The 72089-nt window shown below is 39.9% G+C and overlaps 1 protein-coding gene across 1 annotated transcript; it reads right to left on the reverse strand.

The window, feature by feature from the left end:
* Nucleotides 1-16542: 16542 nt before the first annotated feature.
* Nucleotides 16543-49890, reverse strand: LOC108699774 (REST corepressor 1-like). Its single transcript, XM_018232323.2, has 12 exons — nt 49295-49890; nt 48333-48392; nt 30503-30583; nt 26008-26060; nt 25608-25769; nt 24499-24617; nt 22987-23065; nt 22111-22308; nt 21863-21940; nt 21178-21235; nt 20256-20485; nt 16543-17896 (listed from the first exon to the last, which is right to left on the reverse strand). The coding sequence occupies exons 1-12, from the start codon at nt 49443-49445 to the stop codon at nt 17858-17860; spliced, it is 1308 nt and encodes a 435-aa protein (XP_018087812.1). The 5' UTR covers nt 49446-49890; the 3' UTR covers nt 16543-17857.
* Nucleotides 49891-72089: the final 22199 nt, after the last annotated feature.

Here is a 72089-nt window from a genome sequence, read left to right on the forward strand (position 1 = left end):
AAACCTCACAATGTCATGAAATGAACCTTAAGGGTAGGATTTCATGGAGTGCGTGGACCCGATACGTCCCAATGCGACTAAACGCATGCGACGTGTCCGATGTTTTACAGAAAATGGAAGTGAAGGTGAAGTCGCAGGAAACAACTACATTCATCCGACTGTCGGATGAAAACGCGATGAATGTAGTTGTTTCTTACGATTTCTCCTTCACTTCCGTTTTCTGTAAAACATCCGTCACGTCGCATGCGTTTAGTCGCATTGCGACGCATCGGGTCCACGCGCACCATGAAGTCCTACCCTAATACTCTCTGGGAATAATACACAGCACTTTTTCACCCTATACTTTTAGCACAGTGGGGCACAAAGGGGCATGGCAATGCTGAATTTCTTTTTCAGAGCGTTCCAGGCCCCCCCACCAAAAAAAATATGTTTGGAGTGGTCCGATGGGCATAGCTGCTCCTGCCCGCAACCCCCTCCCTTGCCACAGGATTTTAATGCTATAGAGCAATTATCCCCAACCAGTAGCTCGTCAGTAACATGTTGCTCTCCAACCCCTTGGATGTTGCTCCCAGGGGCCTCAAAGCAGGAGCTTAGTTTATCATTTTTAGCTTGGAGGCAAGTTTTTGTTGCATAAAAACCATGTGTACTGCCAAACAGACTCTCCTGTAGGCTGTCAGTTCACATAAGAGCTACCAAATAGCCAATCACATCCCTTATTTGGCACAAACAGGAACTATATTTATGCTTGTGTTGCTCCCCAACTCTTGAATGTGACTCATGGGTAAAAAATGGCTACGGAAACCTGCTATAGGAAGCTGACCCAGAGGTACGAGCCCTCCCTCAACCATGGGGTCTGATTCTTCTGTAGTTACACCATTGATTATCACCACCTGGTCTTTTACAGGTCACAAGAATTGTTTGGTTCCATTGTAGATACAGTAAATTCTACAAATTATATCCATGTAGCCCCCAAGGCTTCTTTCCTGGATCTTTCAGCAAGGTTAAGAATTTGAAAGTGAGAGAGCACATAATCCATTCCATTATTTATGATGTAAGGTTGATAACCAGAAGTAGAAGTTTCATGATTGCGTGGTTTAGGACCAAAATGGAAATGTTACTGACCTGGCCAAAACATACAGTAAATATAGTGCTTTTAGACAGGTCAGAGACAGGTGACTTCTAATATCCTCTTGCTTTTTACTTTAAAAAAAATTATTTTATAATATACATCAGTAACCATAAAAGCAATATGGGCAAGTGCTTAGATTTCAGAGGTTTAAGTTTTGGTGAGTCATGTGACAAAAAATGAAATCACTAGGTACCAATTGTAACTGATGACATCACTAAGCACCATTTTTAAGGATATAATTTACAGAATAATCATGACTTTTGTGAATATGCCCCTATTGTAAAATACATAGTGAATAATGTACCTATTTGAAAATATAAGGATATCAGAAGTCACCAAGGAGTTCCATGACTACGCTTTTATATTGGTCATGGAACTCTTAAGTGACTTTTAATATCCTAGTAATTAACAAAAGGGGGTACATGGTTTATTATAATATCCATGGTTCAGTGAGTCATGTGACATATCACTGAGGGCTGATATGTGACTTGGCTCTGTACATACCACATTATTGGATTTCCAGATACCCAGTGGCATAGGCAGCAGGTACTGGAACCCACAAAAAATGAGGCATAAAGCACCCGGGAGTATGCGCAGAGCGTCGTGAAGGTGGACGCTCTGACGTCACGTTTCAGCGGCAATTTGAAAATAAGGGTAGGACTACACAAAGTTTTCAGCGCGATCCGTCGTGCTGCGACAAAACGCAGGCGACAAACTGCATGCAACGGAAATAAGGTAAGAGATAGAAATGTCGGATGAAGTCACATTGTTGATCCGACGCGACTGTCAGATGCAGACGCAACGTGCAGCATCTGCATTCGATAGTCGTGTTGCGTCGGATCAGCGCTGTGACTTCATCCGACAATGCATTCACTTACCTTATTTCCATCGCATGCATTTTGTTGCCAGCGTTTTGTCGCAGCGCGTCGGATCATAACAAAAACGTCCGTGTAGTCCTACCCTAAAAGGCGCATTCTGATTCAAACTCATTGCTCAAGCTTGTTTTGAGTTTCGTGGACTTGCTAAGCACAAACCTCTGATTATCTTTACTGGTTTTGACCCTTGCCTGTTGTTTTGACTCTGATCCTTGCCACCAGCCTTTAACCCTTTGCCTGCCTTACACTCCCATAATTGTAATACACACACCCATATATATTAGTTGTAACACATCAGTTAAGATGGATAAGATACCAGTTATTAACACATAAACAGGAATGTCTAACAATAATGGGAACAAAAGTCAATACGGGGAAGGTACAGAATATGACTAATGTCATTCGGTGTTTACTCTGCTGGCATTTTCCCTTAAAGCCTGTATGCGCATTGGCAAGTTTTCTGTGAAATTAAATTATAGTAAATTATTTTCCCTCAATCACCAAAAAACTAAAGAGAGTTATGTAGTGATAATACAGACTAGGATGCTTAAAGGGCATGTAAAGGCAAAAAAATAAAATCCCATTTTTACTTTCTTTAATGAAAAAGAAACCTTTTGAGACAGCTATTGTTTCTCCCCTTCTTATTGTATTTTAACATGACCCAAGTCGCAATGTCCGCTTGGACCCCCTACCCGACACGACCCACAAGTACCTTATCCACAACCCGGACCCGCTGAACATCAAGAATCAGGAAGTGCTGTAATTGTAAACCGGAAGTGACATCATAGAAAGTAGACGTGATCAGAAAAAAAGGAGTAAAACAGGAAATGCTGGCATTGTAAACCGGAAGTGACGTCATCAGAAGTAGACATGACCAGAAAAAAGGAGTAAATATCGACATTGGCCCGACCCACGACCCGCAAACCCGCAGAACCGCCGAAACGCGTCTATACCCACACCTGGGACTTCTACACGCAACCCACAGGGTACCGCAGGTTTTTGCAGGCAACCCGGGCATGAACAAAAGGGGGCAGGACGTGATGTAAAAGTAGGAAGAGTCACGTCCCGGCGATGGCCAAAAGGAGGAGAACAGTTACATTTCCAGCAGATTGGAGGCGGGCCAAGGGGTTTTGTTAAGGGTATTACAAATTTACCGGCAACTACATTCAGGCTTGGATTTGTGGTGAGGCCACAAAGGCCCGGGCCTAGGTTGGTATAATTTTAGGGGCGGAATGCCGCTAGGGTTGCCACCTTTTCTGGAAAAAAAATACCGGCCTTCCTATATATTTATCTTTTTTTCCTATTAATAACATTGGTCAACCATAATTTTTACCAGCCAGGTAGCCTACATGCCTACATGCCACCCTGCCGCATAGGCACATGCGCGCGCTCGCGGCAGTTAGGGTTGCCACTTTTTACGTGATGTAAAAGGGGTGGGGCATGACATAAAAGGGGGCGGGATGTGATGTAAAAAGGTGTGGAGCCACATCGCGGGATGGCCAGAAGGAGGCAAAAATTTAAGTTTTGAGCGGATTGTGGGCGGCCGAGGACTTTTGTTAGGGGTATTACAAATTTACCAGCAGCTACATTGCCAGTAAATTTGCAATACTGGCCCCGACAGGTGTTTCACCGGCTAGGCCAGTAAAACACCGGGCGGGTGGCGACTAACTCAGTGAAGGGGACCGCACAGAACCGTAGTGCAGTAGAGCAGCCACTCAGAGATCAGACTTCCAGACAGAAGTGTAAAAAGACTGTAGTTTATTTGGTATGCTAAGGCACAGCCTTACATGTTTCGCATCTCACAGACACTTAATCATAAGCTGAAATTGTTTGTTACAACACACCAAATTTAAAGGAAAAAGCACCAATGAGCACTCAGATTGCAAGTACCAATCCCAATAGAGTTTCCAGTCTCCCAATGGCAGGAGCCATAGGTGTCACATCATAAATATGAGCCGAACTCCAAAAGGAGGCTCGGATGCCATCTTAGTGCTCTCGATGGTGAGAACAAATCAAAACAACCAAAACTTTATAACAAAAGCAATATTAAACAAAACTTCATATTTTATATAAATATCTATCTATATATATATATATATATATATATATATATATCTCTCTCTCTATCTATCTATCTATCTATATATATATATCTCTATCTATATATATATATATATATATATAAATCTCTCTCTCTCTATATATATATAAATATCTATATATCTATATATTTATATATATATAAATAAATATCTATCTATATAAATATCTATCTATATATATATATATATATACACACACACAAAACAGCAAAACAAATACCCTAGCCACTAGATTTCCCATAGGCATGAAAAATGAACTTGATGTAACACATTATTTCTGATTGTAGGCTTAATGTATCATATCTTGTCATGTCTTGATGATTTGTATCTTTCTTTTCAACTGATTTTTTTTTGTGTATTTAATTCAATTATATGGTTACAGCCACACTGGGCTGGGGGTAATTAGGTCTTTCCTTGTTGATAGGCTGATGTGCTTTCTTATGTGCTAAATGTATGAAACATTGTGTACCAATTAAGATTATGGGGAGGTGGGCTACGAACAAGTCCTTCGCTGTGAAATAAATACAGGCAAAGGGCATTTAGTTCATATTCCTATTGCTTTGCTCAGATGTTCTGAACGGTAGAACGCACTTGGATCACGGGTTAAGTGGATCCTCATGGCAACCTGCTGCTTGATACATTAACCAATGCAGTTCATACATTGCAACACTAGAGGGCTCTTTAATAGGGGGAAAAACTCACCCAGTCATTACAAATGCTAAAGTATCATTTATTTGTTACTCAAAACAACTCCTCAGTGTATATTAAGAAAATAATTTACACTTGAACAGTCATAGAAGATGAAATTAGATGCAAAGGTTTCCTTCCAAATGAGCTTAAAGGGATACTGTTTCAAAACATCATTTAATAGTGCTGCTTCAGCAGAATTCTGCACTGGAATCCTTTTCTCAAAAGAGCAAACAGATTTTTCTATATTCAATTTTGAAATCTGACATGGGGCTAGACATATTGTCAATTTCCCAGCTGCCCCAAGTCATGTGACTTGTGCTCTGATAAACTTCAATCACTCTTTACTGCTGTACTGTGGCTGGGGCAGTAGGGTCTATTAGGGATTTTACTTTGACTACAAAAAACTTAGAAAAATGCATTAGAAGGTCCCCATGGGCTAACATAGCACTTCGGCAAACTATTGAAGTCTAAGTTTTTTTAAAGAGACAGTACTTCGATTATCGAATGGTCGCTTATTCGAATGATTTTACTTTGAATCAAAGTCAAAGTAAATTTGAAGTCGTAGTATCCTATTCGATGGTCTAAGTATCCAAAAAATTACTTTGAATTTCAAATTTTTTTAACTTCGAAAATTCCCTTGAATTCACTTCGACCCTTGATAAATCTGCCCCTAGAGGGTTTTTTTTTGGCGAAAAAACTAAATTTGAGTTTAGTCAAATTCAATTCAAGTTTTCGGCATTGAGTGTATGCAAGTCATATTTTGGGTATACAATGGGAATTAGGGCGTTTACACATGGGATTTTTGGGTGCTTTGATTTGTGTTAAGGTCCTTAAATGTGTTTCACATCATTTACAGCAGTAGAAATAATGTATAGGAGACCTGACAGTCCTGTTTTTGATTTGCTCAATAAACTTTTAATAATTAATCTTTATTCGTCCATAATGAAAAAGAAGACACATTGTACACGTTGCTGGATGCGTTTCGGGTGCAGGCACCCTTATATATAAGCATAGGCAAGTTGGACCCAGGCCTGCTCCCCCACAGGAACCATCACCTCTCCCCACCCCCACCACACTGACTCGATAGCAGTCGCAAATTAAGGAGTAGGAATGTTGGTTGCAGGGGGGGGGGTTGGGGGCTAGGGGGCGTTGGACACCGGAGGGGCCCTTGAAGGACAGTCCCAGTGGGCACAAGTCCGACTCCGAATATAGGTTTTGATTTTTATTTTTTTTTTTCAATTTAATTTTTCATCATTTAACATGACATTCACCCACACTATGGTCAGTTCGATCAACCAGAAATCATGGATGAAACCTTGCTTAGAATTATGTTTTATTCGACAAATTTGCATTTTGAGGTTGACTTGCCCTTTAATAGGTTGCTATGGATGAAGGCATACATCCACAACATCTTCGTTGGTTTCCAATCGACTGGCCTGCAAACTGGAAGGGAGTGACAGATGCCATCGGAGGAGCCATTCAGGGTATGACAGCTTTTCTATTGTTCTGATCATTTGTGCAGAACAATCAGAACACAAAGTGAAGCATAACTGCAGCTCTTCACTTTCTCATCTAACGTATAGGATTTTCTAGCATCCCTGAACATGTATATAAAACATGGATATCAGTCGGGCTGGACCCACATACAAAAGCTGTATATGGTACAAAACGTTTGTGGTCCATCCACAGCCAGTTAACTGCACCAATTTCAAGCATAGTGCCAAGAATTGCAGAGATAAAATCTTCGAAAGTTGACTGTTGGCACAAGAGATGTTTTTACAGCATAACTCAAACACCTTGCGAGCCATAGCCCTTGTAGAAACATCAGAACTGAAACTGGATCAGAACTGAAGCTGAATCAGAACAGAAACTGGAATGGAATGCTTTGGCACACTTCATAGCAAAAGTTTCTGCCCTGTGGGAGGAGCAAGGGGCAAATTGTAAGCTCGGTCATTCCTCCAAGAAAGCTTTTGAGACCCTACCGGTTTTGTCCATGAGTGCAGAACTGTAACTAGCGGGCCCGGGCCTCTGTATGCGATTTTCTGGCCGGCTTCAGCTGTGCGTGAGCTGCCGGGGGGCCTGAGCCCTGGTCCCCCAGTAGTTCCGCATAACTGAATAATAAAAATGTTTTTTTTTTTAAAAAAAATAATAAATATATATATATATATAATGAAAATAAAAAATTAGGTTTATTAAATCCGACGTTTCGGCTCCTCACAGGAACCTTTCTCAAATTTTTCATGCAAATCCTGTGAGTGCCGGTACCAAGTGCAGTCCTTATTTATTCTATGACCAGAGCACCCAGGTCGTCCTCTTCGCGGGTGGGTTTGGGTTGAGCTCTTCTCCTGCTCTATCTCCCCGCCAATAATCACTCCATGGTGCTCACTGGTATAACCCTGGGCCGGTGCAGTTTTCTGCGGATAGGAGTACCGGCCCGGAGTTTTAGGAAAGTCAATACAATCCCTTGGGGATGCCTAACATTTGGCACCCCCAAGTGCACGACTTTACTTCTCCTTTAAACAAGTTTTTATAACATAGCTAAGCCCTTATTTTGCCTTTCCAAATGCAACCCTGTTCAATGGATTGTCAGGCGCGAAAAAATGCAGCATGCTGCGTCTACACAAATGCACTGAAACACAAATGGAGTAAAACGCAATGCGTTTATTTGCACTCAAAGCTGCATTTAAAGGCACGTTAAGCACATAAAACACCCCCATGTGTTGGAGCTTTTGTAGAATAAAATATTTTCCGTCTGTCCCGTTTAATAAAAGCAGGGTACCTGAATGAACTATGAGACTATATTGAACTTGTCGGATATCCAAGCTATCAGCGTGGGTGACAGTCGGTCAGACTTCCTGTTCTTTATTGGCAATTTATGTTGATTGGTCTGGAACTGCAGAGACTTGTTTCCGCCCACTCACTCATCCAATCAATTACCGTAGGTCATTCGTTTTTTCGTTTTAGATCAACTCTAGTTTGATGGTCTATTGACCAGATGAATCAAAAGGGTTTAAAGTCACGCTCACAAACAGGCAACCCTACAGTTCACTTTGACAATGAATTTGAAATATCAATACGTCTAGCTGATCAAGGGCAGGGCTGGAACTTGTTACGCTGATGATAAACAAAAGTGTTTTGTCTCGTTCTCCCTTGGTGACTTGTGCCAGGAGGATTTGTCTGCTATTTCCCCAAAACACTCCCCAATTAGGCAGAGTTCAGTAATAGTTTAAAGAGAGAAGGAACCACAAGAAAAGTTCTTGACTTGTAAATATGTTGATATTTCTAATAAAGGGGTTGTGTGGTTAGTCCTGTTTCTTTTAACAGAAATATTTTTAACACTAAAGCCCATTTATCAAAGTTCGAAATTTCGAATTCATGTGAATTTTTTTTCATTCGAATATACTCACAATTCGACTGGGGGGTTCTTTAAGAAAATATTAGAATGTCTAATATTCGATCGAATGGTTCCGACTCGAAAATACGAATCGCATTCGATTTGTACAAAACAAATTTTTCTCTAACATGTTTAAAGATTTCAAAAATCTAGACAGAGGCCCATTTATCAAAGGTCGAATTTTGAATACATGTGAATTATTTTTTTTCCCAATTCCAATATACTCACAATTTGACTGGGAGGTTATTTAAGAAAAAATTTGAGTCTAGTATTCGATCAAACGGTTCCGACCCAAAAATTTGATTCGTACAAATCAAATTTTTCTCCACAACATGTTTAAAGATCATGACAGAATCCCATTTATCAAAGGTCGAATTTCAAATTCATGTGAATTTCTTTTTTCTTCATTCAAATATATTCACAATTCGACTGGGAGGTTATTTAAGAAAATCTTTGCATGTCTTATATTCAATCAAATGGTTCTGACCCAAAATTTCGAATCATATTCGATTCGCACAAATCTAATTTTTCTCCATGTTTAAAGATCTTTACAGAGGCCCGTTTATCAAAGGTTGAATTTCGAATTCATGTAATTTTTTTAATTCGAATATATTCACAATTCGACCGGGAGGTTATTTAAAGGGATACTGTCATGGGAAATTTTTTTTCAAAATGAATCAGTTAATAGTGCTGCTCCAGCAGAATTCTGCACTGAAATCCATTTCTCAAAAGAGCAAACAGATTTTTTTTATATTCAAATTTGAAATCTGACATGGGGCTAGTCATTTTGTCAATTTCCCAGCTGCCCCAAGTCATGTGATTCATGTATTTTTTTTAATTCGAATATACTCACAATTCGACTAGGAGGTTATTTAAGAAAAAATGCGAATGTCTAATATTCGATGAAATGGTTCTGATCTTAAAACTCGAATCGTATTCAAATCCCGGAATAAAAACTCGAATGTCAGGAAGGCTATTAAAATCTCTAAATGGCTCAACTGACCTCTGCCATTGACTTGTACATGAACTCGGCAGGTTTTAGGTGGCGAATATTCGAATTAGGACTGTTTCCATGGTCGAGGTGTGATAAATCTCGCATTTGAATTTACACTGGAATAGGGGGATTAAAATTTGAATGTGAGAATTTTGACACTTATCAATTTGATTTACTATTCAACCCTTGATAAATATGCCCTTTAAAGTGGACCTGTCACCCAGAGACAAATATCTGTATAATAAAAGTCCTTTTTAAATTGAACATGAAATCCAATTTCTATTTTTTATTAAAGCATTAATAGATGTAAGCTCTTTTAAAAATCTCAGCTGTCAATCAAATAATGTCTGCCCCTCCTCTGTGCCTTAGACATAGAGGCGGGGCAAGCATTTACTTTCACTTTCCATTCAGCACTTCCTACATGGCACTGCTCTCCCCACATTCTCTTTACCATTTAATTGTGTAGCCAGTACACGGGGATGGACATCAGGTCCCCCATTCTGGTGCACAAACAAGATTCTGAGATGATACAAGGCTTGTCTTAATAACAGTGTCCACAAAATGGCTGCTGCCTGCTTGTTATAATTATGAATTCCCAGACTGAAGGAAACAAGATTCAAATAATTTATACAGTGTAATTAAAGTTCATTTTGCTTGACTAATGTGATAAAATAGGATTTTGAATAATTGTTTTGGGTGACGGGTCCCCTTTAAAGTCAGGATGGGGACCCCAGCAGCTTTCTGCTGTCCGATGAATGCAAGGAGTCGTAGGAGGGCTGAATGTTGCCCATAATCATTTACGTACAATGGGATATGCAGAGGCGTATTGCGCCATTGAATCCATGTTGCATGAATATATCTAGTTCAGCGGATGCATAAAAGATGACACAAACATACTTGAAAAAAGGAATACAATTTCAGTTATATTTTACAAAAAAATCTATTACTAAGCCAAGAAAAACTATTGGTAGCCTAAACTATAATCATATCTTGCACAATAACTTATTATAATGCTATGAGAAATACATTCCTGCTTTCACCAAAATATATAATTTTAAACATTCACATTGATAATTGTCACAATATAAAAATGATAAATACATTAGGCAAAGATTCTATGAACCCTCATTTCATTGAGCACAAACGTCTCCAACAAACCAATACAAATGTACATAAATTAAGGGAATGGATCGGGGATCTGCGTTCTGTGACTGTCAAGCCGATGTTCTACAACTACAAGCACCAACCAAAGATCAATGGATGCTGCTGGGAGTTGTAGTTTAGCAACAGCATGTTCTAGGACTAGAGGACTCTCTGACAGAAGATTAGGAAGAAATGATACAAAGAAACAACATGAAACAAATGGTAGCCATCAGCTAGAAGAACCCTGTATTCAGCTTTCAGAATATTATCTATTATCATGGGGTCTTATTAAGTCACATGATATTATTTACTAGAAATGTAGATTAAAATGGGAGTCACATAATTATAAAGGTGCAGCCTTAACCTGATTAGAAATCACACAATAACACAAGTCTACAGATTTCTCTTCTGCTTTTGCCCTGCTATATGGACTTTTGTCAGCTCAGTACACTCAGATACCAAACAATGGAGTGCTATAGGCAGGTTCGGACTGGGCTGGCAGGACACCGGGAAAAAACCTGGTGGGCCCCAAGAACTGCCGGCCCAGTCCCGCTATTGGTGTTGCCCCTCCCTCACGGCTTTCAGTTGCGGCCGCGAACAAGAAAAAGGTTCAAGTGGGGGGCTGCAGCTGCAAAGTGGGGGGAGGGCCTGGCCAATGAGTCTTTGCCTCTGGGGCAGGAGGGGGGTTTGGGGGCCCCGAAGCAGCAGCCCCGGTGGGTAGAGTCCTGCGCGGAACTAATTTCTAAGACCCGGACCCGCAACTGCCTTTACCACTTTGATACCCGGACCTGCAACTGCCTTATCCGCAACCCGACCCACAACCCGCTGACCACCATCGAAACAGGAAGTGATGTTGCTGCGAACCGGAAGTGACATCATCAAAAGTGACTTTTAAAAGGATTAAAATATAGACAATATAACATAAGAAATTTAGATGAGACCCGCATCTATACCCGCACCTGAAAAAATCCTACCCTCATTTTGCCCAAGCTCCCCAATACACGAGCCAATAAGCTGCCAAATGAGTCTGGAGAGGGGCAGAGTCAGCCGCTTGTATGGACTCATGTATGGCATATCCACACAAAGGGTTTTGCCTGCTACTGCTATTCACTTGAAAACCATGGCAGAAAAAATAACCCTCTCCATCTGTCATGGCTACTTAAGGTATACAACGAAACGCCATTGCGGAGGCCCAGGACCTTTGCGGCAAACAAGCAGATCTTAAATGTATGGTCAGCTTTTGAATGGTTTTAGTTTGCAAGGAAACTCACTTACCCTCAACCACCTTAAACAAACAAAAAAATATATATACACAGAGGTATGGGATCTGTTATCCAGAAACTGGTTATCCAGAAAGCTCAATTATGGAATGCCCGTCTCCAATAGTCTCCATAGTTATCCAAATTTTTTAAAAATGATTCCCTTTTTCTCGGTAATAATTAAACAGTCCCTTGTACTTGATCCAAACTAAGATATAATTAATCCTTATTGGAGGCAAAACCAGCCTATTGGGTTTATTTAATGTTTACATGATTTTCTAGTAGACTTAAGGTATGAAGATCCAAATTAACAAAAGGTCCATTATCAGGAAACCCCCAGGCCCCAAGCATTCTGGATAACAGGTCCCATGTTTACATACACATTATATTAGCAGTGTAAAAACAGCCATTATCTTGAAATCTATTTTAAAAATCTAAATTGCAAAAGCACTCACAAAACGACTGAGCAGTTTTGCAATGTTTATATAAGGGATGCATTATATTGGATTTTTCCAAAAGCCTACGCGAGAGATTCGGCCGAATACGAAACTGAATCCTAATTTGTTTTGTGACAAAGTCATGCAATTTCCCTCCCCGCCTCTAAATTGCATATGCAAATTAGGATTCGGATCGGCTGGGCAGAAGGATTCGTCAGAATCCAAATCCTGCTGAAAAAGGCCTGAATACCGAATCGAATCCTGGATTCAGTGCATCCCTAGTTTATTATGGGAGGGTAAATGTTCCTTTAAGATTGCTATAGCATATAAGTAAAAACTTCAACTATTTCTCATTTTATTCCCTCGCTGGAAATGTACGGATTTAAAGCACCGATACTGTTGGAAAGTGCTATGAAGTCTATCACCGTCCATTGCAAAATAGGGCTGAATACGTTCAGTTAGATGCACTAAGAATTGGCTTTTCTACATTCCACAGTTTACTTTCTTCTCCCCAAAATGATCTTTGGCTTTTTTAAATCATTTTGCAAATGATCAATTCCTTAAAAAATGGTGCAACACCCTATGAATTAAATTGTCATGCATCAAAATGTGAGTGTAAAATAAAACTGTAAATAAAATCATATCATTTCTATTTTAATTTACATTAAAAACATTCATTATGTTGGAACACAGCTCTCTAAATATAACATAGAAGATAAAGGAAGCTTAATAATAAATTAAAGTATCTAGCAGTTCTAGCAAGTAAAGGGGGGTGAAGGCACCTAGAAGACAAACCGGAAAGGAAACAGCAAAGTATTTGCAGGAAAATATTTGCACAAAGAGAAATTTTCGTGGTTAAAAAAAATGGCTCAGAATTTCCGCCCCCCAATTTTGATCCATCACAAAGGAATCTGCATGTAGAAATTAATACAAAGAGCTGTTTTAGGGCAGAGACACACGTGGAGATTAGTCGCCCAGCAGAAAAATGCCCCTTCTTCGAGCGACTTATCCGACGCCGGCGGAATGGCACTCTGATCGCTTCGTTTTACTAAGTCGCCTTAAGTTTCTTTGTGAGGCAACTTCGGACGACTTCAGAAAACAAAGCGCTCAAGAGTGCCATCCCGCCGGCAATTTAGATTCTAACTGGCGGGTAGGCATTGCGGGGAGAAGTCGCCCGAAGAAGGGGCAATTTATCGCCGGGCAACAATATCCATGTGTCTCTGCCCTTAAAGTGATACGGATATCTAATAAAAGGATTGGTTTGGCATGCAGTACAGCGCATGTAACAGCATCACATCACTTTCTGCCCTCTTAGGGGAAGGGCACATGCTAAGATTCGGGGAGATTTAGTCGCCTGGTGACAAATCGGCTCTTCTTTGGGCGACTAATCACCCCAAAAAGCCGGGACGGCTAGAATCTAAATCGCCGGCGGGATGGGCATCACGAGGAAACTTTGGAAAACAAAGTGCGGGGAGAGAAGTTGCCGAAGAAGAGTCGATTTGTCGCCGGGCGACTAAATCTCCCCGAATCTAAGCGTGTGCCCTTAGCCATACAACTGCAAGGCGACACTGTACAGTTCTGATTTAACTCTGTTGTCTGGCTGGGAAAAACTAAAATACAGGCAGAAGTATTATTTCATACCTAGCACAGCCTGGCAATGTTCAGAGAGGAAAACTAGAGTTCCACTCAGTGGATGGAAAAAAAAAACAGAATAGTTCAAGGTTGAAAAGAAAACAGGCAAGAGAAAAAATCATGTGCCGAGCTGCATTTTAGTGCACACAGACAAATCCCACATAAATATATACAGGTATGGGATCCGTTATCCGGAAACCCGTTATCCAGAAAGCTCTGAATTACAGAAAGGCAGTCTCCCATAGACGCCATTTTATCCAAATTTTTAAAAATGATTTCCTTTTTCTCTGTAATAATAAAACAGTACTTTGTACTTGATCCAAACTAAGATATAATTAAACCTTATTGAAAGCAAAACCTGCTGGGTTTATTTAATGTTTACATGATTTTCAATTAGATTTAAGGAATGAAGATCCAAATTACAGAAAGCTCCATTATCCAGAAAGCCCCAGGTCCCAAGCATTCGGAGTAATAGGTCCCATACCTGTACCAGTGATGCACCGAATCCACTATTTTGGATTCGGCCGAACCCCCGAATCCTTCGCGAAAAATTCGGCCGAATACTGATCCCTAATTCGCATATACAAATTAGGGGAAAACATTTTTTACTTCCTTGTTTTGTGACAAAAAGTCACAAAAAAATGCAAATTAGGATTAGGTTCCGCCGGGCAGAAAGTTTCGGTCGAATATAAATCCTGCTGTAAAAGTCTGAATCCCGAACCAAATCCTGGATTTGTACATCCCTAATCAGTACAAATTTCTTTGTATTTGTTCCCATGCTGGAAAAGGGCCTTCATTTAAAAACAAATCAGAACTGGATGCCCTGCACATTATAAACATACGCTATGTTAAAGGAACAATAACACCAAAAAATAAAAAATGTTTTAAAGTAATAAAAATATCATGTAGTGTTGCCCTGCACTGGTAAAACTGATGTGTTTGCTTCAGAAACACTACTATAGTTCATATAAACAAGCTGCTGAGTAACAATGGCGGAAATTGAAAAGTCTATATGGCACAGGTTAAATAGTGGATAACAGATAACACCATTATGTTCTACAGAGTTTATCTGCTGTGTAACCTGAGCCCTTTCTCCTTTGAATGGCTGCCCCCATTGCTACACAGCAGCTTATTTATATAAACTATAGTAGTGTTTCTGAAGCACACACACCAGTTTTACCAGTGCTGGGCAACACTGCATTATATTTGTATTACTTTAAAACACTTTCATTTTTTGAAGTTACTGTTCCTTTGGCTCTAGGCATTGATAATTCTGTGATGTAGACTTTTCCTTGCCTGGTCTATGGAGTACCAGAATGCAAGAAATCGATTCTGGGATACTCTGGGTTCCTTTTTCTTACTGAGGAATGCTCTGTTCATCTATGATCATTCATAGCTATGACAACCAAAACTAGATGCAATACCCCTGAGAAGAGCCTTTATTAGAGGCCACTATGGCTACCTTTACAAGGCACAAGTAAACCAGACTATATTGCCTCCTGACCTAATGACATTTGTACAAAAAAGGATTTCATAAAATATAATTTCTGTAGTTTAACACTATAGAATACACAAAAGCTATGAATATCTTGTAAATTATATCTTATAAACGGTGAGTTCTGATGTCATCAGTTATAAACGGTGAGTTCTGATGTCATTTCTGTCACATGACTCACTAAAACTTGTGTATTATAATAAATAAAGTACCACCAGTTGCAAAATATGAGGATATTAGAAGTTACCTCGGAGGTCCATGACCTGTATAAAAACACTCTGCCTTCGGCCTCGTGTTTTTATATAGTCATGAAACTCCTCGGTAACTTATAATATCCTTATTATTTACAAGAAGTTGTACTTTATTTACTATATAAATCCCAGATCTTAATTTGGTGGCTTAGCTGAAAGCACTGCCATCAACTTCAAATTATGTTTGAAAAGCTATTCATTTAAATTTCAATATGATCCCAGAACAGAGGGTATCCCACACTCTTAAAGGGGAACTATCGCAAAAATTAAAATTTAATACAAGTTTCCTCATACTGAAGTTATAAACTTTCTAAATACAATTGATTATAAATTCTGCATTGTTTCTGAAATAATCAAGTTTATGTTCACTATCCCCTCTCAGCATCTGTTTCTCCTCATACTGTCTTTATTCGGGAGTTGGGTGTCAGATGAATGATCCAATACTATATCTTATAGGGGGCTTCCATTCCTACAGATGAATTAGAGCTCCCTCAAATAACTGATTCCAGCACAAATAAACTAACAAAATAACTTCCTTTTGCACAAATTCTGCATGTAGAGACAGGATTTCTGGTGATTTTAATAGAGTGAGCTCTAATACATCTACTTGGCAAAAGGAGCCCCCCTTTAAGACACATTGAATCATTCATCTGACACCCAACTCCTCAATAAAGACAGTATGAGGAGAAACAGATGTTGAGAGAGGAAAAGTGATTATTTCAGAAACGTTTAGGGATGCACTGAATCCACTATTTTGGATTCGGCCCAACCCCCGAATCCTTTATGAAAGATTTGGCCCAATACCAAACCGAATCCGAATATGCAAATTAGGGGTGGGAAGGAGAAAACATTTTTACTTCCTTGTTTGGTGACAAAAATTCACCCGATTTCCCTCCCCACCCCTAATTTGCATATGCAAATTAGGATTTGGTTCGGCCGGGCAGAAGGATTCAGCCGAATCCTGCTGAAAAACCAAACCCTGAACCAAACCCTGAACCGAATCCTGGATTCGGTGCATCCCTAGAAACGGTACAGAATTTTTAATTGAAGGTATTTAGAAAGTTTCTTATTTCTGTATGCTGAAGTTAATATTACATTTTTATTTTCGCGATAGTTCCCCTTTAAGCTCTTGTTACACTACAACTCTATCTTCAGCGGAGGACGAGAGTGTTATAATTCAATAGCTGAAGGTTTGCAGGTTGGCCATGCATGGACCTAGAACATTGCTCCTGTATCTTGCACAGGATAAGATTTTGTATTATGTGTTTGTGGCAGTCGAGGACATTCCTGCTAATCAATTCTAGGAAGACGATTATGCTTGAATACATCAAAATACAAAAATTTCATAGGCAAATGGTTAAAGGACCAACAACAGCAAAAGAAATGTAAAAAAAAAAATTCGTTAGTATGCTACGAAAAAAAGACACCTACACATGATAAGTCTTTATTATGAAATAACTTACATAAACTACGCTTGCGCTCCTCTTCAGTAAAGACTATCGGTGATCCATCTTGCGGTGCTGGATTTCTCCTCCCTGCCTTCCTTATAGGAGATAGCCAGGGAGGAGAAATCAAGCGTCGCACGATGGATTGTCCGATCGCTTTATGAAGAGGAGCGTAAGCGGAGTTTCGGTAATTTATTTCTTAATAAAGACTTTGCAATTTTTACTTTACGAACACAGGCAAAAAGATGGGAAGATGAGGAGCCACAGAAACAAGAAACATGAAAAGCAGGTATAGTGAATTGATACAATTGAAAAGAAATCCCAGAATGCTAATTTTTGAGTGAGTCGATCCGCCAAAACTCAAGTTTTCAGTTGCACGTTCTACTGTGTACGGTCGGAGAGAGGAGAAAAGAGGGGTGCCCTCCATGTACAAGAATTAGAGCTCACTCAAATAACTGATTCCAGTACACACAAAATAACTGCCTTTTGCACAAATTCTGCATGTAGAGAGACACGATGTCTGGTGATTTTAATAGAGTGAGCTCTAATGCATCTTCTAGGCAAAAGGAGCCCCTTATAAGATGAGAGGGGAAAAGAGGGGTGCCCTCCATGTACAAGAAGTTCTTAATGCTAAACTAATTATGCAACATTCAAAGCAAAAAAAAAAAAAAAAAAAAAAGGGAAATTCACAAGTTCATGCATACAGCATCAATTACAGCTTTATCACTGGCAGCTGCAGAGGCATAAGAGTTATTTACAGGCTTCAGGTCATCGTGCTCCAGACCATGGAGATGCTCAGGGTTGAAATCCATCTCTGGCTTCATGGATGAGAATGAAGAGTGTGGATATTGGACAGGATTAAGGCAGATGTACAGTAGGGCTGGAAGTATTTGCCTTTTTTGGTAAATAGCTGCTTGTCCACAAGCATGATGCAGGCGGCTGTCTGAGGTTTGAGAATACCTGATAACCTGGGAAACCTAAGTAGTCAGCACTAAAAGTTCTTGGTTTTCCTCATGATGCGGAGGGGTATCTGATGTCAAGAGGTGAAGCCTACAGGATAAAATTGAACATCACAAATATGCTTAGAACAAGTAATTTCCCATTAACGAAAACATACAGGGCTGATAGAATAAATGATTAGGCATATTGCAAAATAATAAGTATATTGTAACCAAATGATTAGATGCGCTATATGTGGACACCTGCCATCCAGCATCTCAATCCAAAATGAAGAAGTTAGACCTGTGGTTGCTAGGAAGCTTCTACCATCTCTTTGCAACAGCTGCTTTAATGGGGTTATTCACATTTGAATTAACTTTTAGTATTATGTAGAGAGTGATATTGCAATTAGTTTTATTTTTTTTTTATGATTTGTGTTTTTTTAGTTATTTAGCTTTTAATTCAGCAGCTCTGCCGTTAGCAATTTCAGCAATCTGGTTGCTATGGTTCAACTTACCCTACCAACCATGCACTGATTTGAATAAGATACTGGAATGTGAATAGGAGAGGGTCTGAATAGAAATATGAGAAATAAAAAGTAGCAATAACAATACATTTGTAGCCTTACAGAGCATGTTGGAAAGAGTCAGATGAAAGCTAATAATTCAAAAACTATAAAAAATAAATAATGAAGACCAGTTGCTTACAGTTGGCCATTTTATAACATACTAAAAGTTAACTACTTTTTAAAATATGAATGTACATTAAAAGTTACCTATAGGTCATGCTGATTGGTTTTTGCTGAGAGGTTTGTTTTTGTAAGTAATTGCTGGTTGAAGCTCCTAAATCTGACTGTTTTGCCAACCTGACTGTCCCATCTCAGCCTGTCAGTTAGAGTTTCTAATGCTAATGGACTCCTGCTGCACAAATATGGCAGCACGAGGAGTCAGACAGGTAATGTAAAAGCTTTGAGCAAATACTTTATGGCAAAATTATAAGTAGCAAACAAAGCCAATACTATGAGGGATGTAAAAATGGTTTGATTTCTGATGTCAGTACCTCTAACATGCTGAGCAATAACTGCACAGAACAAGGCCGTAATGGAAAGCAGTGCTGCTAGATACACCACTGCGTCTAACGGCGGACGCTGTTTAATATCCACAGAAAACAGGGCACAGGTATAGATCCCAGTTATCCAAAAAGTTTCAAATTACAGGAAGGCTATCTCCCATACAGTCAATTTTAATTTTTAAATGATTTATTCCTCTGTAATAATAAAACATTACCTGTACTTGATCCTATAAGCTGCATGAATCAATATTGGTGGCAAAACAATTCTGTTGGGCTTATTTTGCCCAATAGTATTAGTATTATTTTTAGCAGACTTAAGGTATGGTGATAAAAATTATGGAAAGACCTCCTTATCCGAAAAACCCCTGATCCCAATCATCCTTGATAATAGATCCCATTTCTGCACCACTATCAAAGAAGCACAAAATGTGTGGTACAGATAACCATCCGTGTGTGTGATGTCTATCCCAACACCAGAACAGCATCTACCAACTTTAGGAACAACAAAAATGGGCAAAAATTATATTTCAGTTTTTAATTTACTTCTAACTGGGATGTTCACATTAACTTTGACAATGTAGGGCAAAAATATATACAGGTATGGATGGGACCTGTTCTCCAGAATGCTCAGGACCTGGGGGTTAACCGGATAAGAGGTGTTTCTGTCAGCTGGATCTCTATACTTATATACTTTATACTGTATCTATTAAAAAATAATTTAAGTATTAAATAAACCCAGTAGGATTGTTTATTCTCAGATACAGATTAATTATATCTTAGCATCAAGCACAAGGTACCTATTTTGCTATTACAGACAAAAAGGAAATAATTATAAAAAAATTGTTTAAAATAGTGTCTATGAGAGATGGCCTTCTCATAATTTGGAGTTAAATGGGTTTCTGGATAACAATCCCATACCTGAAGTTTTGTTAAAAAAATAAAATGCATTGTTACAGCTCTTTAGTTTGCTCAGAACGCTGGCATACAGAAGAAGAGGATTAAAATAATGCCTAAAGGTGGCCATACACGTAGAGATCCACTTGTTTGGCGAAACGAGCGGATCTCTCCCCGATATGCCCACATTGAAGTCGAATGATCGGTTCAGAACGGAGGCCAACCAGGCAGTCGCATCGCGGGAGCACATCAATGAAAAGATGTGCGCCCGCGATCCGACGGGATTTTCTAACCTCCTTGATCGCCATCTGGCTGACTTTTGGCCAGATATAGATCAGAAAGCCCGTCTGGGGGCTCTACACACACGCCGACAAGCTGCCAACTTCGTCGGTCGTCTATCGGCCTGTGTATGGGAGCCTTAAAAGACTTGTTATGGCTGCAACCTCCCATCATTGTTTGTGTCTGAAAATGGAGAAGTGCAAAAGCTTGCCTAGCAGTTACTCACCTCTTCTTCCTCATCTGACATTTTAATAGCAGTCTCTGGTATCTTTACATCTTTCAGGGTACAGTCTCCATTTTCCTCGGTTGTCCCGTGTTCCGCCTCCCACTCTTGTAAAACTTGATCTATGTTGAAGCGGCGCCGGTAATTCACAAAGAAGTTTTTTACTTGCACCACAGATTTATTTCCAATAACATCTGAGATAGCTTGAAAATCACGTCCATACATTCGGATCGCTGGGGTTAGAAAAAAGGAAATATATTTAAAACCAGCATGGCAATATTCTCAGCAGTTCCAGACATCATATCTTTTTTTATGCTTATTTTTCCTTAAGGGAATACTGGTACATCTCTGACATGTTTATTAATTGCCTTTTTCTTCTGACTCTTTCCAGCTTTTAAATGGAGGTTACGGACCTCTTCTAAAAACAAATGCTCTGTAAGGCTACACATGTATTAGTTATTGCTACTTTTTGCTATTCATCTTTATATGTATGTCCTCTTCTATTCCTATTCCAGTCTCTTAGTCAAAACAATGCATGGTTGCTAGAGTAATTTGGACCCTAGCAACCAGAATGTTGAAATTGCAAACTGGAGAGCTGCTGAATAAAACGCTCAAATAACTTAAAAACCACAAATAATAAAAAATTAAAAGCAATTATAAATTGTCTCAGAATATCACTCTCTACATCATACTAAAAGTTAACTTAAAGGTGAACAACCTCTTTAAGAACTCCTAAGAATTTCCATTGCACAAGTATCTATACCAAAATCTGCTCTCATCAGATCACACCATATGGAGCCTCAACCAGCTATTTAGTCTGAAATAATTCTTCACATCAGGACCACTTTGCTACCACTTAAAAGAGGTAAGTACTGTATATTCATTTCATATCAACAAGATATTGCTTCCCAATTCATCTTCATACCTTGCACAGCTAAAAGTTGCTCCTCTGTTGTCCAACGAGCATTAAACTTCTGACTGACCTAAAGAGCAGAAGACAAAAGCAAGAATAATTTGAAGCTATTCGTATTATCTCATCAATTCTTTTGGCCACTTTCAGCTTAAATGGCAGTGAGTCTACTATTATAGTTGCTGCTACAGTGAGGCCCATAAATATTTGGACAGACAACTTTTTTCTAATTTTGGTTCTGTACATTACCACAATGAATTTTAAATGAAACAACTCAGATGCAGTTGAACTGCAGACTTTCGGCTTTAATTCAGTGGGTTGAACAAAAAGATTGTTTAAAAATGTGAGGAACTAAAGCCTTTTTTTTTAACACAATCGCTTCATTTCAGGGGCTCAAAAGTAATTGGACAAATCAAAAAAACTGAAAATAAAATGTTCATTTCTAATACTTAGTTGAAAACCCTTTGCTGGCAATGACAGCCTGAAGTCATGGACATCACCACATTTTGGGTAAGGGGGCATTTGCCCTGGGTAGCAGCTAGGCTGGGGGAGGGGGGTCTATGTGGGGTGGAAGGTTAGGGTTTTTTTTTAATAAGGAGTTTGATTCTCCTTTAAGTGCAGCAGGACTATACATACTGGGTATATTGAGAAGCAATTTGCATTATACTAAAGCATTCATAATAAGGATTCTTAGTCCTACCTCTTGAATTCTGCATTCCTCTATTCCCCCCTGAAGTTTTTCCTTGAGGGCGCTATTGGTCTGCTTGATATTTTGAATCTGAAAGAGAACATGCTGGTTTAACAGTACCCATGCCCGTGCAAACTATCCTAGTACCTATCCTAGTAGGCTACTAAAACAACCCCAAATTGCAATTGTTATGGAATGAAGTTATGTCCGAGTGGTCCTGGTTCTTGGAAAACCAAGTCATAGGTTTGAAGAAAACGTACCTGTCTCTTTATTGAAACCAGTTCCATATCTAGCTGTCTGAGAACAGTAGTTGCAGCATTTGCATTAGCCGATACAGCTGCGACGTCTTCTTGGGAAAGGAACATGCCTTTTGGAGGATGTCTCTTTGCACGGTTCTTTGCTTGTGATGGATGATGCTTCTCTTTTTTTATATGAATAACCGTGTCGTTTTCTGGAACCTGCATTCAATAAATATAAGTACCATAAATTATGTATTGCACACACTACAATGAAGCTAGGTTCACTTAAAACCTATGGAAAAAACATCTGTGTATACACGGCTTGTATAACGCATACATTTATCTAGTGTCAATGTGATCAATCAAGAAAATTCTGAAAAAAAGAGCAGGCTCATTCCACTCCCACCAACACAAACAAGCAGGAAGAGTTGTCAGAGTTGTAACCTTTTTTCATAAGAATCAACCATGCTGGTTCAGACTGGGCAAACTTCACCTTTGGCCCTGGAGTCACCAACTGGATTTTATGCAGACCCTCCATCTGCAAACTACACCAACAGCCTTCCTAATCAGAGAGTGCATTTTTTTTTTTTTAACAAAAACCTGGGTAATTACACTACATATTGTTTCCCCCAATTTTACCGGCTATAACAATGGCGGCAAACACATAAAAGCACATGCTTTAAATCCACACCTTATTTGGATCAGCAAATATAATTGTTCTTTAGTGGGCACAGTAATTCTAAATACCAGGGTTCTGCTCATTCAACATATCTTCATTTAAAAAAAAAACAGGTTACCATGCTTATCATCATGTGTTTAATATTTAGTAGGAGAACCGAATCCTAATAAAACTTTACAGTATACTGGATACTTTTCCATATCTACATTTCCGTTTACCTCTTTCTTTGCTTCTTTTGGCTGTTCAATCACAATATCCACTGGATTAGCAACAGCGGCTTCCTCTATTTCATCACCACTGGAAATGTAAATTGAATAAAGTATGTCAACATCATCGAACAACAAGAAAGGAAAAACAGCAACCATTATAACTTATGTCTGATAAGGTGGCCATACATAGGCAAAAAAAAAACAAATTTGGACATTTTCAAGACATTTTTTTTGACTTTCGGCGCATGCAGTGTTGTTCGGGACAGAATATTACTCCAACTGCGCATGAGCCGAAAACAACGTCTGCTTCCAAAGTTTAATGAAGAAAAGAAGATGGCAACAATGAAGATGGCAACAATGAACCCCTGAGAACAGAATCTGCACCGAGGGGTAAGTAAAAAGTTAGGGGCATTTGCCCTGGGTACCAGGTGGGGGGGGGGGGTTTAGGTTACGGGTTGAAGTCTCCTTTAAAGGAGAAGTAAAGTCTAAAATAGAATCATGCTAGAAATGCTGTATTTTGTATACTAAGCATAAACATGAACTTACTGCACCACAAGCCTTTTATAACAAATGATTTCTGCTTTCAAAGTTGGCCACAGGGTGTCACCATCTTGTAACTTTGTTAAACATCTTTGCAAGACCAAGACTGTGCACATGCTCAGTGTGTTCTGGGCTGCTTAGGGATCATCATAAATTATCACACGAGTCAAATAATATCTGCCAGAAGCGGATCCAGCAAGACTGATTAATAATCAGAATATACAGACTGCACTGGGTCCTGTGTTGTCATGTAATCTAATGTGGATTTTATAGTTTTTGTATTGTTTAATAAAGACTTTCTCCAACTCTGCAGAACCAGTGGCTGCAGCGAAATAATCCTACAAATAGAATCCCAGTTTATCTGTTTAAATCTGGCCCCATGATCTTTGTCCCTGCAGTTGGAGTTGGAAACAGTAAAGGGGATGAAAAGGCAAAAATAAAATTCAATTTAAATCTCTACACAGTCGCCGACTGCTCTACAGGGAAACAAACAAAGCTGCTGGAGTTCTGCATGGCTGGGAAGGCAGGGGCTCCCCCTGCTGTTCATAAGTATGATTGTTTCCCTGCAGAGCAGTTAGGGACCGTCTGACAATTCCTATCCACAGCAGTAATGAATGGAGAATTTTAACGGCATACAGTCAGGTTTCTTAAAAAATTTGTATCGATTTTTACATTAAAGTATATTGGAGATAGGTTTCTTTTTCATTAAAGAAAGTAAAAAATATTTTTTTATGCCTTTACATGCCCTTTAAAGGCCCTATCACATGCACATATAACAGGGCCCATTTTATCAGGAATCAATTAACTTCCCTATACATTTTTGGAGTGTGGGGGAACAGGAAACCCAAAGCAAACCCACAGACACATAAAGAACTCCTTTCAGCACAAACCCAAGCTGGAAAAGAACTGAAGACTCAGTGCTGCAAGTGCTACCCACTGAGAGAATATAATGGTGTTTTTTGGCTAATATTGTTGAATTACCTTCCTTCCCGTTCTCTTTTTTGTTTGCGAGCATGTCGATCCATCACGCTAGTTTTAGACCTGGTCTTTTTCCATGAATAGTAGAACTTCACAAGACTTGCAATCGATTTATCGGGGAGCTGTAAACAGTAAATGTACAGATATCTGAGTGCAATTATATGGGATCCTCAATCTGACAAACATAAAAAACGAATGTCATATGTTTGTTTAGAAAGCAGAAAAGACGATGGTTCCGCACGCCAGCGTATTTAAAACGCCAAAGTTTTATTCATCCATTAGTAAAACAGCCATGTTACAGAGCGTTGCTTGACGCGTTTCTGGCGCGAGCACCCTTAATCATAAGCATAAGTTTGTTTACTGTGTTTCAGAGCCGGGCCAACCCAGCCAGGCGCCCTAGGCAGCCCGACGGGCCACGGCGCCGGCTCAGAACTGCGCACGCGCGAAACTTGCCTTCAGCGCGCATGCGCGAAACTTGCCTCCAGCGCACATGCGTGAAAGTTGGCTTCATCGCGCAAGCGCGAAAGTTGGATTCATCGCGCATGCGCAGAAGCTCTCCCCGACCGACCATCGGGGAGAGACGGGACCGGACACGGGGTAGGCGACAGAGCAGGTACGTGCCTGGCGCCCCCCAGCTTTTGCGCCCTAGTTTTTGGGTCCTGTAAGTTTGACAGTAAGGTCAGAGACAGAAGAGAAGATTCTGGGAGATTAGGCGCCTAGTGACAAATTTCCGCCCGAAGTTTCCTCGTGAGGCAACTTCGGAAAACAAAGCACTCCAAGTGCCATCCTGCCGGTGATTTAGATTCTAGCCTGCGGGGAGGCAGTTTGAGGAGATTAGAAGAAAAGGCGTTTTGTCGCTGGGCGACTAAATCTTCCAAAATCTGCACATCTGTCTCTGCCCTAAAGGAGGATCTATGAATAAACACAGTGAAACGGTGTGGCTATAAATTTCATTTGTATCCATTCTAAAGTGAAGTGATTTAACAATGCAAGTCTGGAGCCGATGTATCCATGTGTATTACTGCCTATAAACCCTGTCTTCACTAATTAGCTTAAAGGATCATCTCCTACGCTCATTGGTAGGTGGCAAGTTCTCAAGAACCCAGACGTACCATTTGCTGGATCCGGTGAAACGTTTTCCCATGGAAGCTGAAAGCCTGCTCAAATAAAACCTTGTCTTCCACAGTCCATTCATCTGGGAATGGGGTAAAGTTGGGTAAATCTGCCAAGGATTTTTCAATATTGTGCTTATGCCAAAACAGCATGCCAAGAGCCTGGAATAAAAAGTAAAAAATAAAATGAGCAGTTGAAAGCTGTAGATAAGAGCTTAATACTAATGAATATGTGGGACTGGCTCATACAAGGAAACAATTTCCTACTGTATCCATTAGCCGTCTGCCTTTTACTGAAATATGCCATACACAACTATAGATAAAACAAATAAGACCGAAAAAAACCTGCTACCATTTGAAAATAAAAACTATTTTATAAGCATATGTGATGGCGTCTTACCTGCTCCATGTTGTAGCCATGCTTCTCTTTAGCAACTGAAATATACTCATCCACTGAAAGAGAAATTTGAATGGATTAATACTGAACTTTTACTTCTTGGTTATAATAAATATGTTTCGCCAACTTTACAAATCATTTGTTAAAGGAAAACTATACCCCCAAAATGAATACTTAAGCAACCGATAGTTTATATCAAATTAAGTGGCATCATAAACAATCTTACCAAACTGTAATATATATATTTACCGTATATACTCGAGTATAAGCCGATCCGAGTATAAGCCGAGGTACCTAATTTTACCTACGAAAACTGGTAAAACTTATTGACTCTAGTATAAGCCTAGACACAACTACAGCCCTGTCTCCCAGCAGCGCACCTTCCGCCAAAGAGACTCCCCCAGCGATCGACCGGACTTCTTTGCAAAGTTGATGGTGACAGAGAATTGTGCAGAGAGTGCTGTGTGTCATAAAACCATCACTGATCTTTTGTATAACCAACAGATGGCGCTGTGTGATATTGCCATCACTGTTAATCCTTTATTCAACCAACAGATGGCGCTGTGTGATATTGCAGTTTATTCTTTGATATAACCAACAGATGGCGCTGTGTGATATTGCAGTCACTGTTATTCTTTCATATAACCAACAGATGGTGCTGTGTGATATTGCAGTTACTGTTATTCTTTGATATAACCAACAGATGGCGCTGTGTGATATTGCAGTCACTGTTATTCTTTGATACAACCAACAGATGGCGCTGTGTGATATTGCAGTCACTGTTATTCTTTGATACAACCAACAGATGGCGCTGTGTGATATTGCAGTCACTTATTCTTTGATACAACCAACAGATGGCGCTGTGCGATACTGCAGTCACTGTTATTCTTTGATATAACCAACAGAGAGCGCACTGTTATTCTTTCATAAAACCAACAGAGGGCATTGTGGGATATTGCAGTCTCTCCCCAAGTGAACTGTTGGTATAGGAATGATTAAAAGTGACTGCAATCTCGGCTACTGCCCGCTGACCCGAGTATAAGCCGAGGTAGACTTTTTCAGCACATTTTGGATGCTGAAAAACTCGGCTTATACTCGAGTATATACGGTAAGTAAATATTGCCCTTTTACATCTCTTGCCTTGAACCACCATTTTGTGATGGTCTGTGCGCTGCCTCAGAGATCACCTGACCAGAAATACTGCAGCTCTAACTGCAACAGGAAGAGGTGTAGAAGCAAAAGACACAACTCTGTCTGTTAATTGGCTCATGTGACCTAACATGTACGTTTTGTTTGTGTGCACCGTGAATCATACGATCCCTTATTTTTTAAAATGGCAATTTTCTATTTATGATTACCCAATGTCACATACTACTAGCAAAGTACAGGTTTGGGATCCGTTATCCAGAAACCCGTTATCCAGAAAACTCCAAATTATAGAATGGCTGTCTCCCATAGACTCCATTAAAATGAAATAATCCAAATTTTTAAAAATGATTTCCCTTTTCTCTGTAATAATAAAAGAGTGCCTTGTACATGAGTTACCCGCAAAAGCCTACAGTACCCTGTGGATTGCAGGTAGAAGTTTCGGGAGCGGGTATAGACGCGGGTCATTTTTTTTATTCGGGTTTGCGGGTCTTCCCAATATCAAGTTTTACTCCTTGTCTTCAGATCGCCCCCCCCCGATTTCAATGATGTCACTTCCGGTTTACAATGACAGTACTTCCTGTTTTACTCCTTTTTTCTGATCACGCCAACTTCCAACGATGTCACTTCTGGTTTACAACGACAGCACTTCCTGTTTCTTGATGGTCAGCGGGTTGCGGATAAGGCACTTGCAGGTCAAGTAGTGGTTCCAAGCGGGTAAGTATGTGGGTTGCGGGTCGGGTTTAACAAATTGGTCCCGCTCAGGAATCTACCTTGGGTTATCATGTAAACATAAAATACACCCAATAGGATGGTTTTGCTTCCAATAAGGATTAATTATATCTTAGTTGGGATCAAGTTACTGTTACTAAGCTACTGTTTTATTATTAGAGAAAAAAATGAAATCATTTTTTAAAATTTGGTTTATTTGGGTAAAATGGAGTCTATGGGAGACGGCTGTCTGAATACATTTTATCTTATGTAAAGTGTTGCATTATATGGATCTCTTCCAGTACAAATTGTTAAGTCAACTGCTGCCACCTAGTGGCCAATTATTTAACAGACATGCTTTAAAGGGGTTGTTCACCTTTGAGATAACTTTTAGTATGATGTAGAGAGTGATATTCCGAGACAATTTGCAATTTGTTTTTATGTTCCATAATTAGGAGCTTTCTGGATAACTGGTTTCCAGATAACTAATCCCATACCTGTACTACAAAAAAATTACAACTGGAATAAAATCAGTATATATTCTTGATCGTTTGGTTTCAACTAAGAACTAAGTATTATCCAAGTACTTTGGCAGCAAATGTGACTGACGCTTTCTGGATTATGGGTTTCCAGAAAACAGATCCTGTAGAGAATGATCTATGCCGATCAAACTAGAAGTGCCATACAACAGGAATTTGTGAATAGAGGCTAAAGGGAATTTTAGCTTTGGTGGCTAACAAGTAACTGCTCCAAAACAAGAGACCTTAGAGATTGCAGGGGAAATAGAATCAGGAGGCAATTAGCAGAACAGAGTAAATGCAACAAACCAGTGATTTCTCATTTCAATTACACATGGTTAATCACTACTCTGGGAGCTGCAGTGCAATACAGTTCTCAGTCCCCCAGGCAGTGGCAATGCAGACGTGCAAATCAGCCATGGAACACTGACAAGTATCTTCTTCTTACTATCAGGGATACATATTCTGCAGTATTACTTTACTCATATGAGAGAAGAAAGCCTATTGCAACCCTATACATTGTCTGAATACATTTTATCTTATGTAAAGTGTTGCATTATATGGATCTCTTCCAGTACAAATTGTTAAGTCAACTGCTGCCACCTGGTGGCCAATTATTTAACAGACATGCTTTAAAGGGGTTGTTCACCTTTGAGATAACTTTTAGTATGATGTAGAGAGTGATATTCCGAGACAATTTGCAATTTGTTTTTATGTTTTATTAGTTTTGGAGTTATTTAGCTTTTTATTCAGCAGCTCTTCAATTTGTATTTTGAGCAATCTGGTAACTGGGCTCCAAATTCCCCTAGCAACCATGCATTGATTTGAATAAGAGACTGGAACATGAATAGGAGAGGCCTGAATAGAAGGATCAGTTATAGAAAGTAACAACAACAATACATTTGTAGCCTTACAGAGCATTTGTTTTTTTTTAGAAGGGGGTCAGCGAAACCCATTTGAAAGCTGCAAAGAGTCAGAAGAAAAAGGCAAATAATTATAAAACTATAAAAAATAAATAATGAAAATTAATTGAAAAGCTTAGAATTGGTCATTCTATAACATTAAAAAGATGCCTTCAAGGTGAACAACCCCTTTAACTGATTGTGTCACACAAATAATACTGTACTGACAGTTATGAGCCCTTAAAGGAACAGTTGAGTGTAAAAATAAAACTGGGTTAAAGGATGGGCTGTGCAATGGTTTTTTTTATTATTTTTTTTACCAACTGTTTCAGAATATCACTGCCTGCGCCATACTAAACAGTGAACTATCCCTTTACAATATGAATCTCATCATGAAAGGGACTGTCTGGGCCAAGCAGCCAAATTGGATTATTTTAGGGATGCACCAAATCCAGGATTCGGTTCGGGATTCAGCCTTTTTCAGCAGGATTTGGGCGAAATCTCCTGCCCGGCCAAATTTGCATATGCAAATTAGGGGCGGTGGAGGGAAATTGCGTGACTTTTTGTCACAAAACAAGGAAGCAAAAAATGTTTTCCCCTTCCCACCCCTAATTTGCATAAACAAATTAGGATTTGGATTCGGTATTCAACCTAATCTTTCGCAAAGGATTCTGGTTCCGGCCCAATCCAAAATAGTGGATTCGGTGCATCCCTAGATTATATGGACCGTAGAAACCTTTAAAATAAGTAAATGTAAAATTGATGAAGGTGATATTCTAAGCACTTTTGCAATGTACTCGTTTATTTATATTTTAATTCCAAGATATTAAAGGATACATGTACAGTTAACATGAACAAATGAAAAAAGAAAGGGGCGGCTCTGATGTTCTTCTGCTTAGAGAAAGTTTTTTAATTTTTTCCTAGGCAGAAGAACATCAGAGCAGCTTCTTTCTCCTAAAAACTTCCTTGAATACTTGGTGATCAGACTGGTTATAAAAAGACCAGCAGGTGCCGTTGTTGTAACAAAATTCATTCATGTTTACAGTGCAGGTATCCTATAATATCTTGGAATTAAAAATAAATAAATAATGAATCTACGTTGCAAAAGTTCTTAGAATACCCCTTTCATCAACTTGTTTTAAAAGGTTTACTTATCCTTTAAACAAGCAAGAGAGATCACAACTAAACATAATAGAACTACAAGGTCTTCATGTTACTTACATTTGGCTTCAGATATATTCTGATTTGGGGTCCACACCAACATGCCAAGATGCTCTTGTTCCTGGCAGTTCTTGGCAACTTCTGTTAAGAGTAGAAAAGAAATTATTATTGATGGAATGTCATAGTTATAACATACTTTAAAGAGATGTGTGATTAATAAGGATGCACCGAATCCAGGATTCTGTTCGGGATTCAGCCAATCGAAGCCGAATCCTAATTTGCATATGCAAATTAGGGACAGGAGGGGAAATCGCGCAACTTTTTGTCACAAAACAAAGAAGTGCAAAATGTTTTCCCCTTCCCGCCCCTAATTTGCATATGCAAATAAGGGTTTCTCTATTTTTTTTATTGACGTACAGGTTTGGGCTCTATTATCTGGAATCCTTGAGACCTGGGATTTCCACAGAAAAGGATTTTCTGTAATTTGGATTACAATACCTTAAGTCTAGTAAAAGTATGTGGTGGGCTACATTAGGCTGCCCCCCCCTTCCAGGTAAAGCTTCATTAAATATGTTCTTAGCCGGCACAGTGATGCAACACACGTCAGCACAGGTCCCCCCTTTGCTATGTACAATTCTTTAGATAAATGGATGATGGCCCTTTAAGGTTACGTGAGGCATAGCTCATATCACAGGAAAACTTGCGATTATATTTGCAGCATTGCAGACAATCTATTATAAACCAGCAGCTATTACATCCGGTTCCAGTGAGTGGAGGAGCTGCATTCATTTCTTGTATGCATGTAGAACCCTGTTCCTCTGTATTTGGTGTATGGCAGGAGACATGCCGACCCTTATCGACAAAAGACTTTTTATATTTGTTGGCTTGTCGATCAGCCAGGTTGGAAAATTTTGAGCAGGCGCATCAGCCACTGTTTACTGCTGAATCATCAGATTAACCTGGAATTCTATTGCTTCTACCTGTATATGACAACTCAGCTCTAAATGTCTGTATGATCCTAATTGTTACGTCTATGGCCACTTTAGGATCACTTGGAGGAATCAGGGCACTTATCGGCTGCTAGAATACTAGGACAAAGTTCCAGATCAGCTGCATTGGAGGTTTCCCAAGTCATTTCAATTATAATGCTAGAGTCATAGTCGGGGAATCTGCTGCCCCACTGCTCCCATTCTCTTCTTCAGGTACTGCAGATTTCAGTGGGAAATACAAAATGTTGCGATTCGGCACCAAAATCCGCTGCATGTGCCTGGAGCCGAGCAGAGGCAATGATTCCGGATGCAGGCAGCGCAACAGAAGAGGAGCAGCTGCTCAGCAGATTCTCAGCCTGCAGAGTATTATGTGGCCCCAGTCTAAAGGGCCCCATACACGGGCCGATAAAAGCTGCCGATAGACCGAGTCGGCAGCTTATTGGCCTGTGTGTGGGGTTATCCAACGGGCTTCCCCGATTGATATCTGGCCCAAAGTCGGCCAGATCTCGATTATGCAGTTTAAAAATCCAGTCGGTTTGCAGCGGCATCTGTGCGTTTATACAGTCCCGCAATCCGACCGCCCGTATCGGATGCATTATGATCCAATCGTTGGGCCCTAGGGCTCACGATCGATCAGCCTCAATGTGGGCATATCGGGGAGAGCTCCCCAAACAAGCGGATCTCTACGTCTATGGCATGTAAGTCTGCAATTATGTAAAGCAATTTGGATGAGAATTTCCATGAAAATGCTATAGAAACGTGAGGACCACATTTTGACTGTCTTAGCGCCAGTGATTCCCTCTATATTTGTGGTCAGCCGCTAGTGCAGAGTTCCTGCAGGTGACAAGTCTCCCTGCATACCTCCAAAAATAAAAAAAGAGGCACAAAGTTTTTTTTGGCCAGGACCATTTTTGTGACCACACCCCCTAATTACCATGTTCATTTTACACAGATAAATGAAAGTTTGAACACATTTATGTGGTTTTAATGCTATTGAAGGTGAATTACCCATTAAGCTGCAAGTCAGACTTTCCCCCAAGAGACATGCTTATTTTAAATAGTTACAATTGTTTCTTTGCTTATCTTAAATTGTTACAAAAGCATCCAAGTGCACCTGCCACATAGTTTAGGCTCTCTGACAAAAGCCAATTACATTTTAGAAACCTTGTATCTTTTTATGGCTGTTCAGTGCAGGAGATCAAAGAGAAAGTGACATTTCAGTAACAATCCCGGACTGGTGGTTGAGCTGTCAAAATCGGGACTGTCCCACTAAAAACGGGACAGTTGGTAGGTATCTCCCTGCCATACCCACACAGCATGAACATAGGGAAGGGAGGCTCAGGGCTGTATTGCCATGGACTGGTACAGAAACCCAAAACATGAGTAGCATTTCTAACCTGTTTCTTTGTTAAAGGAACAGCAACATCAAAAAATTTAAAGTGTTTTAAAGTAATACACCTATAATGCAGTATTGTCCTGCACTGGTAAAACTGGTGAGTTGCTTTAGAAACACTACTATAGTTTATATAAATAAGCTGATGTGTAGCAATGGGGGCAGCCATTCAAAGGAGAAAAGGCTCAGGTTACACAGCAGATAAGCTCTGTAGAACATAATGGTGTTATCTGTTATCCACTATTTAACCTGTGCCATATAGACTTTTTCAATTTCTGCCATTGCTACAGAGCAGCTTGTTTATATGAACTATAGTAGTGTTTCTGAAGCAAACAGATCAGTTTTACCAGTGCAGAACACTACATTATATTTTAATTACATTAAAACACTAATTTTTTGGTGTTACTGTTCCTTTAAAGCATAAGACATTCTGGGGGAACAGGGCAACAGCACTGATGCACGTCATACATATTGTAGAAAAAAAATAATTAAAAGTCACCACCATGTTTTTTATAGTCCGATTCCTCAGAACTATCAAAATCAAAAGATCCAATCAGCAGTCTTCCCCTTTGCCTGTGTTCCGCAGTGTGCAGCCAAATATTCACATTTAAATTATAGCTATTTTGGCAGCATTTCCTTAGCCAAGTTCCCCGTCATTAGATATTCTAAAAATAAAATGCTTTAGAAATTCAATTTTAAATGGAATTTAGGCTTCTAAAGCTGGTCACAGAAAGAGCATTGTGCTTGTCTGTCTCTGTCACAATCAGTAAATCTCACACCATCCAAGATCGGTACATATGGCAACATATGACTGTCTGGGAATATAGGAGGATCCAGGGTCGGACTAGGGGGCTAGGGGCCCACCGGGGCTGCTGTCCAGGGCCCCCCTCCAGACCTACCCGGCCACCCCTGCCGCGCTGCTGCTGCCGTGTGCGTTTGTGCGCATTGCACTTTCCGGGCGGCCCTGGCGGGGAGTGACATCGCGTGTGTGCTCCTGTGCGCTGGCGTGTGGGCGCAATACGTTTTCTGGCCGGGTTTTTTCCCGGTGTCCCGCCGGCCCAGTCCGACCCTGGGAGGATCCACACCGGAGTTATAAGTCAGCACGTCTTCACAATTGTTACCATTCTGCTTGTGAACCAAACAAGCAGCCAGAACTAGACTGGCTACAGAAAGAATTTTCTTTTTAGTCTATACCTGCACAAAACAGGGTAAAATTAGGAGCAGATTTAAGGGTCGAATTGAAATTTTTTTTTTTGGTCAAAACTGTCAATTTCGACTAGGGAATTATTCAAACTCGAATCGAGTTTTTTTTCAAAATTCAAATTAGATTTTGAGATTTATCATAGGCTAGAAGTCAAATTCAACTATTCTCCAACTAAAACCTGCCGTATTACTGTTTAAGTCAATGGGAGGTGCCGTGACCCATTTGGAAATGTTTGCAGCATTCCTTATACTCGAATACTCGAGATAAAACGTGAATAGAGTTTGGTCGAATGCGATTAGAATTTCGAGTCGGTAAAATTCAGAGTTTTTCATATTCAATTTTATTAATAACTAATCAAATGTTCAAATTTAGAGTAAAATTTAATTCATGTGAGTTGAAAAACTCCCATGAATTCGAAATTCGACCCTTGATAAATCTGCCTCTAGGGGGCAGATTTATCAAGTGTTGAATTTCAAATTCATGGGAGTTTTTTTTTTAAAACTCCTATGAACTCAAAATTTGACCAATCGAAATTTATTTAAAAAATCAAATTTTCTAAACTCCGGTGAATAAGAAAAGAACTCAAATCAAATTTGATTCGAGTTTTAAAAACTGGGTTCGAGTTTTTTCTCAGAAAAAATGTCAGGAAGGCTGTAAACAACTCCAAATTGATCCCAGGACGTCTCCCGTTGACTAAAACAGCAATTCGGCAGGTTTTAGGTGGCGAATAGTCGAATTTGAGTTCTTAAAGGAGAAGGAAAGATGTTTATTGTCAATAGATTAGCCACAATAGTGCAAGCTATAATACTATATTTATTCTGTATAATGCTTTACCATATCTGAGTAAACAGCTACAGAAGCTGTCTGTTTAGTATAGCAGCTGCCATATTAGCTTGTTGTAACATCACTTCCTGCCTGAGTCTCTCCCTGCTCACTTATAGCTCTGAGCTCAGATTACAGCAGAGAAGGGGAGGGAGGGGGGAGGAGCGAACTGAGCATGCGCACACCCAGGGCAAGGAGGTTTAAGCTGAAAACAGGAAGTCTGATACAGAAGCCCATGTGTACACAATAGAAGGAAAGAAATGCAGTGTTTCTTTTGACAGAGGACTCAGAGCAGCATCATTTTGAGGGTTTACTGGTGTATTTATATAGACCTTTCTGATAAAGCTTACTGAATTTTAGCCTTTCCTTCTCCTTTAAAGAGCCAGAGTATGATAAATCTCAAACAATCGAATTTGAATGTTTATAAAAAAAAAACTCAAATCGAATTTAAATAATTCATTAGTCAAATTTGACAGTTTTGGCCATAAAAAAACTCGAAAATATGAATTTGAAATTCAACCTTTTATAAGTCTGCCCATAGATGTGCCTTGTTGCTTAATCAGTAGTTGCCATTCACTACACTGATTCAGCAAACAAGTGGGAGGCTTTGAAGACAGACTAGATTTTAACAACTATAGTCCACTGCGAAAAAAACTTCTAAATTTAAGGAAAGGAATGACAGTTATGGACATTTTTTCTTTAAAGGGATACTGTCATGGGATACTGTTAATAGTGCTGCTCCAGCAGAATTCTGCACTGAAATCCAATTCTCAAAAGAGCAAACAGATTTTTTTATATTCAATTTTGAAATCTGACATGGGGCTAGACATTTTGTCAATTTCCCAGCTGCCCCTCGTCATGTGATTTGTGTCTGCACTTTAGGATGGAACTACTTTCTGGCAGGCTTTTATTTCTCCTTCTTAACGTAACTGAATCAGTCACAGTAGGACCTGGATTTTACTAATGAGTGCTGTTCTTAGATCTACCAGGCAGCTGTTATCTTGTGTTAGGGAGCTGCTATCTGGTTACCTTCCCATTGTTCTGTTGTTAGGCTTCTGGGGGGGGGATATCACTCCAACTTGCAGAACAGCAGTAAAGGGTGATTGAAGTTTATCAGAGCACAAGTCACATGACTGGGAAACTGACAATATGTCTAGCCCCATGTCAGATTTCAAAATTGAATATTAAAAAAATCTGTTTGCTCTTTTGAAAATGGATTTCAGTGCAGAATTCTGCTGGAGCAGCACTATTAACTGATGCGTTTTGAAACATGTTTTCCCATGACAGTATCCCTTTAAAGATACAATGTAAGGGACAGTCCTGGGTGCAATGAACACTCCTTATATATAGATATAATTATAGATATCAGTGAATGCTTTCTTATTGCCTTTGCCAATCACTGCAGAGATAAGCAACACCAACTATACACCTATCAAAAAGCAAATAATCAGACAACGGCGTTTGTATATAGCAAACTAAAGATATCCAAATGAAATGGAAATATGGCACTGGTGCTGTGGCCAGAATCAAGGATAAAGTTCATTTCCGTACTGTAGAGAGCTGCAGTTTAACCCCACTGCACCTTGCTCTGCAGTAAATATGCAATTACATATTACATACGGAAAATGAATACAAACTTTCCAACACTTACAGAACGCTGAAGTCATAGTGAGGCAACATGGATTAGGATAGCAATTTGGGTTACGAGATCCATTCCAAATGTAGATTCTCCCCATAAATTTTCCCATTTATGAACCTCAATCATCATGGCAGGAGGGGGTATTCTCTTTGTCAATAAACTACGGCAGCAACATAACTGTTCTACGTAGCTCTATAAATCGAGATATATATATATCTATATATATATCTATATATAGATATATATATAACGGCCCTAACATATATAGAGGGTTTCCAAACCTTAGGGGCAGATTTATCAAGGGTTGAATTTCAAATTCATGTGAGATTTTTAAAACGCCCATGAACTCGAAATTCGACCAATCAAAATTTATATATTTTTCTAAACTCGGATGAATAGGATCGAACCCAAAAAACTTGAATAGAATTTTAATCGAATTCGGTTCAAGTTTTAAAAACTCTATTCGAGTTTTTTTCTCAGAAAAAAACCTAGAATATCAGGAAGGCTGCAAACAACTACAAATTAATCCCTGTATCACTCACATTGACTAAAACAGCAATTCGGCAGGTTTTAGGGTAGGACTACACAGACTTTTTCGGCGCGATCCGACGCGCTGCGACAAAAAGCATGCGACGGAAATAAGGTAAGAGATAGAAATGTCGGATGAAGTCGCTGCAACTTCATCCGACATTTCTATCCCTTGCCTTTATTTCCGTTGCATTTGATTTGTCTCATGCTTTCTCGCATCGCGTTGTGCCGAAAACATCCCTGTAGTCCTACCCTTAGGTGGCAAATAGTCAAATTTGAGTTGTTAAAGGGCCAGAGTATGATAAATCTTAAAAATCTAATTCGAATTTTTTTTAAAAAAACTCGAATCTATTTTAACAATTCCCTAGTCGAATTTGACAGTTTTGGCCATAAAAAATAACTTGAAAATTAAAATTTTCAATTTAACCCTTGATAAATCTGCCCATTACTGTACTATTTTACCTATACAGACTTTATATCATTTTATTGTTTGTATATCATTTGAATAGGTTTAGTATAATCTCAGTTAATTATCATGCTTCGTCATATCTTGGCTTGGTTGTTGAATTCGAGCAACTGGCACAGACATAATTCCAAAATACTCAATCACTTAGGGGTATATTTATCACGGGTCGAATTTCGATTTGAAACAACTTCGAAATTCAAAAAGACCAACCGAAATTAAGTCAAAGTTTTTTTTTTTTGGTCTAATAGGTCCGTTTTCGATCAAATAGGTCCGTATTCGGCCGAATTCGAATCATGCGAATCGAAGGATTAGTGCATTCGATCAAATCAGAATCAAAGTTTTTCCCCAAAAAAACTATGAATTTTCAAAGTCCGCCAATTGACTCCAAATGGGTTCTAAGAGGTCCCCCATAGGTTAAAACAGGCAGGGTTTAGATGGCGAATGGTTGAAGTTGATTTTTTAAAGCGACATGATAAATTTTGATATTCAAATTCTTTTCAGATTCAAACCAAATTTGGACTATTTCCTAGTTGAAGTACCTGAAATTCAAATTTATTTCATTCGAAAATTCACCTCGACCTTTGATAAATCTGCCCCTTAAAATACAAAAAAAAAAAAGAATGGAGAATTGGAAGGTACAGTAGAAACTTCTATAAAGTGGTGACCTCCTGAGAGAACTGCACTCCTCCATCTGCTTTGGGGGAATCTCATCTCTCATTAGAGATGTCACACAAGAGGGAGACAGTTGTGATGCTCCTGCTCATTAGCGTTGTCAAAATAAGTAATCTAAACGTTATTTCCACAACTGCTTTCCTCTCATTAAGGATCTAAAGGGAAAACAGGCAAATGCAAAAACCAGGAAGATTATAGACAGGATTTCTTTCAATATATTATTGTACGACGAACAAAAAGCACTGTAGCAGATATTAAAATTCCTAAGTACTTGCCCCAGGTAATTCCCACTGTTATCAAGAGGATGTAAGGCTGGAGGGGTTGTGATGTTTGTAGGATTGTCACCCCTAAATGCCCAGTGCCTCTTTTCTGGAATGTGAGTTGCAAGTAACAGGTGTTTGGATCGATAAAGCCTTAAAGGGCATGTAAAGGCAAACAAATAAAATCCCATTTTTACTTTCTTTAATGAAAAAGAAACCAATCTCCAATATACTTTAATTAAAAAATGTGTACCGTTTTTATAAGAAAACAGACTGTATGCAGTGAAATTCTCCCTTCATTTACTGCATTTACCCTTCAGACGGTCCCTAACTGCTGAGCAGGGAAACAATCATACTTATGAACAGCAGGGGGAGCCCCCGTCTTACTTCCCAGCCATGCAGAACTCAAGCAGCTTTGTTTATGACGATCCCTAAGCAGCCCAGACCACACTGAGCATGTGCACAGTCTTAGTCTTGCAAAGATGTTTAACAAAGTTACAAGATGGTGACCCCCTGTAGCCAACTTTGAAAGCATAAATTATTTGTTTGATTAGGTTTGTGGTGCAGTAAGTTCACGTTTATATTTAGTATACAAAATACAGCATTTCTAGCCTTATTCTACTTAAGACTTTACATGCCCTTTAAAGGAGAACTAAAGCTTAAAGGAGAATTAAACCCTAAAAATGCCATATTTTATATACTGAACTTATTTCACCAGCCTAACGTTTCAGCTTGTCAATAGCAGCAATGATCCAGGACTTCAAACTTGTCACAGGGGGTCACCATCTTGGAAAGTGTCTGTGACACTCACATGCTCAGTGGGCTCTGAGCAGCTGTTGAGAAGCTGAGCTTAGGGGTTGTCACTAATTATCCAGCAGAAAATGAGCTTCCCCTGTTATATAAGCTGATGCTACAGGTTTGCTGGTTATTAAATTCTGATGCTAATTGCACTGGTTTCTGTGCTGCCATGTAGTAATTATTGGATACATTTGTCACAAAGAGAGAGGAGGGGGCCCAGAGCTGCTTTAGAAAGTGAAAAATGAAACTTTACTGTTTAATATTAGAAAAGCAGTCACAAATAGAAAATAGAAAGTAATTGGAAAAAGTCTATTTGAAACCAACTGAACTGAAGAAGTGTTTGAACGTGAACAACCCCTTTAAGTGTTTTGACTAAAGGGCAGTGCTTAAACAAGTATATTTAATATCAATTTGTGTGATGAAAAAGGTTAGAAGAGTCAATAAATTGAATAAAAACACCACCACCACATGAGTAAATAGAGCAAGGTTCACATGCGCCTATAGAATGTCGTTGCCTTTGGGAGGCCATGTTTGCATTAAGTGACTATTCTGCTTATTCAGAATGGTCATATTTCCGCTGTACTTCTATTGCCGTAAACTGGGAATATGCTGTTTTAGAGATTAGGTTATTGAATTAGCAATAGAACAGTTCTAAAAATAATATTTTCACAAAGCATCTGCAGAACACAGCAGGAACTGTACTTCTCTATTCTCCAGAGAGCTACCATTAGCTGCTAGCTCGGAGGTGTTGAAATTACACTCAACTTGGGAACATAAAGTAAAATACAGTCTACTGAGCTGCAAAAGTCTGAGCAACCGACTACCTGGAATCCACCGCTTACTTTTTTCTGGACATGCGCTACACCGAAAAAGGAACTTGCATAACCAACAGACAACCTAAGGGGGCGCTAAACTGCTGCACCGACTACAGGAACATATTTAAAGGGATACTGTCATGGGGAAAAAAAATTTTTTCAAAATGAATCAGTTAATAATGCTGCTCCGGCAGAATTCTGCACTGAAATTAATTTCTCAAAAGAGCAAACAGATTTTTTTATATTCAATTTTGAAATCTGACATGGGGCTAGACATTTTGTCAATTTCCCAGCTGCCCCATGTCATGTGACTTGTGCCTGCACTTTAGAAGACTAATGCTTTCTGGCAGGCTGCTGTTTTTCCTTCTCAATGTAACTGAATGTGTCTCAGTGGGACATGGGTTTTTACTATTGAGTGTTGTTCTTAGATCTACCAGGCAGCTGTTATCTTGTGTTAGGGAGCTGCTACCTGGTTACCTTCCCATTGTGCTTTTGTTTGGCTGCTGGGGGGGGGAAGGGAGGGGGTGATATCACTCCAACTTGCAGTACAGCAGTAAAGAGTGATTGAAGTTTATCAGAGCACAAGTCACATGACTTGGGGCAGCTGGGAAATTGACAATATGTCTAGCCCCATGTCAGATTTCAAAATTGAATATAAAAAAAATCTGTTTGCTCTTTTGAGAAATGGATTTCAGTGCACTATTAACTGATTCATTTTTCCCATGACAGTATACCTTTAACAAAATATATATATATAGTCAAGTGCATTTTCCAAGATAATCTCAGCTACAAAGTCACTATTCCTGGAACGTTTTGAGAGAACAATACAAACAAAACATATGGTTTTGATCTGCATTTCTTCTGTTTGTACAGACATTTGATGTGAAATGTGTGAATTAAGCCAACTTCTGCCATGCAGCATGATGGTTATATAAATGTCTCAGGTTTTGGAGCCATATTCGAAAATATATACAGGTATGGGATCTGTTAGCTGGAAACCCCATTTTATCCAAATAATCCAAACTTTTAAAAACGATTTATTTTTTCTCTGTAATAATAAAACGGTAGCTTGTATTTCCAAACTTAAATATAATTAATCTTTATTGGAAGAAAAATCAGCCTATTTAATGTTTATATGATTTTCTAGTGACGTATGAAGATCCAAATTACAGGAAGATCCATTATCCGGAAAACCTCAGCATTCTGGATAACAGGTCCCATACCTGTACGATTACTTTCATAGAAATCTACTCAAGTTTAGGTAGTGCTCGGGCAAGCTGGGAGCCATATATACAGTAAAGAAAATAGGGATGCATCAAAACCACTATTTTGGATTCGGCCGAACCTCCAAATCCTTTGCATATGCAAATTAGGGATGGGAAGGGGAAAATATTTTTTACTTGCTTGTTTTGAGACAGTCACTCAATTTTCCGCCCCTAATTTGCATATGCAAATTAGGATTCAGTTCGGCCCGGCAGAAGGATTCGGTCGAATCCGAATCCTGTTGAAAAAGGCTAAATCATGAACCGAATCCTGGATTCGGTGCATCCCTAAAAGAAAACAATCACTGCAACAAAGACACCATGTTGAACTACACAAAGTTTTCGGCGCGATCAGATGCTCTGCGACAAGACACTGGCGTAAAATCGGAATGCGACGGAAATAAGGTAAGAGATAGAAGTATCAGATGAAGTCGCAGTGTTGATCCGACGTGACAACTTTCGGACACAGATGCAGCGTCTGCATCCGACAGTCGTGTCGCATCAACGCTGCGACACCATCCGACAATGCTATTACTTACCTTATTTCCGTCGCATCCGATTTGACGCCGGCGTTTTGTCGGAGTCCATCGGATCGCGCCGTAAATGTCCGTGTAATTCTACCCTTAAGGGCAGCTGCACACAACACAATTGAATTAATTTTATTATTCGGTTTGTGCATGTGTAATAGCTCCCTGCTGTATTTAGGGTTGCCATCTTTCTATAGTGGAAGATCTGGGCAGGGTATGAAAAAGTAGAGTAAGAGGGCTGTCCAGGTTTCAAACTGCAGCTAATTTTAACCCGGTAAATTTGTGAAATCCAAAAAATAAAAAAAATAGATAGGTGGCAACCCCTGCTGTGTTTATTCTACAATATTATTATTACTGCCATCGATCTTAAAGAAAACTATACATCTCACCACAGAAGGTCTGCATAAAAAATATACCCCATAGAACAACCCATATATAAAACACTGGCTTATTTAAAAACAGCACAGTTCTCTTGCCGGGAAATAAAATCTCCCGGGGACAGGGGAGGAGCTATTAGTCGGCAAATAGAACCAGATTGGATAGGACTGTGCTTGTCCGCAAATACAGCGCAAAGTCATACCAGCTGCTGTTTCAGATTCTATTAAATTAAATTTTTCAAATGTACCTTTCTAGGTCAACCCAACCATGCTGTTTGTTAGTAGCGCATTGTAAATTGCTGATTCAGACCGGAATTAGCCAGTTAGACCAGTGAAATTCTATTAAAGGGATAATGTTATGGGGAAAAAAATTTTTTTCAAAATGAATCAGTTAATAGTGCTGCTCCAGCAGAATTCTGCGCTGAAATCCATTTCTCAAAAGAGCAAACCAATTTTTTTATATTCAATTTTGAAATCTGACATGGGGCTAGACATATTGTCAATTTCCCAGCTGCCCCAAGTCATGTGACTTGTGCTCTGATAAACTTCAATCACTCTTTACTGCTGTACTGCAAGTTGGAGTGATATCAACCCCCTCCCTTTCCCCCCCCCAGCAGCCAAACAAAAGAACAATGGGAAGGTAACCAGATAGCAGCTCCCTAACACAAGATAACAGCTGCCTGGTAGATCTAAGAACAACACTCAATAGTAAAAACCCATGTCTCACTGAGACACATTCAGTTACATTGAGAAGGTAAAACAGCAACCTGCCAGAAAGCATTTCTCTCCTAAAGTGCAGGCACAAGTCACATGACCAGGGGCAGCTGGGAAATTGACAAAATGTCTAGCCCCATGTCAGCTTTCAAAATTGAATTTAAAAAAATCTGTTTGCTCTTTTGAGAAATGGATTTCAGTGCAGAATTCTGCTGGAGTAGCACTATTAACTGATGTGTTTTGAAAAAAACATGTTTTCCGATGACAGGATCCCTTTATGTACCAGAAAAACTACGGGTGCTTATGAATAAAAATATCTTCCATCTAGTTTTTCAACTATGCTCATGTAAGATATTATAATCACTGGAGGGTGGCTAGTTGGCATCCTCTCCCACATAGACACAAACAGTGTTAATCAAGACACCCCATTTGCTACTGACCTTACCTGCTCCTGGCTAAGATACCACTGCACTCAATGGGGGGGGGGGCTCCAGAGAAAAAATTTAAACAATTTCTGAAAAATATGAATATTTTATAAAAGGAAAACTATAAGCCCCCAACAATGTAGGTCTCTATAAAAAAAAACATATTTCATAAAACAGCTCATATGTTAAACCCTGCTTCATGTAAATAAACCATTTTTCTAGTAATATACTTATTAATATTTAATATACTTATATTTTAGTAGTATGTGCCATTGGGTCATCATAAATAGAAAATTGCCATTTTAAGAAATAAGGGCCACCCCCTGGGATCCTAGCATTCACGGTGCACACAAAAAAAACATACATGTTAGGTCACACAAGCCCATTAAAAAAGTATTCATTTTGGGGGGTATGGTTTTCCTTAAACAATTACAACTTACACAGGTAATGGAAAAAAAATCATAAAATTCCTGGGTTTTCAAATGAAATTCTCAGACGAGTCTAATAATAGATGTGTTAGGGAGCCAATTAGACTATAAATCTTGTACTTTAACACTGTTGTTTGAATCATGATTGAAGACGAGTGCAATTCCATCAGTCACAGCAGCTGATCTGTAAGATAACTGGGCGCCACTGCTCAGCGTGGCCGAGAAGTGCCCAAATCTCATTCACATGAATGGGGAAAATATGTGGCAAAAGTGGTACTGGTGTTTTTCAGTAAAAAAAAAAAAATGCTTGAAAGAACAACTTAGGCCTAAGGGAAGAGACACACTCTCAAATTCGGGAAGATTCAGTCGCCCTGAAGAAGAGGCGTTTTATCGCCGGGCGACTAAATCTCCCCGAATTGCCTCCTGCCGGCTAGAATCTAAATCGCCAGCAGAATGGCACTCGGAGCGCTTCGTTTTCCAAAGTCGCCCAAAATTTCTTTGTGAGACAACTTGGGAAAATGAAGCGCTTTGAGTGCCATCTCGCTGGCGATTTGCATTCTAGCCAGTGGAAAGCAGTTTGGGGAGATTAGTTGTCCCGAAGAAGAGGAGATTTGTCGCTGGGAGACTCTCCTGCAAAGTTGAAATGAAGCCAGTGCTGTCCTACTGGAGGCCTAAGGAAAATAATTTAAGGCCCCATGTCTGCTCATGGGATGACAAATTTCACAGACATCATTTTATTATAATGCAGACTTCAAACGTGGTATGGGAAATAATTGGCCCACAACATGTAAAGTTGCTTTTGTTGGTCTTTGTGCTTGAGGTTCATGGTTTCAGGCCACACACACACAATACAACTTTTTACTACTTAAACTGGTCTGATTTATATAACAAAGAGGTTAATGACATTCATTTGCATCTGCATACCCACAGGATATTTAGCACTGTCCCCATCTAGTCTACATGTATCAAACAACTAGTTGTTTTCAGATTGATCACTAGAAATAACTTTTCCCAACGATTTTCTATTCTCTATGTGTCACCGTTTTTCCTAATATTAAAGTGTCATTTTTCACCTTTCGGAAGCAGCCCTGGGAATGTGGGGTCGCCGACCCTGTAAACTATTCTAAATGGATACATTAAGTTGATACATTTCTTATCTTTGTCCCTGCTGAGCAGACTATATGGGTTTAATTACAGGCAGCTGTTAGAACTGATAATAGTTGCTACTGAGAAATGTATCAACTAAATGTTGCAAAATTGTAACAGTTCGGAGTCTGCATTAGAATTACTGAGCTGTCAGACTCAATCACCAGAGACAGGAACATTGGACTTTAAACTTATATTTTGGAAAAACAGTAAAAAAATAAAGAATGGAAAGTAACTGAAAAAAGTCTATTTCTGGGGAACAATCCAAAAACCAACTGAATTGAATTAAAAAAAAAAGTGTTTTGAAGGTGAACTACCCCTTTAAATAACTAAACAGGAAGCACTGAATTTAGGGGCAGATTTACCTAGGTTCGAATATCGAGGGTTAATTAACCCTCATTATTCGACCGTCTAAGTAAAATCCTTCGACTTCGAATATCGATTTTGCGATATTCCTACGATCGAATGAATAATCGAACGATTCGAAGGATTTTAATCCATCGATCGAAGGATATTCCTTCAGTCAGAAAATTGTTAGGAAGCCTATGGGGACCTTCCCCATAGGCTAACATTGGCCTCGGTAGGTTTTAGGTGGCGAACTAGAGGGTCGAAGAATTTTTTCAAAGAGGCAGTACTTCGACCAACCAGTAGCTCGTGAGCAACATGTTGCTCTCCAACCCCTTGGATGTTGCTCCCAGTGGCCTCAAAACTTATTAGCTTCAGGAGCTTATTTTTGAATTCCAGGCTTGGAGGCAAGTTTTGGTTGTATAAAACCAGGTGTACTGCCAAACAGAGCCTCAATGGAGGTTGACATTCCACATTGCGGCTACCAAATGGCCAATCACAGCACTTATTTGGCACCCCAAGAACATTTTTCATGCAAGCGTTGCTCCCCAACTCCTTTTATTTCTGAATGTTGCTGACGGGTTCAAAAGGTTGGGGATCCCTGTCCTAAGACCCTTGCACCAAAAAATGGGAAAATGGAATGAGATACACCAAAACATTGATACTTTACAGCTCCTATTTAAGCATTATTTATTTTGCAACTTTTGTTTTTTTAGAAGTCAATAAAAATCTGAAAAATACATTTTTATTATAGAACAGTCAAAATTATATTTAAATACACAAAGACTTGGCTCCAGGTGACCCAGATTTTTGAAGGATCAAAGCACCCGGAATCAAATTAGGCACAGCAGAGCTCTCCGATGATGTAAGCTGCAACAGGCTGCGAAATTACTGCATCTGCAGCAGGGACGAGAGTGTGCACCCCATTCAGTCACAGCGGACATCCCCGGAGAGTCGCAGCAGCAGAAAAAACTGCAAGGTATTGTCTGCGCTCTTTTCCAGGGAAACCTCTAATACAGCATTCAGCAATAATATAAATATGCATTTATAAACACCTAGTAGCTTAATTTATTATATTATATATAGTATACACAAACAGGGCAAGCCATACTACATACCTCCACAGAGGCATTTTCCACAAATTGGAATACAGCTGCACCCCATGACATCATAAACCGTTGAGAATTCCTTAAACAAACCAGTAATGCAGCAGCTACTCTCGTAAAAGCAAATAGTCTGCACAAACAATGCACAAACCAAACTTAAAGGGATACTGTCATGGGAATTCTTTATTTATTTATTTTTTTTTTTCAAAATAGTGCTGCTCCAGCAGAACAGATTTTTTTTATATTTAATTTTGAAATCTGACATGGGTCTAAACACATTGTCAGTTTCCCAGCTGCCCCACGTCATGTGACTTGTGCTCTGATAAACAGTCACTCTTTAGGGCACATGCTACGATTCGGGGAGATTTAATCGCCCGGAGACAAATCGCCTATCCTTCGGATGACTAATCTCCCCAAAAAGCCTTCCCGCTGGCTAGAATCTAAATCGATGGCGGGATGGCACTCTAAACGCTTCATTTTCCGAAGTCGTCCGACGTTACCTCACAAGGAAACTTCGGGCGACTTTGGAAAATGAAGCACTCCGACAAGTACCAGGCTCTACCATCAAGCATCAACTGCAGTACAAGCAAGATTCAACTACACAGGTTGTTGGGGTTTGGAGTTGTACTGGTAGGCTTTGTTGCCCTTTAAAGGGATGCTGTGATTGGAAAACATGTTTTTTTTTCAAATCTTAACCATTAATCATGCTGCCCCAGCAGAATTCTGCACTAAAATCCATTCCTCAAAAGAGAAAACTGATTTTTTTATATTTAATTTTGTAATCCAACATGTGGCTAGACATATTGTCAGTTTCCCAGCTGCCCCCAGTCATGTGACTTGACTAAACTTCAGTCACTCTTTACTGCTGTACTGCAAATTGGAGTGATATCACCCCCCCCCCCACAGGCTTAACAACAGAACAATGGGAAGGTAACCAAATTGCAGCTCCCTAACACAAGATAACAGCTGCCTGGTAGGTTTAAGAACAGCACTCAATAGTAAAATTCAGGTTTTACTGCGACACATTCAGTTACATTGAGAAGGAGAAACAACAGCCTGCCAGAAAGCGGTTCCATCCTAAAGTGCCGGCTCTTTCTGAAAGCACATGACCAGAGATGGCGCCTACACACCGGTATTAAATAAAAAAATATACACTTGCTGGTTCAGGAATTAGATATTACATGGTAGAGTGATTTATTTGCAGTGTAAAAAGTGTAATTCAGAAATAAAACCTGCACCATAAAAATCATGACAGAATCCCCTTAAGAACAAAATATCTGCATCTTTTGTGCAACCAGCTTTAGTTCTGCAGTTCATTTTGAAATTGGCATTTGACTTTCTAGGTTTTTACTATTGAGTGCTGTTCTTAGATCAACCAGGCAGCTGTTATCTTGTGTTAGGGAGCTGTTATCCGGTTACCTTCCCATTGTTCTGTTGTTAGACCCGTCATGCTATGCTGCAATACAGCCCCTGGCTGCCGAGAGTTGAAGTCAAACAACAGCCTGAAGGCCAGAGATTGGCCAGATCTTATATTTATTAAACCAAATGTGCAATTGGCACATTAAATCCTCAATCACAATGCAGATAAACAGCCAGATAACTGTCAATCCACACTGACTGCTTTGCAAGTAGCCAGACAGATCCACTGGATTCTCAGAGAACATCTCATTTTCCAGCAGCACGTTTGCAAAACACGTTTTCTCCCTGCTGTTCTTCCAATGAACAGTAGGTGTACGAGGTAGGAGGAAAAAGTTGCTATTTCAATCAATGCAAAATTAGAAAATAAATGCAACACTAGGCATTCACCAGAAAGCATATAACAGAAGTCATAGAATAGCACAGAGAGATTGCCAGACCCACATTTCTACCATGATGGGAAATAAAGAACAAATGAAGTGGCAAGTGCGCGTTTGAGGCTATCACAGCCGACAATATTACAACAGTAAAGGAAGCAGAAAAAGAGATGGAACTTACCCTGGTCAAATTCAGGAACTACTGCTTGGAACTGCAGGCCGACCCGCATGCCCCCACCACCTGCATGACCAGAGAGAGTGGAGAAGGTAAGTCTGAGGGGTAGTTTGGGGGTGAAGCTGCCAAGTAGTTAACATGTGACTAGAATTATAGCCATTTGAAAGAGTTGTAATAACTCCTGCTCATGGACTACATTACCCAGAATGCTGTAATCCATTGTTGTATATTTATATCTCTCAACTGCTGCTCATGGACTACATTACCCAGAATGCAGTAATCCATAGTAATATTTATCTATCTCAACTGCTGCTCATGGACTACATTACCCAGAATGCAGTAATCTTTAGTAATATATTTCTATCTCAACTGCTGCTCATGGACTACATTACCCAGAATGCAATAATCCATAGTGTGTGTGTGTATATATATATACATACACACACATATATATATATATATATATATATATATATATATATATATACACACACACATATATATATATATATATATATATATATATATATATATATATATATATATATATATATATACACACACACACGTATATACATCTCAACTGCTGCTCATGGACTATATTCTAAATAACTCAAAAACCACAAATAATAAATAATGAAAACCAGTAGCAAAGTGTCTCAGAATATCCCTCTCTACGTCATACTAAAAGTTAACTCAAAGGTGAACAACAAGGGGGGATTTTAAACTACAACTCCCATCATTCCCCATGACCATGGGATGCCTTTGGTTACAGGGGTGCGTGAAGTTGTAGGTGGCCAGCAAGTGGGGAACGAAGGAAGCCTTGGGAATAGCTGGAGTATTGGGGAGTAAGGGGAGAGGGAAAGGGATGAGCAGAAAGTGTAGGTTGGGTGAGAGAAGGAGGAGGAGGAGGAGGAAGGGCAATGGAAGGGGAGTGAGTTCGAGGCTACCACATGCTGCTGACCTACCCTGTTCCTCATCGCTTGAGGAGCTCGAGCTGCCTTCCTCCCACGAGTTACTGCCATTCACATTCGGGCCCAAACTTTTGCTGTTGGCAGCGTTATTCCTGCCCTTTCTCTTGGCCGATACTTCTGCCCCCTTCTCGATCATGGCTGGCATTCAGAGCGCCCCTTATCAGCGGCGAAAGTATAACAGGAGGCGCCCAATAGACCAAGCAGTTTCCCTGGGAGACTCGGTCTCTCTGATGCCCGCCTGGAACTAGCTCCGGTGGCCACGGTAGCCGCTATGAAGAACAAACCAACTTTCCGTCACATCGCCGCCCGCACTGGCCACTCTGTCTCACTACAACAGGCTCAGTCACAGCGGCTAGAGGACAACCAAACCTGATGCATTGATGCTATTGGCTGCCGGCGATTTTTGGAACGAGAACTCGCCTTTGGATTGGTTGCCTTTCCCGTCACTCAAGCAAGAGCCGGCGTTTCCGTTTGTCTGTTTGGTTGACTCGCATCTCCTCTTGTACGTGGGTTTGGGGTTTGCAATCTCTACGCCCCATGATACCGGGTCTTTCCCAGCTTCTTGCCTTGTGCTTAGGGAAGGAAAACACTCTTTAAGTATTTCTGAGGGCAAGTTAATGAAAGCAAAGTACACACGTAAAAAGCATGACAAAGTGGTTCACTATAGATGCAGTAAAAGAGTTCGCACGATGTAATATAATTAGATATTCATGGGACTATTTTTTCTCTCTCTCCTGAAGAGCGGATGAACACAATCACCAGGCTACTTTCCCCTGATATAATAACTGGAGATGGTAAAATAGATGATGAGTTTCTGTGAGATGTTTGGCTCAGCAGTGACATGAGTTAGAGGCTAATGTGATCGAATAACTCAGTGGCCATTCTTTTAACTGCTACAATAGATACTTGTGCACACAATCACAAACTCATAGAGATGCAGTGTCTACATTGCCTGACCTCAATATTATTTCTAATATTAATATATTCATGCTGGTATATACACCAGGAAGGCCATTGGGCGCATTTAGGGAGTTTTAAGTAAACAACAACAGGAGGACAGCAAACTGGCTCCTCCTACTTTATACACCTCCTACCAGAGGGCTCCATTCTTCTTGCGTTGCCCTTTCTTATTTAAAGGGGTACTGTCATGGGGAAAAAAAATTTTTTCAAAATGAATCGGTTAATAGTGCTGCTCCAGCAGAATGCTGCACTGAAATCCATTTCTCAAAAGAGCAAACAGATTTTTTTATATTCTGTTTTGAAACCTGACATGGGACTAGACATATTGTCAATTTCCCAGCTGCCCCAAGTCATGTGACTTGTACTCTGATAAACTTCAATCACTCTACTGCTGTACTGCAAGTTGGAGTGATATCACCCCCCTCCCTTTTCCCCCCAGCAGCCAAACAAAAGAACAATGGGAAGGACCCAGATAGCAGCTCCCTAACACAAATTAACAGCTGCCTGGTAGATCTAAGAACAGCACTCAATAGTAAAAACCCATGTCTCACTGAGACACATTCAGTTACATTGAGAAGGAAAAACAGCAGTCTGCCAGAAAGTGCAGGCACAAGTCACATGACCAGGGGCAGCTGGGAAATTGACAAAATGTCTAGCCCCATGTCAGATTTCAAAATTGAATATAAAAAAATCTGTTTGCTCTTTTGAGAAATGGATTTCAGTGCAGAATTCTGCTGGAGTAGCACTATTAACTGATGCGTTTTGAAAAAAAACATGTTTTCCGATGACAGGATCCCTTTAAAGGGGGAGTTCACCTTTAAATTAACTTTAAGTATGATGTAGAGAGGGTTATTCTTAGTCAATTTGCAATTGGATTTCATTTTTTATTATTTGTGGTCTTTGAGTTATTTAACTTTTTATTCAGCAGCTCTCCAGTTTGCAGGTTCAGCAGTTTGGTTGCTAGGGTCCAAATTACTCTAGCAACCATGCATTGATTTGAATAAGAAACTGGAATATGAATAGGAGAGGGACTGAATAGCTAAAGGAATGATGGGAGTTGAAGTTTAAGATCCTCCCTTTAAAGGGGTTGTTTACTTTGAGTTAACTTTTAGTATGATGTAGAGAGTGATATTCTGAGACAATTTGCTACTGGTTTTCATTATTTATTATTTGTGGTTTTTGAGTTATTTAGCTTTTATTGCCTGACCTCAATATTATTTCTAACATTAATATATTCATGCTGGTATATACACCAGGAAGGCCATTGGGCGGACATTTAGGAAGTTTTAAGTAAACAACCAACATGAGGACAGCAAACTGGCTCCTCCTATTTTATATACCTCCTACCAGAGGGCTCCAATCTTTTTACGTTGCCAATTTTTATTTAAAGGTGGCGTTCACCTTTAAATAAACTTTTAGAATGATGTAGAGAGTGATAATCTGAATCAATTTGCAATTGGATTTCATCTTTTTATAATTTGTGTTTTTTGAAGTATTTAGCTTTTTAATCAGCAGCTCTCCAGTTTGCAGTTTCAGCAATCTAGTTGCTAGGGTCCAAAGTACCCCCAGCAACCATGCATTGATTTGAATAAGAGACTGGAATATGAATAGGAGAGGGCTGAATAGAAAGACGATTAATACAAAGTAGCAATAACAATACATTTGTAGCCTTACAGAGTATTTGTTTTTAGATGGTGTCAGAGACCCCCCATTTGAAAGCTGAAAAGTGTTAGCAGAAAAAGGCAAATAATTAAAAAACTATAAAAAATAAATAAATAAATAATGAAGACCAATTGAAAAGTTGCTTAGAATTTTCCATTCCATAACATACGAAAAGTTAACTTAAAGGAGAATTCAACCATTTAGCTAAAAAAACACTACCCCCCACCCCACCTAGACCCTCCCCCCCCCCAGCCTAACTTTTTACTTACCCCTCTGCGCCGATTCAGGCATCGGAGTTCACCGCAGCCATCTTCCTGGTCTTCATGTCTTCTTCCGGCGCTTCAGCAATTTCCGTCCATTTCGACGCATGCGCAGTTGGCGCAAAATGGTAAATTGCTCCAACTGCGCATGCGCAGCTTCGCCGGTCTCCTTCTCTGCTTACCGAAGACCTGGAAGATGACTGCGTGGAACTCAGTTAGGGGCTTTTCCCGGGGGGCAGTTAGGCTGGAGGGAGGAGGGAGGGGGGTCTACGTGGGGTGGGAGGTAGGGTTTTTTTTGCTAAAGGGTTGATTTCTTCTTTAAAGATGAACCATCCCTTTAACATCTGCCCTTGTGCAATTTCTAATCCATAGCTAGAAATATTTTAATGGCAACATAAAGTGAAATAGATTACATACAGACTTTTGTGTGTTTTTAAAGCACTTGCTAAATGTGAAAAAAATCATAACTTACTGTTATATGCGTGTTTTTTGAGTTCAAAACGCAACCCTCATTTCTATTTTCTTATAAGCCAACGTCAAGAGCAAAAAATGCAGCACATTGTATTTTTTAAAAAAATGCACTGAAACCTGACTGCAATAAAATGCAATTCTAAATTGTCAGAATATAATGGAGTCCTATGGTCTGTTTTAATCCGTACCACCACAGGGGATCACAGGATGGCGCACAATCTGATTGGCGAAATCGCCAAACGAGCGGATATCTATGTGTATGGCCACCTTAAGAGTCCTAAGAACCTTAGAGAAATATGGGGGTTAATAAAACCATAAAAAAATAACTGTACATTTAGGGGGTTATTTACTAAGCCCCGAATGCAAAAATCACGAAAAATTCATATTTTTTTAAATCGGGCTTTTAAAAATTCACTAATTTTTCTGAATTTATTAAGCCCCGAGGCTGGAAAACTCTGAATCTGAAATCCCGGCATCTCAGACATGTCGAGGTTGCATATAAGTCAATGGGAGAAGTCCCAATGATTTTATTGCGCTGTGTCTCGCGCTGTGTCTCGTGCCATACCCCGAAGTTTTCGGAGGTTTCGGGCAAAAATCTGAGGTTTTGGGTGAAAAAATTGTGAAAATCTGAGTATTTACTGCAAAGCAATAAATAAGCGTTAAAACCCCAAGCGGTTTAGATTGGAGTTTGTAGCTGCCAATATTGAGAGAATTTCGGACCTTGATAAATAACCCCCTTATTAATAAATGGACAATTCACAAGCTCCAATGCAGTAGCCCCAGATTCTGTTTTATTCACTGTTTATTATCTAGTGCCTAGTATCCTTCTGTACCAGATCTTATATAATGTAAACAAATCTTATGAGTTGAGGAAATAGATCAGGGACGCCTAACTTGCAGCCCTCTACCTTTTGTTGAACTACAACTCTAATATTACAAGACATCCCCTTCACTGGACCTCTGCGGATCTGCAAATTCGTACCAGCTGGAGGGCAAAAAGCTTGGACATCCTCATGAATAAACTGAAAAGATCTACCAGTTGTGCTTTATCAACAATTCTCCCTCACAAAGAGCCCCTGTGATGCAGAGGGCCCCAGGCAAATATCCTTTCTGCCCTACCCAAACCCTGGCCCTGCCTATGTCGAACAGTTTTCACACAGCCTCCCCCACCACCATTTTTTATCCCCTATGACTGGCAATCTGTGGGTTCTGGCAAATGCCAGAGGGGCTGCTATAAGGTCCCATAGAAAGTCAGTATTTAGTGGGCTGGTGGGAGCTGTTTGGGCCTCAATGTGGGCTGATTGGGCCTCTGTGTACCTGAAATGCCAGGGCCTATTTTAATTCTCAGTAAGACCTGCCTAGAAGTGGGTGGCACTGCAAGGTGTTATTTTCAGCTGCTGGCTATATCCCTGCAAAAATACATAGTGAAATGTGAATATACTGTAACATGTCTGTACTGAAGCCATTTTACAAGCTGCAATTAAAGAATTTCCTTCTGTGTTGTCACATGTTCCATCACCAGCAGCACATGCTGCTCTTGGAGTCTCCCGTAAGAAAGGGGTTAAAGTGCTCTCAGCGGCAAAAATATGTAAAGACTTCCTGTGCAGCATGAACCCTTTTTTTCTGATTTCTCTCCCCAGTCGAAGCTCAGTCCTGTGTTGTACTAGGCAACGCTTGAGAAGGCATCGCTGGATTATGATTTAAGCACACACCTTAAACTCGGCAACAGCAATTAGGAGGCGATTGAGTCCTAATGGCATGTATTTGCCTGAAAAAAGGAAGAGGTTAAAGGGATACTGTCATGGGGAAAAATTTTTTTTCAAAATAAACCAGTTAATAGTGCTGCTCCAGCAGAATTCTGCACTGAAATCCATTTCTCAAAAGAGCAAATAGATTTTTTTAGATTCAATTTTGAAATCTGACATGGGGCTAGACATTTTGTCAATTTCCCAGCTGCCCCTGGTCATGTGACTTGTGCCTGCACTTTAGGAGAGAAATGCTTTCTGGCAGGCTGCTATTTTCCCATCTCAATGTAACTGAATGTGTCTCAGTGGGACATGGGTTTTTACTATTAAGTGCTGTTCTTAGATCTACCAGGCAGCTGTTATCTTGTTACCTTCCCATTGTTCTTTTGTTTGGCTGCTGGGGGGGGGGAGGGAGGGGGTGATATCACTCCAGCTTGCAGTACAGCAGTAAAGAATGATTGAAGTTTATCAGAGCACAAATCACATGACTTGGGGCAGCTGGGAAATTGACAATATGTCTAGCCCCATGTCAGATTTCAAAATTGAATATAAAAAAATCTGTTTGCTCTTTTGAGAAATGGATTTCTGTGCAGAATTCTGCTGGAGCAGCACTATTAACCGATTCATTTTGAAAAGTTTTTTTTTTCCCATGACAGTATCCCTTTAAGGATTTTCTGTGCACCATAAATCGTTCTACACAAATGGCAGTGAATTGGTTAAGTGATCCTGTTTACAGTAAAGTAAACACTGGAATTAGGGTTGCCATCTTTTCTGGAAAAAAAAAATACAGGCCTTCCTATATATTTATCTTTTTTCCCTATTAATAACATTGGGATCAACCATCATTTTTACCGGCCAGGCCAGTAAAATACCGCCCAGTTGGCAACCTTAACTGGAGGTTCGTATAGATGGTCCATCCCAGGGAACAAGGATATTTGTGTTTAAGACACACACACACGCTTTACTGGGCAAGTGAATGAAAAAGAAGCCCATTATCCACTTCATTTGCCAATAATAACTTTTCGGAATGAGTAACAATGCAAGGTTCAGTCTGAGCAAGCCTATTATCTAGTGCTCTTATTTAGGGCACAGATACACGGTCAGATTTGGGGAGATCTCCTCTTCTTTGGACGACTACGCTCCCCAAACTGCCTTCCTGCCGGCTAGAATGTAAATCACCATCGGGATGGCACGTGGAGTGCTTAGTTTTCGGAAGTCGCCCGAAGTTTACTTTGTGAGGCAACTTCAGGCGACTTCTGAAAACCAAGCGCTCTACGTGCCATCCCGCGGCGATTTATAGTCTAGCCGGCGGGAAGGCAGTTCGGGGGAGATTAGTTGCCCCTGAAGAAGAGGAGATTTGTCGCCGGGCAGTATCATCATCATTTATCATCATCATTTATTTATATAGCGCTGTCAAGATACGCAGTGCTTTCAGAGTGGGACCTGAGAGCATAAAAAATTCCAGCCACACTTCTGTTGCATGCTTACAGTGTTTACATAGAAGGTGGATAGAAAGCTCATAAACAACCTCATAATCTTAGAGACTCACTGACAATGCAGTTTCCACTATTACTGATTATATTTACTCTAAATTCTATGCATATATGGAGTCTGCAGCTATTTGATTTTGCTCCTTGGTTATTTTATTCTGTATGTATGTATGTATATTTTTATTTGTATAGCGCTCATTGAGGGCAAAGTACTGTACAGCAAGACAATAAATTAGTAGTAAATTAGTAGTCACTGCATTAATAAGTAACAATAAGTGCAGTGTTAGAAATACATTTCACGTAAATATAAAATATAATTAAAATACAGATTAAAGGAAAACTATACCCCCCAAACAACGTAGGTCTCTATTAAAAGATACTGAGTAAAACAGCTCATGTGTAAAACCCTGCTTCATATAAATGAACCATTATAATAATAATATACTTTTTTAGTAGTATGTGCCATTGGGTAATCATAAATAGAAAATTGCCATTTTAAAAAATAAGTACTCTACTGTCAGTTAATCCAACATAAGTATCCTCCTTATGTCCCTACACTGGTTTTGGGTACCACTGAAGATATAATTCATATAACTTATCCTGATGCCAAAAGCAGTTCACAACTATACTCTGCCCTATATCTCTGTGCATATTCAACTTATGTATGCTTATAAAGGCAACCCAACTGGCCCCCCACACATGGTCTTGATATCACAGGGAGTGACCAGCAAGAGAAGGAGGGGCAAGGGTCCGGACTAGGGATAGGCAACAAAAGAGTTACATGCCTAGTGCCCCCCCACCACCATTGACACCCCAGTTACATACCTCTTCTGCTTACCCCAGTTCTGCCCTAGGATTACTTCACTATACACTATGTTGCAGTGCCACCAGATAAGTGGAGTACTCTTTGCCTTTTGCACAAATTCTGCATGTAGAGAGACATGATGTCTGGTGATTTTAATAGAGTGAAATCTAATACATCTTCTAGGCAAAAGGAGCCCCCCTTTAAGATACTGTATATTGGATCTAACTGTCATTCATTATCTGACACCCAACTCATACAGGTTTGAAGATTTCAGATGGATAATGATATTGTCTCTGCATGTATTGCCTATCTGACTATGTCAATGGGTGACTGTCACTACTATTTGTCAGACATAACTTCCATACGATTGCTGTCATGGGCATAACATTGTCTGATTTGGTCTTTTACTACTTTATTTAGTCTGAATGGTTAGTGGCAGGTTGGAAGATTGCGACGTTGGATTGTTACAAAGGGTTAAACTGCACGTCTATCTCCAGCTTTATCGTGGCAGGGCTGCAACAAGAGGACTATGGGGAGTCAATGGAGACAAGAAGGGGGACAATTTTACAGTTGGAGAGGAGTGGAGGGGAGCTGGAGTGGGGGCAAGGGGAATTGAGTAGGGCCAAAGAGTGACTCTTTCACAAAGAGCTTCTGCCAAATATATCTACAAATACTTTAACATCCTATGGATAATTTGGTGTTAAAACCTTCTAAAAGACTATTGCAAATTAGGCATTAGGGTTATAGATAATGCAAGAAGCTTTCCACTAAGCTATAACTCCAAAAAAAATAAAAACTACAATGGAAAGTTCTTAGGCTATCTCCAAGAGCAAACTCAATTGCCAACGTAGCATTTGTGATGAAATGCCTGAGCTGCTGGAAAGAATGTCAGATTGCATTGATTTGCATTGGAATCACTTTCGAGAATAATGCCTGGACAATTTCCTTTCATTTAATCAGTGATTTGACATCCTTTGTCAGAAAGTACTGAAGCGCAAGTGGTTGCCCTCCTTGCATCATCAGAAGAAAATCTCAGAAAAAAGAAAGCAAATTTCCACTAATAGCAACGCAATATATATGTATTCATATAACAAACATAACAAAACAAAATAGTTTGATGTCACTTCACTAAACAGGACAGTCAAAAGCTGTTTAACATTCAAACAGCTGCCAAATCTCCCGCCCGGCTACCAGAGGACAACATACCTCCTCCTAAATTTTGCCGCCCTAGGTCCGGCCTTTGTGGCCTCTGCACAAATTCAGGGCTGTCCATTACACATTCATGGCTTTATAAAATACATCGTTTTAGACTGTGTAACAATTTTGATTTATTTTAGCTTTTTTTTTCCGTAACACGTAACATATGCCCCTTATGAATTCCTATTTCTAAATATTTCTTCTAAACAATTTTTTGCCTCTTCAAATTTAACTGAATAAAGCAAATAGCTTACAGACTAGCTAACTATAAAGCACATCCCACAGAACAATTATTAATAATTAACAGAATTAAAATGCTCTGAAATCTATTGTGCTCTTCAGACTTGTCTCAAACTACAAAAGTCAAGTGGAGTTGCAGCAGGTTGTCAAAGATTATGGGGTAAATTTACTAAGGGGCCGATTCACTAACTTCGAGTGAAGGATTCGAAGTAAAAAAACTTCGAATTTCAAAGTGTTTTTTGGGCTACTTCGACCATCGAATGGGCTACTACGACTTCGAATCAAAGGATTCGAACTAAAAATCGTTCGAACATTCGACAATTCGATAGTCGAAGTACTGTCTCTTTAAGAAAAAACTGCGAGCCCCTAGTTCGCCATCTAAAAGCTACCGAACTCAATGTTAGCCTATGGGGAAGGTCCCCATAGACTTTCCTAAGTTTTTTGATCGAAGGATATTCCTTCGATCGTTCGATCGCACTATTTGCGCTAAAATCCTTCGACTTCAATATTCGAAGTAGAAGGATTTTAATTCCCAGTCGAATATCGAGGGTTAATTAACCCTCGATATTCGACCCTTTGTGAATCGGCCCCTTGGCGTTGAAAATTCGCCAGCGACGGCTTTGCACCCATCGCAACACTTCGCCAGACAAAAATTTGCTGGGACAAAGCTAATTTACTACAATGCTCAGTTTTTTCCTGGACAATGGACGAATTTTCCCTAGCGTTACTTCGGCTTTGCGAGCAAATCAAAGTGAAGATGCGCTAGCGTTCAATTCTGCCTAGCGCAAAATTAGTTAGAGGTCTTGCGCTCAGGCTTATTTGCCTATGGCGGGAAATTTAAAGTTGAATGGACCTCTTTCTGTTACATGTTGCATCTTATACATTACATTGACACTAATAACTAGACATGTCCAGGGAACCTTAATAAAGTCAATAGAGTTGTTTAATGCCCTACACATGAGCCCACTGTAAAATAATGTTCTATATGTTAGAAAATGTATGGGGGAAACTGGTTACACGAAAATATTTTTTTAGGACTTTTGCAGCCTATCATGCAGTTTTTGGAACTTAGAAGTTTTTCCATTAACAAAATATGACGTAAATAACTGAAGATTGAGGAAGTCCTATCACCCCATTGCACTTTGCCTGGTCTGAGCTGGCGAAGGCAAGTCTGGCGAAAGAGTTAAAGTTCAGTGAAATCCGCATTTTAGTGAATTTGCAGAGTAACGTCCATTCGGCAGAGCAAAAAGTCGCCTGGCGATAGAGTGCGAATGAGCGCTAGTGTCTATCTCCTTCACTGGCGTAGTGACGCCTGCTCCTGTTAGTAAATCGGCTAAGTCCCTGTGGGCGTTAACGCTGTAGAATCGTCACCAGCGTTAGTCACTTCGCACTTTAGTAAATCAGCCCCAATGTTTTTTGGTTTTTTTTTTTATTGTGGGTTGTGGAATCCCGTTTTAAAATGTAAGGTCCCTGGGGATGCAGGAAGGCCGGTGCAACTATTTGAAGTGGGAGTAAATAAATAGATTATGGATATCTATCCTGCGCCCTAGCAGCCGCTGTATTACTATAACTCCAAGCAGTCAGAGTTGCATATACCTTATGTATTTCTCTCTATACTCCCCCCCCCCGCGTGCCCTTTGATAATTCTAGCCCTGATTAAAATGCACTGAAATTGTAAGAATATGACCCACTGTTTATTTACATTTGATTTTCTAAATACAGAGCATTTTTATATATTTTTCAATTATTGCATATTTGGTTATAAGCCTTTAATATCAATATTATACTAATGTCCATATTTAAATTAATAAATAAACCAGTGGGAAAGTTAAAAAAAATCCCAAGCAGTAGCGCAGAGAGCAAGTAAATTCCACAGATAACTGGAAACATACTGCCCTGTGTGCAAGTAGCCATCCAACCCCCATACTGACTGGTAGGGGCCCCGGTGAGGGCACAGAATAAGGGCCATGATGATAGATTTAGTTTCTCACAAACTGCATTTTTACCATCCATCCAAAGTTATTATGTTTTCTGAGGAAGGATGAGAACAGAACCTCTGTTAAAGTTGCCTAAGGAATTTCTATTTTTCATCACAGTTACATCCCCCAGAGAGTAAGAATCACCCTTGGGGGCAGATTTACTAAAGGGCGAAGTGATTATTCGTCAGCATTAACTCTTTTAGGCACTTCGCCGATTTACTAATGGGCGTAGATGTAACTTCGCTAGCTAAAGAGACAGACGCTAGCGCTCATTCGCACTCTATCGCCAGGCGAATTTTAGCTCTGGCGAATGTTCGTTACTCCGCAAATTCACTAAGATGTGGATTTTACTGATTTTACCTCTTTCGCCAGACTTGCCTTCGCCAGCTCAGACCAGGCGAAGTGCAATGGAGTGCATAGGACTTCCTTAATCTTCTGTAACTTAAATCATATTTTTAGTGGAAAAAAAGTTTCTAAGTCCCAAAAAACGCTGGCGTCTTTTCCTTTTTCAGAGTGATAGCCTGCTGTATGCAAATTAGCCTGAGTGAAGACCTCTAACGAAGGCAGAAGTGAACGCTAGCACGTCTTCACTTTAATTGCCGAAGAAACGCTAGAGAAAATTCGCCATCGTTCGGCACCATGGACGCAACTTCGCATATTAATAAATTAGTCGGAGCGAATTTTGGCCTGGCAAAGTGTAGGGATGGGGAAGCTGTCGCTGGCAAATTTTCGACCGCTTAGTAAATTTACCCCTTGGTATCAGTGCTAAAGCAATGTTGGTTCTCTGGAAACTGAACCTGGGAATGGTGTAACATGATTCCAACAATACCCAAGAACAAAACATCTTGGCTGGTCACCCCCTTTTTTCTTATTTCTAGAGAATTCACGAAACTCGAGTTAAAAAGACTGCTGTACACAAACAATTAACATCAAATTCATAAACTGGAGTATTTGTACATTAACTGGTGTGTTCGTGTACTACTTTTCAGTATTTTTCATGCCATAAAACAAATTCTAACTGGAATAAATAGATCAAAGAAAATTACAATTAAGAAGCATAGTTTATTAACTTCATCGGTTAAGCCTTTCTATGCCAGTGCTTATGTTGAGCCGCCTGTTATTGTTTAATTATAGACTTAAAGGGGTTGTTCACCTCTGAGATAACTTTTAGTATGATGTAGAGAGTGATATTCTGAGACAATTTGCAATTGGTTTTAATTTTTTATTATTGAAGGTTTTTGAGTTATTTAGCTTTGAAACAATAAAGCCCAACAGCTGGCCCCAGGGCTGCTGAGTTGTGGACGTAAATACCTTTGTGCTACCAGCACTGATCACAGAGATATACTGTATGTATGTATAGTTCACATTGGCACTATCAATTACTATTAAGCTGGCCATAGACGCAAAGATCCGATCGTACGAATCGTGGATTCGTACGATTTTCGGACCATGCGTAGAGAGTCCCGACATTTTTCGTCCGTCGGAGATCGGTCGTTTGGTCGATCGGACAGGTTAGAAAATTTCTGTCGTCTGCCGATAATATCTCTGCGTGTATTGCCGATCGTACGATTTTCAGAGGGAGACTGTCACTAGTGTTGTCAGACATAAGTATCGTACGATTGCTGTCAGGGGAAGAACATTGGGTGATCTGTTCTTATTTGATCGGAATGGTAAAGACTTTGATCTGAATGGTTAGTGGAGGGTCGGGAGATGGGAAAGTCCGATCGTACGTTGATTCGTACGATCGGATCTTTGCGTCTATGGCCAGCTTTAGTCATTACTATTATATGCAATTGTTCCAAATATGTCAAATTAGTTTTGAATTGTTTGGACCTCCCCAAGTGCTGAACACACATTACACTAATACTTCTAAAAAGCTGTGCAAAAGAAATATATTTAACAGCAGAATCAGGAGTAGGGAGACATTATTGCAGGAATTGCTGTCTAAATAAAGTAGAGCAGGGTAATTCGATTAGTAGAGAAATTAACTGCCATTTAAACTGTACAGGTATGTCATCCGTTATCGAGAAACCCGTTATCCAGAAAACTCCAAATTATGGGAAGGCCATAATCCCATAGACTCCATTTTATTCAAATGATTAAAATTTTTAGAAATGATTTCCTTTTTATTGTAATAATAAATTAGTGCCATGTATAATTAATTCATATTGAAAGCAAAATCTGCCCATTGGGTTTATTTGATGTTTACATTATTTTCTAGTATACTATACAGTATATTAATATAACAATAATAATATTGTTGGCAAAACAATGCTATTGGGTTTACTTAATGTTTGAATAATTTTTTTAGAATGTAGACCCAAAATATCTGAAAAGCCCCAGGTCCCAATAGCAGGTCCCATACCTGTATTGTGTTTAGGGTTGCCACCTTTTCCCCAAAAAAATTCCGGCTGGTGGGGGCAGGTACAAAAATGTGGCGTGACATCAAAGGGGCGGGATTATGCCAAAAAGGGGCGGGGCCCTTCTAAGGATATTAGAAGTCACTGAGGGGTCCAGTAACCATATAAAGGCGCAAGGCTGCAGGCTAAGTTATACAGGGAACTCGGAGTATCACTCATGTATTATAAGGGATAATGTACCCCCTACTGTAAATGATAAGGATATTAGGAGTCACTGAGGGGTTGTTCTGTGACCATATAAAGGCACAAGGCTGCAGCCTGAGTTACACAGGGAACTCGGAGTATCACTCATGTATTATAAGGGATAATGTACCCCCTACTGTAAATGATAAGGATATTAGAAGTCACTGAGGGGTTGTTCTGTGACCATATAAAGACACAAGGCTGCAGGCTGAGTTATACAGGGAACTCTGAGTATCACTCATGTATTATAAGGGATAATGTACCCCCTACTGTAAATGATAAGGATATTAGAAGTCACTGAGGGTTGTTCTGTGACCATATAAAGACACAAGGCTGCAGGCTGAGTTATACAGGGAACTCTGAGTATCACTCATGTATTATAAGGGATAATGTACCCCCTACTGTAAATGATAAGGATATTAGAAGTCACTGAGGGGTTGTTCTGTGACCATATAAAGGCACAAGGCTGCAGGCTGAGTTATACAGGGAACTCGGAGTATCACTCATGTATTATAAGGGATAATGTCTGCTGAGAAATAGGAACTACAAAGATTATGATGCTGCCAAGATTTGACTTTTTTATTTTATAATAAATATTTAACTGATGCTGCGGCTGCCCACTGTAGCACAATTGACAAACTTATCAAAACAATGGACACATCTCTCTCTGCATCTATGTATAAAAAGGTGTCTATATATAGAGAATATATATAGATATATCTCAAACAAGCCTAACTGCTAGTTGATCCATCTGATCCACTTTTGCATAAATGTCCTGATTGGAAAAAGATTCACATCCAGAAAATGCTTACGGGGGGGGCGGGGGTGGGCGGCACAGTAGCTGGGCCTAGGGGGGCAAGGAGGGTAAATCCGGCCCTGACTATAGCTAGCATTAGATAAAGTGACACAATCACCCATGAGGCTGTAAACTGATAACATCAACAGACTCTGTCCCTCCAGTCAGCACCTTATCAGTCTGTGCATGTGCACTTTGAGAGGTCGGACCTATTGAATATTTGTTTGAAAATCCAAATCAGGTGAAGCAAATGCAGTCCTCTAGTGTAAGCCATCCATAGGCCCACGTTTTAATCTGATCCTTTAAGGAGATCATACACATAGAGACCCGCTAGTTTGGCAATATCACCATACGAGCAGATCTCTCCCCAATATACCCACATTGAGGTGGGCGATATTGGGCTGATACAATCGTAGGCCCTAGGGCCCAATGATTGGATCATAATGCTGCCAATATGGGCGGTCAAATCGCGGGACTGCATCATCATATGGCTGACTTTTGGCCAGATAACCATTGGGGAAGCCCGTTGGAGGGTCACACGCATGGGCTGATAAGCTGCAGACTTGGTCTGTTGGCAGCTTTTATAGGCCCGTGTATGGCCAGCTTTAGCTCTAAAGGTGGCCATACACATTGAGATCTGCTTGTTTGGTGAAATCATCTTGAGGTGAGTGATATCGGGCTGATAGCCAGTCTATTATATTTTAGTGCAATTACATAGGGGAGATTTGTCACTTGTGGTAAAAATGCGCTATCTGCGCTAATGTTATGATTGCTACGAGTAAAATGTTAAGGGAGGCAAATATAATATTATAATATATAATAATAAATATGTTTTGCTTGTGGTGATCGCAGTGTTAGGCAATGGCAGGGCATTTTCAGGAGATCTGGCACCCACTGCAGGGGCGTAACTACAGAGGAAGCAGACCCTGCAGCTGCAGGAGGTATGGGGGACCCATGAGGCTCTAATTCATATACTATTTCAATAAACATTGGTAGAACAGGTCATCCTCTAGACATTTTAGGGACCTGAAAAATATTTTGCTGTGGGGCCCAGTAATATCTAGTTATGCCACTGACCCTCTGTTACACATTTTTTCCATGGGTGACAAATTCCCCGGTGTCTCACTGCTCTAAGGGCAGCAGCAAATCACCCTGTGGGGTATATTTATCAAAGATTGAAGTTAATAGTGAAGTTCCCCACTAGAGTGAAATTTCGCCACTCTCCATTCATTTCTATGGGATTTTTATAGACGTATTTATCAAAGGGTGAACTTTCACTTCACCCATTGATAAATACGCCTTTCAAAATCCCATAGAAATGAATTGAGAGCTGCGGAATTTCACTCTAGTGGCGGAACTTCACTCTTTGATAAATTTACCCCTATGTGTTACTGCCCTAAGGGCCTTTAATAATGTGGGCAACAAATTTTCTGAAAGAGACTTTGCTCAGATCACAAGCAAAATCTATAACTCAGTGCAATCTGGCTTAATCATGGGAAATTGCCTCCTTTTGCAATTTTACAGGGTGAAGGCAGATTGCTGCCACTGGTTTTACTTTCAGCAAGATTTAACCAATGGTACCCAGGGCTGGAATTACAAACGGGGCACCCCTAGGCTGTCTCCACTCATTGCCCCCCTTCCCCCTACCTGTATGCATCCCCTCTCCGTCTGTTTTCCCCACCCCTTCCCTTCATTGTCCGTGTCCCCTTCCTCGAACGTGTCCCCCTCCTCTTCCCTGTCCGTGTCCACCTCCCCTTCCTTTCCTTGTACCTGTCCCCTTCCCTGTCCGTATCCACCTCCCATTCCCTATCAGCATCTCTCTGCCCTTTCCTTTCCCTCCCTGTTGGCATCCCCCTCTGCGTCCCCTTGTGCGTGCATGTATATGCGCATGCGCACAGCTTGAATATGCGTGCATGTGCAACTAACTTGAATGCCGCTGCGCGGCATACTGCCCCATAATATCTGCAGCCCTAGGCCAGGGCCTTGGTGGCCTTTCACAAATAGAGGCCTGATGGTGACAAATCACCCCATGTGCCATCACCCTTAGACTATGAACACACAGGCTGTTGGCTCTGGCTGTGGATATTTTTGCAGGCTGAGAGAAGCAGATCTGCTCAGTCCATTGATTTGTAGTTACACAGAGGCTTAGTTCAGCCCAAACAGCCTGTGCAAGGCAACTTTGCAACTTGGCTCTTTTTTTAAAATTGGCTTTCCAAATTGATATCTCTCCAGCCTGAAAATGAACATGATCTCTGGTTGCTACTGTTGAGATCAGATACACCGTCCCACAAGACAAGGCAAAAGTGTATGCAAACCTGATAGTAGACCTGGGATCCCTGCCATAAAGCAAGACAAGACTTCTGCTGTTTCCCAGACAGCAAATGTGTTTTCAACCAAATTGGCCAACTATCATCTTGAGAGTGTTTGTCTGTTTCATTACCCTGATGATAACAATCAGAGGGGTTGTATTTAATTCTTTAGTTCATACATACAGATGTGCGCAAACAACGAATGCCTGAACTTTTCATGAGGTTGATTCATCCCCTCCAAAATCAGACATTTGCTCTAATTCCATTCAAACCTCAGGTATTTTGCTTGCAGCAAGAGGGTGGTTTATGGCTATGAAAGAGCAAGAAGAGTCTATAGAAGCTGCTGCCGGGATCTATAAAAAGATAGACAATGTAGTTAGGTTACAGTAACCTCACTGCTGCTCTGTAGGTATATACTGCATATCTATGGGGGTCTCCTATGAGCCTTATATGAGGTAAATAGATAATTATAGAGAATACAAAAGTAAACACCTTATATGCAGTGATCCACATTCGTCTGAATAACAGGGCATTTCCAGACACTTTGTCGCCCAAGGGAGTGGTGATCTCCCACCGGCAACAAAGCTCTAATTGTGACATTACCCTAATGTAGCAACTTCTTTTCCTTTGCTTTCTTCTGTTTAAAAAAAGATCCCCTGCTGCCTGTCTACTATGCCTTCTAACATATTTATCAAGTCCCCTTGAAGCGCTTCTTCTCTAGAGAAAACAACAAAACTACCGATTATAAAAATAATTTTTATGCCTTGAGTAAGTACAGTTTTTTTTCTATGCAAGAAAGTACTTGATTAGCATTAGGGGCCATGTCACACCAGGGGGCAGATTTATCAAGGGTCGAAGTGAATTAGAGGGAATTTTCAAAGTAAAAAAATTTGAAATTCAAAGTAATTTTTTTGGATACTACGACTTCAACTTTGAATTCGATTCGAAGTAAAATAGTTAGAATATTCAACCATTCGATAATCGAAGAACTGTCTCTTTAAAAAAACTTCGACTTCAATACTTCGCCAAATTAAACCTGCCAAAGTGCTATGTTAGCCTATGGGGACCTTCTACAGCATTTTTCGAAGTTTTTTGAAGTCGAAGTAAAATCATTCGATTCGAAGGATTTAATCGTTCGATCGAAGGATTTTACTTTGACCGCAGAATACGATGAAAAAACTTTGAATTCGATATTTGAATTCAACGTATTTAAATTCGATGGTCGGATTTCAAGTATTTTTAACTTCGAAATTCAACCCTTGATAAATCTGCCCCAGGTGCTACATCCTCCTGCGAGTCTATATTGAAGGAGAAAACATAGAGCCACTTGCTTTTGTTCTGCTCCGACAGCAGATAGGGGCAGATCTCTGCACTGAAATGGAAATGTATGCATTTTTGCGCTGAAATCTGTCCTTCTGTCCTGTCTGTGCACTAACTAATGCTGTGTCATTGCTGTGCCTGTCAGCACACACAGAAGGGGGATTATCATTTATCATCATTTATTTATATAGTAAGTTACACAGCGCTTTACATTTATTTATAATGAACAAGGGTCTTACAATAATTTTACTACGACAGATTATAGAGTAAAAAAATAGGATCTGAGGGCAATACTCACAAGAGCTAACGTTTTAATGCTATAGCGCTAAGTATTAAATTCTTATGCAAATTGCTCTAGTTTCTAAGCCACCATGTAATGAGAAACGGAATGAATTACTCGGCCTTGTATTGTGACTTTTTATATTCTTAATATGTGGGTTATTGTGAGTCATAAACTCAGGTAACTGAAAATAGAGTAGAATATGTTCAGTGAATCATCAAAAAAGAAGATGGGGAGCTACATGGGGTACATCCTGTGACACAGATCTTAAATGAGAACTAAAGCTTAACTAAAGAAGAAGGTACAGTAGAAATGTTGTACATTATGTTTTGAGCTTCTGTACCAGCCAAGGCAACCACAGCCCTTTAACAGTAAAGATCTGTGTCTCCAAAGATGCCCCAGTAGCTCCCCATCGTCTTTTCTGTTGATTCACTGCACATGCTCTGTGCTGCTGTCATTTACTACTGATCTTAGAGCTTAGAGGCTATTATGCATAACATACTGAATACAGTATATATAATATTAATGTCACAATATAAGGTTGATTAGGAAATAGTTCAAATTATCGGTATGCCAGCTCATAAAATAACACAATTTGCATTAGAATTTAATAATCAGCCCTTTAGTATCAGCTTCTATGACAGACAAACCTCATTTTTTGCTTGAAAATTTGCGACTTAGCTTCTCATCAGCTGCTGAAAACACACTGAGCATGTGTCTCAAGCACTTCTGACAGAATCCAAGATGGGAAACTCCTGCAACAACTTTGAAGGCCTGGATAACCTTTAGTCTGGTTCAATAAATTCAGTTTGCAACATACAGCATTCCTAGCCAGATTTATTTTTAGGGTTTAGTTCCCCTTTAACTGCTAAAGGGCTGTGGGTGCCTTGGGCTGGTATGGAAACTCAAAGCATAAAGTGCAGAATTTATACCTAACTTCATTGTTAAGACTTAGTTCTCCTTTATGGTGACTGCCCAGGATCATTCATTCTGGTAGACTCACTCCCAATAAAATGATTTCCCAGTCACTCCCAATTAAATGTTTGAATTGTCATTTTAGCATTTTTGTAATATTGACATATTCCAGAATTTCACAGGTGTGTGTCAGTATGTCTTTAAGTATGATGATGGTCATACACTTATAGAGAATGACTTTTCCAACAACCCACGTTGATGGAAAGATTGTTCATTCTGATCATGTGACACAATGGAGTGTTAGAGTTCGGTGTTAGAGTACTATGATGCCTTGGCTGCTTACAGCATGTGTAGTACTGAAAGGCTTTAGAGAACTGATCTGGCCCTCTCAATTATAAGGTTATTCAAGAGTTGGCTCTAAGGTGATTTGCCACTAGTGATAGATAGGCGAATTTCTCCCATTACACTTCGCAAAATTTGCGAATTTCCCGCAAAATTATCGAAACGGCAGAAAATTTGTGAAACTTGATGCATCAATTTTGGATGCGCGTCCGAAAAGTCGATCGCGTCAATTTTGACGGCGGCGTTAAAGTCAATGGTCGTCTGAATAGTGTTGATGTGCGGTGATTTTGATGCAAGCGACTTTTTTTTCACTTGTCCATAATTCTTTGACACCGGCGAATTTTCACGATAATTTGCCGCTAATTCACACCAGGCGAATTATTCGCCCATCGCTAGTTGCCACCCTTACATAACAGTTGGTATGCCTTCAGAATAGCTTGGGCCTGCAAACTATCTTGAGAGAAATAGGACAGTCAAGGGTATCATCGAGCCAAGTGAATGGCTATCTTTAGGGAAAACAGAATTGACTAGAAGAATATAATTATAGAATTTATTGAATACAAATCCATTAGACAAAGGAAAGATAAAAATGTATGGGATGAATGTCTAGTACCCCACTTGCCCTGCAGCAAATAAATATACAGTGCAGCCTAGGCCAGGGACAGGGATAATGCACATGGTTTAAATTGGGGTAATCCAGCTGGTAGCTGTGTCAGATAAATGGTATATCATCAGAGACTCACATCCCAGCAGTCAACCTGCCCAATATATTAAATTACCCAACTTATATATAATACCATTTTAATACCATTTTAGGCAACTTGTCTTGCCTCCTGGGTATCAGGTTCCTTCTATATGTGTATATGATGGGAAATAACATGTTCTGCACTGCATTTCCCCTTATAGCTCGAGTCCAGCCCACAGGCACAGATAATTAAAGTGCTTTCTGAACTAGGTGGTCCCTGAGGTCCACAATTAACAAAACGGGACTTGTCTGCTCTCCTACCACAAACCCTCCTATATCCCCAAGGTCTCCTGCCTGATATTCACAAGCAACTAAGTCAGATTTGGTTGAAAAAACATATCATCAGTCACTGGGTAAATAAAGGGAACAATAGTAACAACACCAGCTTTAATCTATATTCCAAAAATCTACTCTTCCTAGGAAATGAATTACATTTAAATTTTGCAGTACGTTATTATTATTGGTATAATGTCAGACTGCAAACAAAAAAAGCCTCAGTAGTCCCTATATTTTGATGCATGCAGCATGCGTTAAAATGAAAAAACAATTATGCTTGTGGAAATTATACACATTGTACTTGGTATCCTTGATTCAAATGGATTACTGAGCAATTTTGTACATTATAGGACCATTATACCCTGAAATAGTCCTGTAGAATTTTTCCTACTTGCTGATAAAATTAGTATGAAGGGAAAAACACCAAGCAAAAGGGTAAGTCTGCCCATCCAACTCTACTATGGTTGTTGCCTAGCCAGTAATAATAATGCTTGATGCCAGTGTTAGGGCAGAGACACACGCAGAGAATCGGGGCCTGGCAACAAATCGCATCTTCTTCGGGCGATTAAGGGAAGAGTTTCCTCGTAAGTCAACTTCGTAAAACAAAGCGTTCCGAGTGCCATCCCGCCGGCAATTTAGACTCTAGACGGCGGTTCAGGGAGATTAGTTGCCCGAAGAAGAGGCGATTTGTTGCTGAATCTCCCAAAATCTCCACGTGTGTCTCTGCCCTAATCTCCCTGAACTGCCTTCCCGCCGTCTAGAATCGAATTCTAATCTCCCCGAACTGCCTTCCCGCCGGTTAGAATCTAATTCTAATCTCCCCAAACTGCCTTCCCGCCGGCTAGAATCTAATTCTAATCTCCCCGAACTGCCTTCCCGCCAGCTAGAATCTAAATTGCCGACGGGATGGAACTCGGAGCTCTTGGTTTTCCTAAGTCGCCCGAAGTTGCCTCACGAGGAAGATTTGGGGAGAGCTTCCTCGTGAGGCAACTTCGGAAAACGAAGCGCTCCAAGTGACATCCCGCCGGCAATTTAGATTCTAGCTGGCGGGAAGGCAGTTCGGGGAGATTAGTTGCCGAAGAAGAGGCGATTTGCCACGGGGTGACTAAATCTCCCCAAATCTCCAATGTGTCTCTGCTCTTAATAGGGAAAAACTAAATAAAGAAAGGCTTTTTTTCCAGAAATGGTGGCAACTCTTACTGAAGCCCCATTTCATGAGATGATTAGGAGGGGATAGTTCATAGTAGCCACTACTGCACCACCACAACCAATCCTCTGTAGCTCAGACCATTTTAGGGAAATTCAGCCTGCCTTATGGCATCTCTCTGTATATCTGTATCGGCTATGAGAAACCAGTCTGATTGGCCACAACCAGCGGTGACATAATGTCCCTACTCTCCCCCACCCAGGTGGCCTTCTGTCTGGTATCTTACAATGGAATTAGAAACACAATTGGATGCCTGATGGAGGGGATAAGAAGCCAGACTGCCACTGGGGGGCCCTGGTAAGGACCAGTGTTACAAATTCCACTTCCCCCTCACATCCCACGATCCTTGATCCCGTATTGCCGCCATTTGGAGACAACATGGATGATGGGTAGACAGATCTCAAGCTGCACCACTGATAAAAAAATATTGGTGTTCTCCCATGATCCTTAGCTGTCCACTTGGGATTCTAGCTCAGCAATAGCCATTTTTAATCCCTGAGACAGAAAAATAAAACATTTCTCAGTTACATTCTAAAGCAGACATTATGCCCTGCAGCATGGTTTCCTTTCTTAGCATTTGTACAGTTTCAATTTAATAAATAAGAATAAGAACAATTCAATTGTTCTTCGGATTTTGTTAGTGAGAAAGATTCTTTATGTTACAGGATAAATACACAAATATGTGTTGTACTTATGTTTGATCTGTTTGCATCATGGTGTGTTTGGCAGCACATTGACTTCCTTGTTTTAAAATGACTGCTTAGGGCAAGGGCACACACTGCGTTCAAACGCTTCTCCCTGCCTGCAGTTTTTAATGAGGTAGAGAGAAGCAATGTAATTGGCAGCTGCCTCTAGATGCTCTGACAGGCACAGCTTCAACCTGAGTGTGGCTACACTAAGCAGAAACAAAAATGCCTGCTTTTGCGCTTTTCATGGCAATCTCCGTTTCATGTAGACGCACACAGACTGAAACCAGTGCAGTCTGCAGCACTCATCAAGAATAATTGCTAATTAGCATAGCAACGTATTGGGGGGAGGGGTTAACAAAAGTAGGGTAAAGCAAAACTGGAGTAAGGTTGTATTTTTGCATTTAAATGTCATTAGAATACAGTAATATCTTATTCACAAAAGCCTTACTTCCAGTTTGTGAATATGACATTTTTATACTTATAAAAATGGTATTCTGT

The sequence above is a fragment of the Xenopus laevis genome, chromosome 8S (assembly GCF_017654675.1).
Source record: "Xenopus laevis strain J_2021 chromosome 8S, Xenopus_laevis_v10.1, whole genome shotgun sequence".
Classification (NCBI taxonomy): domain Eukaryota; kingdom Metazoa; phylum Chordata; class Amphibia; order Anura; family Pipidae; genus Xenopus; species Xenopus laevis.

What these genes read in the sequence shown, in the direction of transcription:
- LOC108699774 (XM_018232323.2), bottom strand. Translation starts at nt 49,445, where the DNA reads ATGCCAGCCATGATCGAGAAGGGGGCAGAAGTATCGGCCAAGAGAAAG. An exon ending in CAAAAGAAGCAAAGAAAGAG is followed by an intron (nt 22,309 to 22,986) that starts GTAAACGGAAAT and finishes TATTGAATGCAG; the next exon opens with GTTCCAGAAAACGACACGGT. An exon ending in GCAACTTTTAGCTGTGCAAG is followed by an intron (nt 20,486 to 21,177) that starts GTATGAAGATGA and finishes TTCTAACCCCAG; the next exon opens with CGATCCGAATGTATGGACGT.